Genomic DNA, 69,453 nt, shown 5'->3' with positions numbered 1-69,453 from the left:
TTTTAAGGTTCTAAGTAGATTTCTCAGGGTGTAAGGTGATGCATTCCCCAGGATCACATGGAGTCTCACTGAACTAAAGGAACTGCAGGCCAAGAAATGAAGGCAGGTGTAGCTGGACTGTGTTGAGCTTACCAGCAGTAAAACTGACTCCATACTCATCCTGGATAAGCCCATCCTCAGCCAGCTGAGCCAGGGAGGCATTGGACCACTCAATGCCAGCCTTCCTCCCATCAGGAAAAAACACATAACCTACAGTGAGGCTGAAGGGGAGAGGAATGCAGCAGGTTTAAAGTTCAGCCAAAACTCAAATGCACCAGAACAGTGGCAGAGAGAATTGAGACTGTTGTGCCTGGAGAAGAGAAGGCTCTGGGGGCTTCCAAGTGAGCTGGAGAGGGACTTTGGAAAAGGGCTTGGAGTGCCAGGATAAGGGGAAATGCTTCCTACTGCCAGAGGGCAGGGTTAGATGGGATATTGGGAAGAAATTCTTCCCTGTGAGGATGGTAAAGCCCTGGCACACATTGCCCAGAGAAGCTGTGGCTGTCACATCTGTGGAAGTGTCCAAGGCCAGGTTGGATGGGGCTCGCAACAACCTTGGGGCCATGGACATTGGTCTTTAATCCTCTGGATTCAGAGAACACCAGTGAGCAAGGCAGGACTCCCTGTAGAACGTCCCACTACAGCTGGAACCTTCTGAAACAGCTGGGAGTGCCCAGTCTGTACCTCTAAATCATCCAGACAGGCAGGCAGCTCCATCAGCCCTCAACAAACGCAGGGAAAGGAAGCAAGGGAAGGTAAAAGCTGTCCTTGTGACTAACTGCAAATAAAACCTGGGAGTAGGGAGCACGAGGCCGTGGATGGAAACTGGGCTGTACAGGTTCAAAGCAGGAATTTGCACACAGGTGTCCTGCAGAGCAGCTTTTGCCACCTCTAAGGTGAGTGTTTTTAGCAACATAAAGTTCTTTGGTCACTTACTGAGTTGTGGTAGCTGGCATGTTAATAACTGTTAAATGTGCTGCAGTCCCATCCTGCAAGAGAGAGAGAAAGAAAAAGCAGCCAGAGTTGTGCAGATTCATTTCTGAGGGTCCTTCACTGGCTGGACCAAGAAGACACTGGATAGAACTCAGCTTATGCAATGTGCTATGGTTTCATACTTTAAAATCCTCTCACTACATCTTCCATGAAAATCTGTCTGCAAACAAACCCAGGAATATAAATCAAACACATTCAGGACAAATTAAGGACAATGGAAACAACAGGAAGTCCACAGCAAGAGGACACAGGAGGGAAACAAAGCCTGCAAAGAAGTACAAAACTGGTGTACTATGACCAGACTTCTCTTCTAACCTATATTCATCTATGCCTGGGAGCAGCAGATAGGGAAAATGTTAAGGAACTGGAATCTCCTGGTTTTACTAATTTCTCTTCCATCCTTAGGTCTGGACTCTTCATGCTCCACTTGGGCTGCTCTGAGGCAAATTTAAGCCTCCTCTGATGCTATAAATGTACAGACACTCAGGGTAAGAGGACTCCAAATTCAATCTGCAATAAACTTCTTAATGAAGTCAGCTGGCTTTTAATTAGGGGCAGAACAGCCACAGTCACTTTGAGTCTTGAAAAACTGGACGACAGGGAGAGATTGGTCATACACATTGTGGTGCCAAAGCTCAGTCTTAGTAAAAGATACACAGGCACATGATAAATCAGGATTTGCACAGAAGTGGCACTTTCCAAGCTGGGAAAAGAACTTTTATTCTGAATTCAGTCTAAACCCCTGTAATGCTGCCTATAATAGAGAGTTTTGATTTATGCCTGGCTTGGCAAAGGAAATGCCTTTTCAGGAGCATCTGCTGGGCTTGGCTGGCAGCTGGCAGGGCCTGCCCTCAGCATGTCCCTGGGCTGTGTGCTCCCAGCAGCCACAGCTCTGCCTCTCCCCCACACAGCACAGCAGAGAATTATGGCTCAGCACTGGCAGAAATATTTGCTGACTGCTGTCATGAAGGCTTAGGATGCTTCAAACACCTCAGGCTTCCCATTAATGGGAATCAGCTCTGCAGCAACTTCACGGAGTGCTGGGTACTTGCAGCAGCTGAGAATCTCTCCTGTAAAGCTGTCAGCCTAATTTTTCTTAAAAAAGCCAAAACAAACTGTTTCAAGTTATCAAGTTTTGCTTCAATCAGTCTAGCAAAATCTCAGTTTTTACACACACAGTTCTGCTTTTGAGAGCTGCTCCCAACACTGATCTGGGCTAATGGTGGTACCAGTGAGCACTTCTGACTGTACAACATGGATGTTCCCAAATCCTTATTTCTGGACACTTAAATATGCCTGAAAAGCTCAGATAAATTTCCTGGTTAAAAAGCACATTGCCATGTTAATACCTACTTCAAAGTGTGCCAAAATCATGACATAACGGTAAATCTCAGCCCAATTCCGGACACCTGCAAAAAAAGAACAAAATCCCCCAACCTGGAGTTTCACCATTCCTGGGGAATGTGAACTAACAGTACCTGACTTCACAATAACCTTTTTTGGATAAAGAAATATCCAGTCATTGATAACATGGTAAGCAATGTATGTCCCCAGAACAGTGATGGTGTTTCCTCTGGAATGTCTTAAGTGGTTATTTTAACAGATAATCCTTAATCTCACTGCCCTGCCAGTGCCAGCTACAGTGAAGGCATTCCCTGCTGGGAGGGAGGGAATTCTTCCCAGTGCTGTTACCATAGGAGTGGCTCCGAACGCCTTTGAGGGAAAGTTCAGTTTTCCCACAATTTTCTATTTCAATCTCTCCAACAGACCGGCCCCACTGCTCGTGTCGGAAATGCTGCTCCCTTTGTCTGGAAGAAAGAAAGGAGTGGATCGGCACAGGCAAGAGCTCCAGTTCTCCTCAAGAAGCCTCAATGCCAATCTGATGGATTTATCCCCCAAAATGAAAGAAATTTCAGAGCATCTGGATCATGGCTATCCCAGATTTTACACATCACTTCTACATTTCCCAGTTACTGTTACATAATAAGACACCTGAGAATGAATGAAACAGCAGCAAATTCTCACCCTGACAGAATATAAAATCACCCTTTGTTTGAAGAAATGCTGGGCTGCCAAACAGCTGCTGCTTAGAGCCCAGCAGGCATCACCAAACCCCACACATTATTGATATACATAATTTCTGCTTCTATTTAGACAACACACCATTGATTCTCATATTTAACCCACCCACTTCAGCTCCTTTCCCACAGGATTATATTCCTTTTCTTAGCTATACCTGGACCACTGACTTTGGAAGGTGCCTAAAATAAGAAATATTCCTGATGCTGAAGGTTTCAGTCAGATGTCAGGAAGATCCCATCTGTGTGCAGGTGTGGCGTGGCATTGAAACCAAGAGCCATGTCCTTTATTAAAGCACTTCAAATTAAACCTACCTTCTAAATTCAGCTATAACACACATCAGACCTTGAAGAGAACTGTAGAAAAAATTATTATTAACCCCAGAAGACATTAATCTTGCCCCTCACTTTTTGACCCTCTGGAAGAGCTCGATGGTCCATGGCTCCTGGGCTAAAGCACGAGCAAATGTGCTGGGGTTATTATCAACATTAAAGTTAAAAACGTCTGTGGAGTTCTCCCAGCTAGAAAAGAGAGAGGAAAAAAAAGACATTATTAGCATCCAGCTCATACAAGGCCAAGTTGTGCACTTGCTACTTTGTATTTTATTGGAAAATTCTGATTTTCACCATTTTAAATGAACCACGAGCTTATTGTACATCCCAAAGATGAGAAACTTACTGCAAAGAGAATTTAACTGGTACAAGTTCTCCTTCCTCTTCACTCCACTGCTGTCTGTAGGATCCTTTCCTGCAAAGCAAAGCACTGTAATTTTATATCAATCCTAAACAAACAACAAAATGTTTCTTGCATGTTTGGAATTGGGTGGAATTGAAGAATCTATAATACTATACACCACCAGCTTTATCTTCATTCCTTAAAAATCAAAGTGTCTCAGTTACCAAACAGCTTTTGGTTCATGTTGGTTAAATTTAAAATAAATTAAATATATTTCCAGATAGTGCTGAAAAAAACTTTGGTTTTATGTGTAGATAAATGAAATTAGGGAGTGCTGCAGTACCTGAGTAATCCATCAAAATTTATCTTCCAGCACATTTGGGGCTCCAGGTATTCCATAGTGAGTCCTCCTCCACTCCAGATCTCTTTGGATTCATCTCTCACCATCATGTTTGGGTGCTGTGGGTGCTAAAAAGAGGAAACATTTCAGGAAAATATTTGCTTAATTCAATTGTGAGGATGCCATAAAGCAATCTTGTTACACTAAATATTGCTAAAAACCCAAAATAATGCACATCAATCTTCTCTTTTTTTTTTTTTTTTCTATGTTCTCCAAATAGGATTTCTCCTGCTTTTTCTGGTCATGGCTACTTAGTGAAACAGATTTGTGAACATAAAGAGAGTTGAGTGCAAAGGGATTTATGTCCTTCTTTACTATGTAGCCAGCTCTTAATAAAAAAAGAAAATCCGCAGGCAAAAATCTGATTAATGATATCTGATTAAGCTTTCTTTTCAGCAAGAATGAAGCAGATGTGCATAAAACTCTGTAAAAGCTTTTCCCTCTCTTTTAAAGAGGCAATTCCAAATGATTTTTATAGCATGAAAATGAAAAAGGGGGGTAAAACCAACCATAAGCAGAAAATGGAACTCATTAACTATGTGCTGCACCTGATTGGAAAGACTGGATGCTCAAATTCTTCCTGGGGGATTTAATAAGGCACTTTTTAGAAACTGTTCTGTTTTGTGCAGATTGTGGGGAAGGGCAATGAGTGTCAGATCCTACAAAAAAAGAGCCATACCCATTACTCTGACCAGTTCTACCACTGCCTTTAGACACAGCACTGGTGCCTTACTGGTGAGAAGACGCAGAGAACACAAATCTTGGCTTGGGATCCCATCACGGGTTCAAGAAAGGAGTTAAGCACTGCTCCTGAACATCAGCCCACGAGCAGCACTTACTTCAAACTCGCCTATCCCATCCAGCCTCAGGAAGAGCCACATCTCACAGAGGCCAGCAGGGCGTCGGCCGAGGCGAGCAATCACAAAGGTCCTGTTGGTCTCGGCAAAGCCCGTGAAGTACAAGGAATCGAGAGCCTGGGGAAAGGGAAATGGATTTCAGCTCCAGCTGGAGGCAGGAAAGGGAGGGGAGAAGGTCAGCAATCCTGTTTTCCATAGGCTTCTGCTCAGGCATCAAATTTTGCTTTCACTTTTTGTATGACATAGCAGGCACCCAAAAACAGCCAGGCAGCTTTAAAAGCAGCACTGAAACCTCAGCCAAAAGAAAGAAGAACTCAAAAAAAAATGAGGTTGGGGTTTGAGGGGTGCCAGGAACTGGGATGCAGGGAACGGGAGTACCTGAGGGATTGCCAGGGTGACGCAAGGTGCTGGAAATCAGAGGATGCAGTGGGGTGGAGCTGGTGTAGGGAAGTTTGAGTCCAAAGGGGAAAAGATGTTCTGAGGGAACGTGGGGATGTCGAGGATGGGAGCTCCAAGACTGGGGGAAGGAGAGGATGCCCGGGATGGGAGTTCCAAGACTGGGGGAAGGAGGGGATGCCGAGGATGGGAGTTCCAAGACTGGGGGAAGGAGGGGATGCCGGGGATGGAGTGCCAGGGGAACGGGGAGATGGGAGTGCCAGGGATGGGGGACACAAGGATATGAGAACGGGGTGTCGCAGAAGCGGGTCCCAGGGAAGGGGGTCTCAGGACCGAGCCACTCACGTGGGGATCGGCGCGGAGCGGGCGCGGCCGGCGCGGCTCGGCGGTGCCTGCGGCCACTCGCTGCCTGCAGGAGCCGAGGCAGAGCAGGAGGCAGCCCAGGGCCCAGCGCTTCAGCGGCGCCCAGGAGCCGGGGGCGGCCGCTCGTCCGGCCCCGAGCAGCGCCAGCAGCGCCGCGGCCAGCAGCGCCAGCAGCGCCGGCATGGCGGGGTGCGCGGTGCGGCTGCGGAGCGACGCGGGGCGCGGAGCGATGCGGAGTGCGGAGCCCCGTGCGATGCGGGGTGCGGAGCGATGCGGGGTGCGGAGCCCCGTGCGATGCGGGGTGCGGAGCGATGCGGGGTGCGGAGCCCCGTGCGATGCGGGGTGCGGAGCGATGCGGGGTGCGGAGCCCCGTGCGATGCGGGGTGCGGAGCGATGCGGGGTGCGGAGCCCCGTGCGATGCGGGGTGCGGAGCGGGGCTGGCTCCGGCCGCCCCCAAACCCCGCCTCGGGGCCGCTCCCCGCCGCGTCCCGGGATGGATCGCAGTCATTTCCGCGAGGGGTTTGCCCAGCTCTGGGAAACTGGATTTGCTCGGTTTATTTGCTACGCACTCCAAGGGAAGTTCAGGCAGTTCTCCTGGAAGGACGCTAGAGCAAACCCTCTAGTGATGCGGTGCAGAAAAAGCGGGTGTTAGGCTCTCTTCTCTGAGCCTCACAACTCTTTGCTGCAGATCGCTGGAGGAGAGTCCGTTTAAGATTAGAGATATGAAATAAGTGTTTGACAAGGAGGGTGGTGAAACACTGACACAGGCTGCCACAGAGGTGATGGATGCCCCATCCCTGGAAACATTTGTATGCAGCTGTCCTAGGTCACTTGAGCAACCTGGTCTAGTTGATGATGCCCATGGCGGAGTTGGACTAGATGACCTGCTAAAGGATCATTCCAAATCAAACTATTCTATGATTCTATGATTTCTGATCCTGTTTTATTGGGCTCTTGGCAGAAGTGGGTCCTTCTCTTGCTCCCACTGCCAGCTCCAGCCAACAGGCAGCAGCCCATTCCATTCAAGGAACCAAAGAACCCCACCCACAGCAGGCATCTTAGCATCTCTTCAGGTACCATTGTAGGTACCATTTCTAGAAGCCATATTTTTGAAGGCTTTTAGCTGGCTATACAAGAGATCTTTTCTACTCCTTCTACAATTAGCATTTAGTCTCATGTCCCTGCACTGAAACAAACCCAGCCTCTCAGGAGAGGCTGAAGTGCTGCGAATCTCACTTTGGAGAAAGCTGGGGCTCTCGGAACCTGTGCTTTCTTTCTCTCCTGGGTATTCAGACTTCCTGTTAGCTCTCCAAACATCTCACCAGATCCCCTGTTACTTGCAAAAACACGTATTGTGCATTTTTCTGCCTTGTTTCAAATGTGACTCCGTTTGGTTTTATAACCACCTCTGCCCTGGTTTGTGTTTAATGGATCAGTGCTTATGGTTCTTTCAATTTTCTTCTCTGAATGTAACTTGTTTTTTCTGAGCTCTGCTTCTTGCCCTTTTCCCCAGTTTGTCCTGATATCGATGTGCACTTACACTGCCCTGGTGATCATGTTTCTACTGTTCCCTCAAAAGCTTTTAGCACCTTAGATGTTCCTTTTACTTTCTTAAAGAGATTTCTCAGTTTTTCACAGCTCCCCGTTTCTGAGACCAGGCACAGCTGTTCTGTGGTGCTTTATTGCTGACCATGGGCCACATCAAATTAAAAGGAGAAGGGCAGAAGGCACCAGAGATTCAGATAATGAGTTCAGAAATTAATTTCTGTAAATCACCACTGCTTCAGCCAATATTGAAGGGGCACATCTTCAAGTTAAGCACCTAGAGTAGGCAGAGAGCCAATCAGGTTGTTTTTCCAGAGAGCCAGAGGGATAATAAGGTGATTTTCATATTGTGGAGGGATTGAAAACAGCCTGAAAGAAAGAGAAGTGTCACAATGTTATCACCCTGCACCTGCAGCACGGCAGATGTGGCTCAGCCCACAGAAAGGCTGCAAAGGGAATGGATCATGAAAAACAGCTTTTCTTTTTCGCTAGAATCTGAACACATTATTGACACAAAGCAATAGTCAGTGGGGAAAGATCCACACAAATGACAAACTTTTGGGACTTTACAAACATGCACAAAATTAAATCCTCCTCTGCCTGAGGTGGAAGGGGCTTCAACAAATGACAGATTCTTCTAAACTCGTTTTTTCCCCAATGCAACCCATGAGCAGCTTTGCTGCCCTTCCCCAAATTGTTGGAGTCCTTACACAAACGACTTGAATTTCAATATTTGCATGTCTGAGGGGAGGAGAAATGGGGCGTGAATATTTCATGCCTGATCTGTGAAGCATTCCTGACCTCCCGAGTCTCCCCAGGCCAGGGTGAAGGCATTTTGTGTGTGTGTCCCTACAGAATCTGTACCAGAGATAAGCTCCTTCCTTCCTGTGAGGAGAGGACATGGAAACAATTTGTTTCGTGCCACCTTCTGTTTCCACGTTTCTTAGGTAATTTGTTTGAGGGCTTGAAGTTATCTCTGGCAAACAATTTATCTTGGCAATGTTATTTGTGGTGGAAACGGGTTCCAAACCATCAGGACTCGCAGAAGAACCTGACGTGTCTGGGGATGTTTTTAGTGTGACAACACCAACTCTCTGAGTATTGAAACAAGTCTAAGAGCTGCTCCACGTGTTCAGCGAAAATGTGGGGAGGAAAATACTCAACTGACTTGTTTTTAAATTCAGGAGGAAATCAGGATGTGTGACTGAGGCATGGTGCTAAAACACAAAGAAAAAGCAAGCTGAATTTAAGAATTTCTGGTTAGCACAAATTTAAACTTCTGCATAAGGTCTTAAGCATCTGCAATATTGCTAAGAAAAGATGTCACAGTACTTAACTTTTTTGTAACTCCTGGGTAATTCTGGTGTCTCAGCCACCCTGAGATAAAAGCACAAGAATGGTAGTTTTCTCAAGGGTTAAATTCACTGTAATTTAATAAAAAATAATAGAATATTATTTTGTTTTCATCTTTATCCCCGCATAAATAACATATTAGTTACATTAAGGAAAACACGGAGGGAGAAGGAAGTTTTAGAAAATTATCAGCTCTTATGATTTTGTGTCTATAAATATTTACATATTTGAATAGCAGAGGCATTGGCATAGACTAATTTCTTTTCACATGTGCAACCAGCTGTTGGGAAATAGAAGAAAATATGTAAAATCAAGCTTTTCAGAAGTGCCCAATATTTCAGGACAGAAGAGGAGACAAACAGGCACGTGAGCAGCTGTATTTTAGTGCACTTATCAGCACACACAACCCTTGTGCACTGGCTGCCCGTGTCCCGCTAGATGGTGGTCATGCTACAAGAAAAAAAAGGATGCAGGAGCGTGCCCGAGTTGTCATCGTTTCTGTTTGTCATCTTTCAGCGTTTTAAATTTGTTTTTAAAATATCCTCAGCTCCAGGTTTGCTGTTTTGACTGTTCTTTTTGAGACACTGGGTCTGCATTTTTCCTAATACACAGCGGGAAATCCTGAATGAGTGTCATGTAATATTTCCATATCAAACGATTTAACTATTGATGTTTAAGCACAGTGAACAACTGCTGAACATGCTCTTGAATTAGGTGCCAAATCACATTCCTGAGACTCTCAGAAGTGAAATCATAGGATCACAGATGGTTTGGGTGGGAAAGGATCTTAAAGCTCATCCCATTCCAAACCCTGCCATGGGCAGGGACACCTCCCACTATCCCAAATTGCTCCGAGCCCCATCCAACCCGGCCTCGGGCTCTTCCGGGGACAAGGTACAAGTTAATGAGGGACTGTAGTGAAATATGACCAGGAAAACATGCGTAGACATAAAGCAAAAATTCTTCGTGGAGACACTCAAGTAACACCCACCGCCTGCGCGCTCGGTGCTTGCAGGGGCAGGGCGATGTCCCCACCTGCAGAGCCGCTTCCAGCCCCGAGCCCAGCACAGCAGGGACCGGGAGCGGCTGCAGAGAGCCCAGAGGAGGCTCCAGGGGATCAGAGGGATGGAGCAGCTCTGCTGGGAGGAAAGGCTGGCACAGCTGGGCTTGTTCCCCTGGAAAAGTGAAACTTCAAGGTGACCTCATGGCAGCCTTGCAGTGCGTGAAGGGAGCCCACAGGAAAGATGGAATGGGACTTTGTAACAGCCTGCAGTGACAGGACCACAGCGAACGGCCTCAGACTGACAGAGTAGGTTCGGATTAGATGTCAGGAGGAAATTCTCCCCTGTGAGGGCGAGCACACCCTGGCACAGACTGCCCAGCGAAGCTGCGGCTGCCCCATCCCTGGAAGTGTCCCAAGCCGGGTCGGACGCGGCCCGGCGCACCCCTGGGAAAGCTGGCGGTGTCCCTGCCGGTGGCAGGGATGGGTCGGGACGATCGCTGCCCTCCGTGCCCGCTCCATGAGGGCGCTGCGGGTGCGCCCGGGAGCGGCCCCGACCCTGCCCTGCCCGGCCCTCACGGCCGCGCCAAGGGCGCCGCGCCTGCGCGGGGCCGCGCGCGCGTCCCTTCCGCCTGCCGCGGAAGCGCCGCCCCCGCCGCTTCCGGGATCCTGCGGCTCCTGGGGAGCCTCGGGAGCCGCGGGCGCGGTGGCGGCGGGCGCGGAGCTCCAGCGGCCGGGGCCCGGCCCCACCGCGCCAGGGCAGCGGGGCCGCCGCTGCCGCCGCTGCTGAGGTAAATCCGCTCGCGGTCCCTCCCCGCGGCCCGGCGGGTCCCCGCGGCAGGGAGCGCGGTGGCCCCGGGAAGGGCGAGCGGGGAAGGTTAGCGGGGCTGAGCCGCCTCAGGCCGGGCTGAGCGCTGGGCTGCGGCTTGGGCGCAGTTCGTGGGGTGTTTCTGCGTCTCCTGTCGCTTTCCGCGTTATGTACACCCCTCCCCCCACCAAAAAAAAAAAAAAAAAAATTAAAAATTGTCCGCCGGCAGCTCTGGGCAGAAGCGCGGCCGTGTCCCTGAGCCCCAGCGCCGGTGTTGTGGAGCCCGAGCTGCCGCCGCGGGGAGCTGCAAGGGCAGCGGGCAGCTCCCATGGGACTCCCACCTTTCCGGCCGTGCCCTGCCGCTTGCTCCGGGGAGTTTCCCTGATTTAAGCGCTTCTCGTTTTCCTCATTTCCAGGAGGGGGGGAACAGCGCTTGCAGGAAGTGGGAATGCGAATTGCTGTCAAAACGAGAGGGTGGGTTCGTGCAGCAAGCACAGCGTGTGATCTGTACCATAAAAAAAGAGATTGGGAAAGAACTGGCTACTTTTTGTGCTGAATATCCACTCGTATGATGGTATCGGGATGCAGAATTACAGTGATGTAACTGTTTGCTTTGCTGGAGACATAATTAGGTTGAAGTCGCCGTGACTGTTCACATTAACAGACTTAAATTAGCTCTTTTGAAGTGAATGCTCACTGACTTTGAAAATTTACAGATAAAAAGGAGCCGTAGTGGTTCATTAGGAGATGAAACTGATGTGAAATTTTAGCGGTTTGAGATTTAACAGCTGAGATCTCTGTGGCTGAAAGGAATTGGTAATACTTTTATCTCTCTGAATACTCTATCTCTCTTCTTGGTTTTCCTTTAGCATAGTATATTTTTTATCATACAGATCTGATTATTTCTTTTTATGCCTTTTATGAGGATGGAGAACTTTTAAGGAAAGTGGATTCGTGGAATTTCGCAGTGGTTGAATGGCTGAACGTGAAGAACATAGAGGAAATGTGAGGATTTATGTGTCTTGCATGAGGAATAATTGAAACAAAGGCTTGAACATTCCTCTGATGAATATTGGAAGTTGCTAGTGAGAACAGTTTGACCAGTAGCATTATTTTTTGGAACCTAGGAGGAAGAATCACATGGACATGGATGTGGATATAATAGCTGACATAAAAATGTGCTTGCCAGGTTGATACCACAGAACAATCACTGTATGTGATACCTGAGCTCTCTTCAGTGGAGTGTGAGGATGGAGCGTGCACTGATGAATGCAAAAATTAGAAATACAGAAATTACTCTCTTAAGTAGGGTGTGATCCATGCAATTGCTGTTGGCAAAGAGGTAAAGCTTTCAGCTTGCACACACCAGTGTTGGTATTGGTGTGAGCCTGCAGCCTTGTGGAGTCTAATCGGAATTCGAGCCTGTGGCCCTGTTCCAGAAGAGGCAGAAATCAAAGCCCAGCCACAGATTGTGTTCGTGTCCTTCTCAGGTGAAGGTTGTTTCATCCAGGAGCGTTTTGTCCTTGCTGCTGTACCCAGTGAACTCTTGGTGGATCAGATAGTGGGTTTGGTTCTTTGCTGGGCAGCAAAGTCACGTGTAATATATTTTCTTTGACTTTCACATCTCAGGGTGAAAGATGTGTTATTGAAAAGACATCCTGTTGAACATCTCTGGTATTACTTTGTGCATTTGGAAGAGTGATTTGGTATCACAGATCTATTCCATGTCTGATAGCAAAGCTTTGTGATACTTTGTACAAATATGCGTTCTGAATACGTGCATTGGGGTGTTTTCTTGCATTTTTAATAAATTCTTTTACTCAGAATTCTCATTTCTGGGTTTTGAGGATATTTATAAAGATGCTACTGGCATAAATCATAGAAATGGTTTGGGTTGGAAGGGACCTTAAAGATCATCTTGTTCCCAGCCCCTCTGGGAACCGTCAGATGGTTCCAAGATGGTACCAATCCTCAACCAGATGGGATTGTTCAGAGCTCCATCCACCCTGGCCTTGAATAATTCCAGGGATCCAGGGGCAGCCACAGCTTCTCTGGGCACCCTGTGCCAGGGCCTGCCCACCCTCACAGGGAGCAATTCATTCTGTATATCTAAACGAAATTTCTTCTCTTTCAGTTTGAAAAAATGCATAAATAATTAGATTATCAACTTCCCAATAAGACCTTCATAGTTATGCTGAAGTATTTCTGTATACCTGTAGTCTGAGGTGATTTAGAAGCAGCACATCCCCTTTTCACTGGAAAGGAGCAATTCCTCTGTTTTCCTATGGGCTGGATTAAGGAGAATTGTTACAGCAGCTTGAAAATTGACTGTATTAAATATGTACTTAGTGAATATTCTCTTCAATGTGTGAACACTAACAATCTCACATTAATTCCACGTTCACTGTGGCCTGACCCTGTGTGCCTGCAGGAGAGCAGAGATGGACCAGCACAAGGAAAAGGCTGCAAGGCATAAATGGGAAATTCAAGAGATAAACACTTAATATATTGTAAGAACAACAGCAGGGTTTTGGAGAGATGGTGAGCTGTGCCACTGAGCGTGGATTTGGGGATAAGTTGATGGTAACACTCCAGGGTTGTATCATGGATCTCCATCACAATTTGTTTCAGCTGCTCCTCTCCAGAGTTGTGTGTGCTGCGTTAAGGACATCCCAGATTCCCAAATTGCTGAGAGGGTGGCTGCTAGACCAGTCACTGGGAAAGAATTGAAACAAGCCACGGCTTACTTTTTAAATGCCTTTGCAGCTTGGCTTGCCTGCATCTCTAATAAAAGTAGGTGATTCTTCTCAATTAGACATGACTCTGTGCAGGCATCATCTGATAGATATTTATCTGTCAGCAGTGAACAGTCCAAATTGCCCATGGGTGCAGGAGGAGGTTTGCCTGCTTGGTTTACTTAAAACTCCCAAGTTGCTGGAGTTAATGTTTATGCTGTAACCTCTTAGGGAGATTGCAGGGCTGTAATTTTGATTTGCCACCAGTGCTCTGCTTCCAGGTAGGATTTAAATCCATTGGATGTAAGTGCTGCAGGATTATTATTCTAATGTGCAATATGTGTTGGTGTCTCTGCAGCTATTGAGAGCAATCAGAAATGTTGAAATAAAGGCATTTTCTTTATTGTGTTACCACTGAAATGGGAGGAATCTTAGGAACTGTCCATTGTGTAGCTTGAAGGAAAAGGCAACCAAAAAATTTGATGCTTTGACAGCTGATGGATTTTTAGCCTGTATAAATTCTTACTTGTCAAAAAAATTGCAGAGAAACAAGCTTTTCTTTTTTCCTACAGCAATGCTTTTCTATTTATCCTCAAAAAATAGCAGGGAAAAGGACTGTTCTTAACCCTGAAGTGCCTGGTTTTTTTTAATTTAATTACCAGTTCAGGGGCCTTATGATACAATTAGTTGTGTTGTGTCATTTGTCTTCCTAATGCCCTTTGCAACCTTCTTTGAATAAACCAAATGATCTTACAAGGCCATCTTTCTGGTGATCATGAATTTATAACATCTTCAAAAGTGGTTTGGTTTTTTTTAATTCCAGTAGTACATCTGCATTTTAGACCTGAGTTTCAGTACCAGTGAGGTGCAGGTCAGATGAGACATTCCCAACCTGAGAATTTCAAATAACACCTAAAAGTGGAGCAGGGTTGGGTCAGGTTTAGTATAACCACATGTGCAAACATAACATTGGGCATGAAGCATTGAATAATCTGGTGTTATCTTCTGGTGCTAGATAAAGATTTGTACGAGGTCAAATTAAAAACTGTTGCTCGATGTATTAGAGGTTGAAGTGTAATGCTTTGCCCTTTTGTACTCTAAGTATGCAACAAAGAGTAAATTTGGTTAGGACAGGCATTGAAGCAAATAAATGAAGAGTAGAGGGAAGCTGTGAGCATCTCAGTGGGGATGCTGAGCTCTTCATAAAGGGAGAGCTTTCAAACATTGATCCTCTTCCCTCGCAGGGACCCAGGTGGGGGCACTGGTGTGGGCAGCTGGGAGGAGAGGGAAGGGGCAGATCACATGGGAATGCCTAAATCCATTATCCCTGCAGAGCTGAGCTGAGGGGACACTTGCACATAAACCAGTAGCTGGTGAGGCTGTGCTAAACACAGATTTTGCACAGGATTGCAGTTGGGATTAGGGACTGAGTGAACAAATCACGTCCTTGTGAACTCTCCACGAGCAATTGCAGCTGATTGCTGCCAGTTGAATATTTCACCTGCCGAAATAGAGGCTGAGTGTCGTGTTCCACTGCCTGTCATCCCCAGCTCCCCACGAGTGGGTGGCACTGCACATAATGGGAGACACTCAGCCTGTCTGCTCCTGTGTCTCTGCTCAGCTGCCACCAAATGCCACCTCAGTGACAACTTAATGGGTGTCATTTCACAATATTGTGAAGTTTAAGAGAAGTCTAAAAGCTTATTTGTAAAGCAAACCATAAAGCAATCACAGCTTCCTGCAGTGATACAGAAGATAAGGGGGGATGGTTTTAAACTGAAAGAGGGTCTGTTGGGATTTGATATCAGAAGTTTTTCACAGTGAGGGTGGTGAAGCTCTGTCAGGGATGCCTCATCCCTGGAAATGTCCAGGCTCAGATTGCTTGGGGGTTTGGAGCAACCTGGGATAGTGGGAGATGTCCCTGCTCATGGCAGGGAGTGGCACTAGGTGACATTTAAAGGTCCCTTCCAACCCAATCTATTCAATAATTCTGATATGTTCATAATAAACATTTGCATTACCATCTGGTCTTGCAGTTTGGGTTTGTTTAAATAACGTAAGAGACTTCTCCTTTTCAATTCCCCTTGAACTGGGAACATGTGAAAATGGGTACTGAAGAACTCCACCAGTAATGTTGTGTTTGGAGTATGAATTTCTAACAAGCTGCTTTCAGTAGCTTTTCAAGAAAATGACTGTGTATTTGCTGTAGCTCTTAGATGTCAGAATCCTTATGTTACTCTCAAAATATATTGTTACCCTTGCAAATAAGAGTGATTCTACATCTCAAAATTTACTTCAAATAAGTAGAGAATAAAACCCTAGGTGCTTCTTTAGGCAGCTTTAATCAGACAGCAATTCAGGCCCACACCTCTTCTGTTCTCTTCCCCAAATAGAAATGTAATGCAAGGTTTGTGCTGCAATCCTGCTCCAAGTGCCATGTGGTGATTTCCAAAAGTTAACAGTGAAAAATGCCAAGGTTTCAAGTACCTGGTTTTCTAAATAAAACACAAACTTTTTCATTGGAGCTACACGCAGCATGTGTCAGAGTGCTACTGTTGATGTCTGTTATTTGTATTTAACAGTATTTTCCTGATGCAGATTTGTTAATCAGTTTGTTGGTGATGTCTTTTCAGATTACATCAGACATGACTATGTGAATAACCAGGGATAACCCAAAGGCAGGACAGGATGTCAGAATAACATACAAAACATTTTTGAGGTATTTGTTGTGTTTTGGATTTCTTTAATTGTGCTAAAATTTGTTGGTTGTCTTTAAGACATTTAAGCAAAATGAAAGCAGTGATTCTGTGCCATTCCATACTTAAAACATTCCTTTAAAGTTTTAGAAGCCCTTTTTTGATGAAGTAACAGCTGATTTGCATGGTTATCTTAATGTTTCAACTGCTAATTATGTATCTTTATGGCACTTAAATTTTCTTGACCACAAGGGGTGGTGATGTCCCAAAGTGCTATTTGACTTAATTGGGACAGATTGTAGTTTTAACTCTGGACATGAAGAAGGATCAGGATGATTTGAACTGGGTGAAAAGAGGGCTTTATTTAGGTTAAATTAAGCTTAAATTACTTTTAAGGGAGATAAGGTTCATTCTTTCCTAAGGCAATTTTCTAGTGTGTGACATCTTCATCCTTGGCTTAGCAGCTGCTTTCTGGTGAGAGAGAGGAATTTTGTCCAAAAAACCCCAATGTGTGAACAGAAAATACAATTTAACTCCTGGAAATTGTAATAGATCCAAGCAGCAGAGCTGAATTTCAGTTTGTTCTGTTCCACAAGCAGAGAATGTGTCCTTCAGACACCTCACAGCGTCCTGGGAGCTTCCTATTTTTGCAGTTGCTGTCACATCTCTCTGCTGCATCTGCATGTATTTATTTTCATTTCTGGTTTCTTGGATTGCTCCTGCCTGGTTCTAACATCAAGGCTTAAGGATCAGAAGGATTTCCTGGATAGAATGTGTTCTTCTGATTCCTGATGAAGAGTTTTTAAAGGGTTTGGACAAACACAGCTTCATCAAAAACCATCTCGGTGCCAGTGTCTTCACCTGCTAATGGTCACTTGGACCATTCTAGAGGAACAAAGTGATCCCATATTCAAGGTCTTGGGATGGAAATTGCAGTGCCATAATCCCTACAGTCATGTATAGGCTGCCATTAATAAGGGGGAAAAAGGGAGACCTCTGTGTGCCTGTCATAAATCAATAGAAATGCTTTCAGGTTTCTCTCAGACATGGCCTTTAATAGCAGGAATCAATATGATTTTTGGAACACAGTATACTTTTAAAGCAGCAGGATATTTTTGAGGCCTGATGTTTAAGCTTTAATTTGTCTCCTGTTTGTTGATAGCACTTCAGTTCTGCCATTCTATATCTTTCCTTGGGAGAGATGTCTTGAATATAATTCTGTTTTCATGAGAACTGTTAAGGCTTCAAGTCTGGTTTTTGTTCCACGTTGGAAGGACAACAAAGCCCTGAAAGAGTTTGAAATTAAATTAATTAATGCGTTCTTTGAAAATCTGATTCATGTAATCCGTTACCATGTTAATTTAGCAGAACCATTTGTTTCCCTTAAGTTTGGGCTGATCTGAGACCATTTGATAAGTTGTCCAATACATCTTTGTAACAGGCTGGTGGTTTTTCCAAAACAATAACATTTTTGTCAAGAAATTTAGCTGCTCTCTAACTTGCTGTGTTGTTTGTTGTGAGTGAAGTATTAGAACAGCTTTATTTCCAACCTGGTTTTCCTTTCTACTCTTCCCTCACTTGCTGGAGCAGAATGAAAATTCAACAGTCTGGTGCCATAATTTGCTGTTTTCAGAGAGACATGAGCTGTAATTTAATGAAGACTTTGCTATTTTATTTTGAGATAAAAGAGAGAAGTTGAGTTTTTAATGGAAGAGGAGGAGTGGTTTACGAGCACAGCATGATGGAAATGATACCAGTCTAAAATCCCTTTGTCAGGCATTGAAGTTACATGTTAGTGGTGGGTTAACCCTGGCTGGACACCCACCAAAGCTAGTCTGTGTCTCTCTCTCAGAAAGGTGAGAGAAAATATTAAAAAAAAAAGGCTTGTGGGTCGAGGTAGGAGCAGGAGAGATCACTCAGCAATTACTGTCACAGGCTTGACCTGGGGAAATCAGTTTAATTTATTACCAATGGCATTAGAGTAAAATAATAAGAAATAAAAACTAAAAACAAAACAAAAACCCCAAACAAACAAAACTAAAACCAACCAAACAAAACTAAAAACAAACCCAAAAAAACCCCTAAAACCAGAACCTTAAAATGTGTCCGCCCCTTCTTTCATGTTCATTTTGCTGTAGTCACAGAACCGCTCAGATGTCAATCAAAAAAAATCCCAGTTCTAATTTCAACTTGAACATGCTTTGTCTCCCAGAAACAAAACCCCAGAGCCAGCTGTGCTCTATTTCCTCATTAATAATTAATAATAATGATGGTGGTGGTGGTGGTGGTGTGTTTTCCCCTGCAGGGCGAGGCCAGCAAACCATGCAGTCATCAGGGCACCGCTTCCGCGATGTCGAGCACCACCCGCTCCTGGCCGACAATGACAGCTACGACTCCTCCTCCTCCTCCTCGGAGGCTGACATGGCTGAGAGGGTCTGGTTCATCCGGGATGGCTGTGGCATGGTCTGTGCCATCATGACCTGGCTCCTGGTGGTCTATGCAGACTTCGTAGTGACTTTTGTCATGTTGCTGCCTTCCAAAGACTTTTGGTACTCCGTGATCAACGGGGTTCTCTTTAACTGCTTGGCAGTGCTGGCTCTGTCGTCGCATCTAAGGACGATGCTCACTGATCCAGTAAGTATCCAAGAGTTCCTTGGCATTGGATTGTCCCCTCCATTTGCACAGAAGTGATGCCAGGTCTTCTCCTTCTGAGAAAAGTAGTGTTAGAGTCACAATCCTCGTGTTAGAGTCACAATCCTCGTGTTAGAGTCACAATCCTCGTGTTAGAGTCACAATCCTCGTGTTAGATTCAAAATCCTCGTGTTAGATTCAAAATCCTCATGTTAGATTCAAAATCCTCCTGTTAGATTCAAAATCCTCCTGTTAGATTCAAAACTCTTAAGGTTTTGATGGTACCTCTACTTCTCCTGTTACTCCATAATGAAACCATAGAGGAACAGTAAATATAAAACTTATGAAAGTGTTAGACTCAAAAAAAAAGCCAGTAAAATATTACTCCAGGTCCTGAAGAAGCTAATGAAGTTTAGTCTTCTCTGTCCTTATTTTTCTTGCTTTTTTTTCATCAGATTTATTTTCAAAATTTGTACTTCCATCCTTTTGCATCTCTTGAAATGCTGCCATTTGTGGCACGTGGAAGAACTTTTAGAGGTGGATTTGCTGCAAAACCTCAGGCACACTTGGCATAATGGAAAACACACTGTCCCATGTGATTCCTGCATTTTTGTCTTGGAATATTTGGAGTCAGAGGGAAGGGAGATTTAAGCTGAGCACACATTGAAGCATTGTAGGTGTAAGAGTGTGCTTTTGAGAGCACTCTTGAAAGTGCTCATTTCTTAGAACTTTTACTCCTCAAGATTTCAAGAGATGAAATGGTTGATCTTGTACTAAAATCTATTGCTATTTTAGGGAATAAATCTGGGAAAACATCTATTTTCTCCAGACTTTTGGAGAAAAATGGAGATTTTCTGTGTAGAGAGAAGTTAAGGGAGCAGCAGTTCAAAAACCCAGCAGGGTGTTGTAGTTAATGATTTTCTAAGTCATTGATTTACTTCTGTCCACACCCAGTGATGAAATATCACAACTTCTACAAACTGTGACAGCTAAGGGAGTTAATGGTTTAAGGATTTATTGCTTATAAATATGAGCTGGTAAAACTGGGTGTCTTTCTAGACCTGTGGTGTTTTTTATGATCCAAACTGAGATGAGTCACTGCTTTTTTCCTCTGTTCCTTTTATGCTGACTCCCAGAATGGAAGACACAACTGTGTGACAGAAGCTAAGATGAAAGGAATGAACTGCCTCAAAACTTATGTGAATTGAATTTACTCTTGTAACTATAAAAATAGATTTTTGTTGGCTGGCTGTGACTGTGAAAGATGTTTTTGAAATAGTCTATTTTTGTCAGGAAAATGCTTGAAAGCATGGTCTGAGGTGTTCTCATCCTTGCAGCAGGTGAACAGGGGAATGTGAGATGTTTACACCAAATATTAGCTGGGGTAGGAATGTTCAGATTGCAAAATCCACCTCAGGAGTACAACATGAGTGTTTCAGGAGGTCTCTGTGTACCCCTGTGAGCACCTGGTCAGGTTTGAAGCACCACTCAGCCAAAGAGCTCACCTGGGACAGGACCTGGGCTGTGTCTTGGCCAACACAAACACAAATTTATTATTCCAGTCCATGGGTAGCAAAAACTCCCTGCCTCAGCAGAGATGTGTTTGGCAGTGGAATCTGAGTTCCTGCTGGTTTCTTAATTCTGTCCCAGAACTTCTTAAGGTGTCTGTGTCAAGTGCTCATATTGCCAGGGGGCTTTTTTTGAATGAGAATTAATTGTAGAATGTTGCAGTTGGCTTAGGCTGGCCTGAAGAAGGCTGTCCCTGTGTGAAGGAAGTGCTGACCTGGAGCAGTTGGTACAGAAAATCCACTTGGCTGTCACATCCCCTCCACATTGTTTATTTTTTTATTGTTAAATCCACATTGTTTATTTCACAATCACTTCCCCTCACAGATAAGGAATTATCTCCATAAATGAGCAGGGTGACAATGGTGCTGTCCATTATTTTCTCTTGACTAATCCAAATATAGATCCTGAACTCAGAGTGCAGCTCTGTGTTAATCAGATCAGAGAACTAATCACTAAAAGTTAATTTCTTTTCCCAGTCAATTATTTTTCTTTTGAATCAGTTCCACTCTTTACCATGAAGCTGCACAATACAGAAGAGTAAAGAAGCCAGTGCTGGTCCTGCTAACAGTGTCCAAGCTAAAGATTTTAGGAAAAAAAAAAAGACTGTTCTCAAAACTTGGGGCAGGTGGTTAAACCTTCAGAGAGTTGAAATAACATCTTTCAAGTAGTTGCTGATTTAACTTCTCTGGATGGCTTGGCCCATTAATCAAATGCCACAAGAAATACTCAGGGTAAGTCCTCAGCAAATGATGGGCAGTGCTTGTATCTGCAGGGTAAGATGTGTCTCCCTCTTCATTTCTGTGGGCTGGTGACAGGATATTCTATGAGAATTAAGCTAATACTTGGCCAGAGATGAGTCTTGCTGGAATAAAGCTGAATTTGAGGTCAAGCAGAGGTAATTTATTCATTTGGAATTGATTCTGGCTTATAGCAGACTTGCTTTGAATAAATGAACTTATTTCAGCAATTATCCTGAGGTTACTGGTATGAAGTCTATGAAATGTATTTTTAAATGCTCTCATGCCATTTAAGAAGCTTTCTCTCCTCTAATTGAAATGATTTCAGGGGGCTGTGCCCAAAGGAAATGCCACTAAAGAATACATGGATAATTTGCAACTGAAACCAGGAGAAGTGATCTACAAATGTCCCAAGTGCTGTAGTATCAAACCTGAGCGTGCACACCACTGCAGGTATGCCAGAGTTCCATAAACAGTTCTGCATTTGGAGGCATGGAATAACATTCCTGATATTTGTTCATTTTTTTCCCCAACAAATTTCTTTTGGTATCCACTAAACTTTCAAATTCCTACATTGCAGAGTATTTTATGAGTGTAATGTACTATGAGTATAATGTCCAGATGACTGTGGATGAGGGAAGAGAAGTAAGAAACTCTTAAGATTTTATTAAAATAACTGTGCACTGGTGTCTTAAATAGTTTTGATCAGTGAATATCTTTTCCTGCACATCATTCCAGTTGTTATGCTGTGGGTAATGCAGGGCAAAGAAAAGAATCTCTAAGAAATTTCTGAGAGGAGCCGATTTAACAAGTGACTCCTGCAGTCTTAAATCAACAAAATTTAGAGTAGTTTTAAATTATGACTTTGTGTCATCTCTTCTTTGCAGTGCATTTGAAGTTATATGTGAATTGGCAGATTATTTTCCCGGAGTTGCATGAATAATTGGTTAAATGCACTTCCACTTATTGAAAATCCATTCCAATAAGGACAGAAATGATGATTATTTGAACTAAACATGCTGTGGAAGAGATAGTAAATGTATATTTTTAATTCTCAATCTTTGGAGTTTTCAGGCACTGTGGAAATGCTTTTGTAGTGTTTATTGTGTGCCAGTTGAAAATAGCTGTGCCTGCATAGTCAGGGCTTACATAAAGATGCAAATGCTTCTGGTGGCTCTCTAGGTGTGGGGAGTGATGTGTGTGGAATTGTGAGAAGTGCTAAATTGAAATCTCTGAGTTAGTGCCTGTCAAAAGAACAGAGCAGAGCCTTGTCAGGACTCTGAGATGATTCTGGAGCTCTGTGGGTTCTAAATTAAAAGCCTCGTGTGTGTCAGTGCTCAGTGCTACGGCTGAGAAGCTGCTCCCGTTTATAAATACCCAGCCTTGGCATGGAGCTCCTGTTCTTCTCTCGGCTGTGAGTGGGTTTTTGGATCTGGAGTGTGAAGGGAGAAGTTCCACGGATAAACAGGCGAGGATGGAGCGATCTCCAGTTGGTTTGTGCGTGCTTTAGGCTGGCTTTGCTCAGGTGCAGGACCCAGGGCTGCTGTGCTGTGCAGGGATGCTGCTGGTGCTGCTTTATCAGCCTGGGAGTGTTCCCTGGAGGATGGCTGGGGGTGGAGGCAGCCCAGCTGCTCCTGGAAAATCCCTGGGGATCCAGGAGAGCTGTGCAGTGTTCACATGGCCTGGCTCTGTGTCCTTGAGGGACATCTGGGAGCCCCTGCAAAGATGGGCTGGATCTCACTCATTTTCTCATCCCATATTCAGGTTGATTCCTATAGAGACCTTGCAGGTATCTATGGAAAGCATTTCCCACATCTTTGGTCCTGGTAGGATTTGCTAATTTGGAAGGAGCCCTAAGTGAAGATATCATCTGTTGGAATACATATGACAGAAAAAGAGTTGGAGTATCAGAGATCCTGGAGCTCAAATACCTTCTTTATAGCAGGAATTTGAGCAACATTTATTCTTAAAGCAGAGCAAGAATGGATCATGTCTGTGATAAAGGAAATGCCTGGTATTTTCAAAGGGTTTGTCTTCCCCAAGCACCTGTTTGGGGATCCAGCTTTGTGTGTCTGAGGAATTGTTTTAATCCTTGGTCAAATATTCTGTCAGATGTTTTACCTAAGGTCAAAAGAGGCATTTTGGGGCTTGCTTAGTGCATCCCTGGCTCCACAGAACATCTGAAAGAGAAAGCCAGAGCCTGAAAGTGTTGTGAGGCTGCTGTCATGTTTTCCTCAGCAGCTGGATTTCTGGTTTAATTGTCTTTGTTTCTGTTAATCTGATTCTTTGCCTTCAATTTATCACTGCAGGAGTTTACCCAATAGAAAAAGGGTTTGTTTGATTATGCTGCCAATTCTTTTATTGGTTTGCAAACCCATTCCAAGGACATTAAAAGGATGATCTAGTCCCAAGTATTCAAAGTGGCAATTTGCTGATAGAAGAGACTTGAAAATGGAAATTGAAGTTGGTTGCTGTTGGGAAATACTTACACTCAGAGAGAGCCACAGTGCATGTTTTGAGTAGTAAATTATTAACAGAAGAGACTCTTAGGATGTAGTTACGAAAATTGTTGTGCAACACTGCAACAGAAGTTCTTTTAAGGAAGAAAAATAGTTTCATAATACACATTAGTGATGAGGAAAAGAGCAAGAACCTTTTATCTACAGCTAAGCATCTCTGAAATAAAGTGATGAAATTAAAGTGATGTTTTAGTGAGCAGTTAACATTTTCAGCACAGGGAAGAGCCCCATCCTGAGTGAATGGGATTTCATTTTCACTGAAGGAGCACAGCTGTCATCCTTTCTGCCTGTTCTGAGTGCCTGTGTTTGTGTGTGTGGAACTGTTACTCTGAATAAAGTCACTGAGATGTTTCCACCAGGCTCCCAGGGAATATTTGTTATCCACACCCATTTCTCTTGAGTCTTTAGCTGTGTCTTTCTGAATGTTATCTTTGGCATTCAGAGCTGTAATTGCACCTGCCTGAGTTCATGGAGCAGCAATTCCGGGCTGGAGGAGAGACTTTCCTCCATCCACAGGTGCTTGTTCTGTTTGCTTCTCTCTTGTGAAAAACCCTGGGTGCAGCTGAAGGAGGGATTTCCCCAAACTCCTGCTGCATAAAAAGGAATAAAATACAAGGGATGGGATAGGAAGAAGGCAGAACCACTGCTTGGAGCATTGCTGTGAGATTGTTGGTGGGAGATCAGGAATGAAGGCAGGGTTCCAGATATCTGAGCTTTTGTGAGAGCTCTGTGTGGGCTTGTGAGAAATTCTGAATGAGCAGAATCAAGTCCTGCCCACCTCACATCCTTCAGCCTCCAGCTCAATTGAGCCTGGGTAGGATTTTACTCAGCACTCCACATTAATATTGCTTTTTAGAGTGCTGGCATAGATTCTGTGGCACATCAGGAGCCTTGTCTGGTTGTGCTACTCAGGGAAATGAGAGGCAAGGAAAGTCTTTTGAGGAGCCTGCTGAATGTCTCCTCTCGAGTGATACCCAGTTTTCCTGCACCAGAGAGTGGTTGTGGTCTTCATCTGGTATTGGGATTTTCACTTGTATTTAAAAAGTCATTTGTAGCAGAGGATGAATCCTCTTTACTGTCCATAAAACAGGAGGCAGGGGGAATGTAGGGGCTGGGTTTTGATAGCCCAGAGCAAAGGCAGCTTCATTTGGGATTCTTCCCCATAACCTGCACGTGGTGTGTTCTGCCTCGTGCTGAATTACTTTAGAATCATACAAATGTGATGACTTAAAAATTATTTTCTGCCTCAGAGCATTGATTTCCCCCCACACCTCCCTCTTTTGTCTCTCCAGTGACAGTCACCCAGCTTTGCTTTGTGGTTTCTCACTGCAGTACTTGTAGACACCACACATAAATCAGCCTGTGTTAAAGGGGTTTGAATAACAGTGCCTGCATTTTTTAGCCTTCTTTAGCTTGGTTACTGCTGAAGTGAAAATGTTTAATATTCTGGATATTCTGTGGGAAAATCTGGAGCACTGAGTGTGTGGCTGTCCTAAGTACAAAGCTGGGAAAATGGAATATCAGCATTGCTTAAGCTATTGATTTATGAAGAACTACAACAGATGTTACAACTGTTTCGTTTTTGGTGTGTAATTCTTCATATTTGGCTGCAGAACTGAGCCCTCTGCTGCTGTATGGCAGATGTAAAATGGAGTTATTGGAGTATTTATTTGTCTTCTGTGGACATAGCCTTGACTCAAAATTGGGCAGGAACCAAGTGAACCAGCAGAGAACAGGAGTGTTCAAGCAGTCACGAACAAGTAGCTACTCCATAAGTGCTGGTTATAGTTTCAATATTTGTGTTTTCTCTTGAGGAAGCAAGGTTTGATACTGTAAGCTGTGCTTTAGTTGAGATTTTGATTACATAAATTTAGAGTTTTTGTGGCCAGTGAGACCTCAAGAGTGACAGTTTCTCCCTTGAAGATGTGAATTTCTTAGATTTCTTCTTATCCACAAATAAAATTTACAACTTCAAAGCCTGTCAAAGTGAAATATTGACTTTATCTAAAAAACTTCTCCAGAAGGGAAAAAGTCTTACTAATACTGAATGAGAGAGAGCTGAAGCTTTGCTTGTTCTGAGCTACAGGTGTCTGAAGTTCTGGATTTGCTTGATAGTTTTTTATTGTGAGGAGTATTTTATGTACACAGTCCGTTTTGGAGCAACCAAAAGCTGAGTTGTGAGAGGGAACAAATAGTTTCTTTAAAGAAATGCAAGTAAAATCCCTGTCTGGACTTTGTCAGGAAATATTTCAGCACATCATCCTGTGACCACTGGCTGCCCTTGTTTCTACATTTAAAATACAATTTCTCAACAGAAGCCTCTTGTCCTTTCTTCCAGTATTTGCAAGCGATGCATCCGAAAGATGGATCACCACTGCCCGTGGGTGAACAATTGTGTGGGGGAGAAAAATCAGAGATTCTTTGTTCTGTTTACGGTAAGTGAGCAGCAACAGCAGCTTGATTTTAGTCTGAATCTACCTTGTTTCTAACAATTTAGGTTGTGCTTAGTGAGGAATGGCTTTAGGACATGATTGTGTTGTTAAATTGGGTGGGTTTTTTCCTTCTATGCAAGGTATTTCTACCCATATTGGTTTTAATTCTGTGCTGTTGTTCCAAAGTTTCTTGGTTTTGCTGTGTTTTATGCAGTGACAGTGAGTGAAATGGTGCTGTCTCTTGTTTGCAGATGTACATAGCCCTAATTTCAGCTCATGCTCTTGTACTCTGTGGATTTCAGTTCTTCTCCTGTGTCCGAGGGCAGTGGACTGGTGAGCAAATAAATACTTAATTTTCATTATCAAAGTCTAGTAGATATTAGGGAAAAGTCATAGCATTCCTGTTTGAGCCCCATCCCTAAAACATTTCAGATCTGTTTATCCATCACTCTCCTTTTGCCTTCTGGGTTTTTTGTCCCCTTTCCTTCAGTCATTCTCTGTAAGAGCTGTGGCTGTCAGGGGCATTCTCACTCCCTTTACACACAGTAGTAATTCACTACTCCTGCAGTAGGAAGGAAACTGAGCTGGTCCTCAGGCACCTCAGCACTACACCACCTAAATCTGGGCTTTGTGGCAGTTGTGGGAATGACACCTAAAATTTAAACAGATTTCTCCCTCATTCCATTACTGGAGTCAGCTGTGGGGCTCCTGCAGAAAGGAAATTCCCTGAACTATCCCAGGTTTTTGGGTTTTTTTTTTTTTTTTTTTTTTTTTTGTTTTGTTTTTTGTTTTGTTTTGTTTTGTTTTGTTTTTTTAAGCTTCTGGCTTGTATTTCTTAATGTTCCAATGTGCCAGAGCTCTTTCTGGTCTTGTACTTTTGGCAGATTGTTGAAGTGTTCTTTTGGCAAATGAAGCAACAGGGAAATCCATGTGATTTTTTTTTTTTTTTTTTAATGGGAATTTCATTAAATAGATGGACTCTTAGAACTTTGTTTTATTTGAAACATTCACTTCCTGTACACTGTCCTTGTTTAAATATAATTGAATTAATCAGGTGATCAGAGGCTTTCCAGAGATAGAAGTGTGAGGCAGAACCTGATTACTTTGGAGAATTAAAAAAAAAAATAAATTCATAAAGCAATGACAGCCAAGTGGAACATCTGTATTAGCAAGTCAGGGCTGACAGTGGGGATGGTTTTACAGCATCTGTCATGCAGGAGGCTCCAAGCTGCTCTCTCATGTGCAGTTCTGAGTTCTTCACTCACCTCATGTGCAAACATTTATTTGATAGCCTTGAAATCCTGAGGCAGGATTGCAGAGATAGTTACCATGTGCTTTATAGGAAGCCAGAAGTGTTGCTTCCATAAAATTCTTTATTTTCTTGATCAGCAAATAAAGCTGCTGCAAAATCAGAAGTTTGTTTTAAATGTGAAATATTATTTTAAGTGCCAGACATGTAGGACATGCTCTACAATTTGCTGTTGGGTTTTTTTTTTTGTAACTACAATATCTCATTTTCACAGAGTGCAGTGACTTCTCCCCACCTGTAACTGTGATCCTGATGATCTTCTTGTGCCTTGAGGGTTTTCTGTTTCTCACTTTCACTGCAGTCATGTTTGGCACCCAAATCCACTCAATATGCAACGATGAAACGGTAAAAACCTTGACTTTTTTGTATTCTGTAAAATTTATTCTGGGAAGATGTGATTAGATGTGGTTTTATTTGCATGAGGAGAGGCTCTTATTTTGGAGAAAGTTGCAAAACTTCAATAGTTCATCATTTTTATTTTTGACAGTTGAAAAAATTTGAATGGTTTACTGGGGGTTGATTTCTAACAGAAGCTCTAGCACTATTTGCTTTTCTGACATTTTGTAATTTGGTTTTAAATGACAAAGAATGCAAAGCTTCTGACTTGAGGTTTGACTTTCCCTTCTCAGCTGGCACAAATTCCTACTGGGTGCCACGGGAAGTGTCTGCTTTTCTCAATTTTACACTGAAAATCACTGTCTCTCACCTCACTGTGATACATTTTATCAGAGGATAAAACAGAGTTTGGGCCATTGGCTCCCTTGTCCTTACATCTGCAGTGTCACATCTGGAGAGAGTGATTACTTGGAAACATGAGGAAATTGAATCCTGTGACTGTTCCTTATTTTCTCATGTTTAAAAGGGTATTTCTGTACTGAGGAGAAAGTGCAAAACAACTGGTAAATATTGAGCCTTCATTAGTGAGAAGCACATAAAATGACCACCAAAGTAATGCATTTGGGAGAGTAATCCTGCCTCCAGTAATTGTGGAGCAGGAGCCTTCTTGTCTGCTTTCATTAATTGAGTAACCCACTTGTGGTGTAGGATAGTGCATGTGGATCCATCAGCTTTTCTGGGATTTTTGTCTTTCAGCTTGAGGGGGAAAGAGATAGAGGTAGATCAACCTTCTTTGTACATATTTTATGTTCTAAATCTTCTGCCCTGTATCCACGGGGCTAAAACATTATTAAGGAAGAAGTTAGAATTAATAAATAACAGTAAGAAACGAATCAGCTGAGGAACAACACAATGAAACAACACAATAAAAATGCAAACCTTGGTTTTTATAGCCAGCATTAGATTAAGCTAAACCTTGGACTTAGCAGTGCATCCCTGCCTGTGTTTATTTACAGGAGATTGAAAGACTCAAGAGTGAAAAGCCAACGTGGGAGCGCAGGCTCCGCTGGGAAGGGATGAAATCTGTTTTTGGGGGCCAGCCCTCCCTCCTGTGGATCAACCCTTTCGCAGGATTTCGGATCAGGAGACTCCTACTGCGAGGGAAGAAAGGAGGACCTGAGTTTTCTGTTTGAGTCTAAATATGCTGGAACTTGCAAGAATCCTATATAGTATTTATTTTGGGGCCAGAGAAGGCTGTCTACATATAATCTGTGACCAGGTGAAACTGATATCAGACATTTGCTTGTAGCAAGCAGAGTTTTCTACGTTTATTGTCACAGACATCTCATAATTCCGAGACAGGAACTGGATCTGCCATGATCTTCACAGCAGGATAAGCACGTGGTCACACTAAAGAAGCCAAATGTTGTCATGCTACTGTAATTTATTTTCTGAGATTACTTCCCCATTTTTTTGTTAAACCCTTTTTATTTGATAAATGTCAGGGGAATTACCTGTGTGTTTTTTTAATGAGTCTAAGTCCTTGGATGCAGTTGTCAATCATTAGGAGGAGCATTCTGGTGGAAGTTGATCTCCAGTGAGACGCAGCCTTCTCAGTCCAGATTTCAGGGAATTGTGCTTTGTTCAGTTCTCCTTTTTCTTTCAGCTTGTCCTGATAAGCAGAGCTGTCCCTGTGTGTCCCACACATTCCTCCTGTGCAGGTGATGCCCAGGACTGGTGCCCAGCACAGAAGCACTGTCACACCCTGCCCGGTGTCTGCCCAGGCTCCCTAAAGCGTGGCCTGTGTTTGGCAGTGTCCATCCCATCTGGCATTTAGGGAAAGGCTACATTTTCACTTGTAACCTAGCTGGGGGGCCAGATCCTGCCCTGGGATGTGCATTTCCAGTTCCTCACGCTTTGATTGCAGAGGAACTCGGGTGTGGACTGTGCAGGGATGAGTGGGACCAGTGTCCTGCTGTGTGAGGTGATAGTGGGTGGACAAACTGGGGGTAATTCACTGCAAACACTTTGTCCTTGTAGAGTCTTGCTCTGCCCCTTTTTTACTGTACAGACCTTTCACAGAGGGAAAGCTGTTTGTGATCCCTTGGACAAAGACAGCAGAGAAAGAGGCAACTTGCCTCCTTTCTGAAGTACAGCACATCTTAAATGTAGAAACATCTGCAATAGAACGAGTTATTTTAAATTTAACCATTTCCAACCAAAACTACTTTGAACAAACGAGAGCAATATAGATCTAGAACTGCTTTATGTGGGCCTGACAAACAACAGTAGTGCTAAAAAGTGTTCATAAATCTGCAAGTAATGAAATGCAAGCTGCAAGTAATAAAAATCCAGCTAAAAGTTGATTCGTTAAAAATGACATTTAGACTATTTTTTTGTATTCTTGTTAACCTATAAATTACTGACCATATAAAGGATAAAGCAGGAGCCTTGATGCATAGCTTGAAATCGTGCCTAGAAAGTAAATAGCTCCCTGTTTTGGGACTTGCCTTAAAATTGTCCTGTTCTTGCTTTTGCTCAGCCAGTGGCACTGGTGACCTGTCCCACCTCCAGCAGCTCAGAGCCCTGCATTCCACCCTTTGTGCCCTGCAGGAGCTGTTCCCTTTCTCAGTGCCCTGCTTCTCCATCTCTTCGTGGCATCCTGATCCCAGCTCCATCAGTTTCTGTTCCATGGGGTGGCTGAAGGTACTGAGGGATCCATTCCTTGTCTGTGCCCTGTGAACAAAACTGTGCAATACTTTGGGATATTTTAGCTTGGGGGAGGGTGGTGGTGTGGAATGCTGGAGCCTTCCTGGGTAGAAATCCACTGGAATTGCAGTCCTGTGAACAAAACTGAGGGGGAAGCTGGAAGTTCCACAGGATTCTGTGCAGATTCAGTTGCACACCTTCAAGACTGGGGAGAAAAAAAGGTGTCTGGCTTTGTCCTGAGGCTCTTACTGTGTATATTGTTCAATGAGAAAATCAGAAAATAGCACTCCAGGTGGTTGAACCCTGTGACTTGGCAAAATGTGTGCGTGTGAAATCCGGTTTACTCGGCTTTTCAAATCCTTACGTTGTAATTTTTTTTTTTTTATGTAAAAAAAGAATAAACTAATGAAGTCTTAGTTGATTAACTTCTCTACGTGTCAGGTTTTTTTTTTCACTTAGATTGAAGCAGCTTCTGGGAAATAGTCTTGAATCATTTGGTTTGTAATTAATTTGTATTTATATTAATTAACAGATGACACTGCTCCAAATTAAAGAGGCTCCTCTGCTTATTAATTTTAAACTATATTCTTTTAGCTCTTCTTGGGCATTCCCTTCATCCTCTGGTGTAGTTGCTTATTTTATTAGAGAACCATGGAATGATTTACCTGGGAAGGGACCTTAAAGCTCATCTTGTTCCCACCCTGATTGTGTGAGGGGAGTGGGAAAACACTTCCAATCTGAAAACTTACCTCGGTATTCCAGCCTTTGCACTTCCAGGAAATTTGGGATAAATACAGGTTTGAGTCTCCGGTTTTTCCATGCAAATGTTGGATTTTTCCTCTGTTTCTGCAGCTTCAGGAGCAAAGAGAGTTCTGAGCCTGGAGAGCAGCAGGTTGGGAGTGTCCACCCAAACATTGGGGAGGAGGAACAAAAGGCAGGAAAGGATGGAGAGACTCAAAGCTGTTCATTTCCCCTTTGCAATAATTCTAAAATACACTGTGAGATATTTTCTGGGTCTGTATCACACTCTACTCTGATGTTCCTATGGAGAAAAAAGCTCCAAATCCATGAACACAGACACTGTGCCAGTGCTGCTGATATTTTGGAGCAGGTTAATGATTTGATTGTGTTTATGTGTATTTTAAGGAAGAGTTTGTTGATTCTCTGAAGGCAACAGACATCCCTGCAGATGGATCCTGCCAGCTTATCTCCTTTTTATTTTCTTGTTTAATTTCTAGTAGTAATGTCAGTATTGTTCCAGGAATCCTTTCTGAAGTCTTGCACTTAGCAAGAATTCATTTATGGATTTCTTTATGCCCGTCCTGTGCAGAAATGTTAAATCTCTACAATTGTTCTGCTTCTCTCTGTTGGCTCCAGGTCCAATAATGTTGGAGAAAGAAAGTGGCTTAAGGGGTTTTGAAATTGGGCTGTAGAATGATTCTAGAATCTGTTAATAACACTAAAATGAAGTGCACCAGCATGGGTTTTGTATATGTATTATTTTTTTCTTCTGAACAGGGTTACAGGTCAATTCTAATTTTAATGTGATTGGTACTTCTTCAGTGACAAGATTATTAATTTTTTATTCTGCTTCTTTCACTTAGTCATGTTTTTTTGTGTTCTGAATATATATATTTTTTTTTTTCCTGCCTGTGTTCCAGTAGCACATCTGCTCCTGTCCTGCACTTCACTCTTGTCATCCCCAACCAGAGCCCTGGAAATTATCCAGCAGGCATCAAAGCAAGCACAGGCTGGTTTTTAATAACAGAAGCAAAACTTTGCACCTCCAAAATACTTCTGCAATTTCTCCTTATGTTATAGTGCAGCACAAAGTTAATATTGGCCCCACATTCAGTGTTAAATCACATATTAGAATTGGCAAGGAAAGGGATAATTCAGAAATATTTAATATTTTCTTGCCTGAGGTGCCTCATTCTGATAAGCAGCTGACAACTGACAAGGGAAATATTATTAAATGATGGCTTTGAACCTCTTTTGTTAACAAAACCACAATTGCAATAAAATGGTCACTTGCAAGGTGTGTTTGCATAAGAATATTGGTTTAATTTAGAGCGGGGTTTGAGATAGGGAAGCCAGAAAGATTCACAGCAAAATTCTCCATTTTGGGCCTTTAGACAGTAAATTATTCTTGCTGCAAACCTTCACCAAACCAGCTGAACACTGGGGGCTGAGTGTGATATCCACTGGTGCACGGACTTTATTTTCTTCTTAGTTTGTGAATTCCATCAGTATCCAGTGGAAGCCAGGCTTTGCAGCCAGAGGTGATTCTTTTTAATGAAAAATAGATATCTGTATTGGAGAAATCAGTGGAGAACCTTGGAAACTTGGTTTTGAATTCAAGAAAAAAGGCAGACTGTCTGGATGAAATACAAGAATATGGAATTTATTTCCCCCATAGATTTATTTTCTTACCATTAATGAGTATAAATGTACATTTAATGTCTGGAAGAGGAATGGAATGGAGCTGCTGGAGGCACTGGAAGCAGTGCTGGCTCAGAACAGTTGCGTCTGTCATGCAGCAGGAATGCCTGCAGTGGAACATGCTCTCCAGATAGAGCTGTTTCAAATCAGGGTTATCAGCATAAAAAGTCAGCTCAAATTCATCAGAGGCAGGAGAAAAAGCAAACATTCTGATCCAGGTGAAACTCGAGCCGCTCTCTGATGGCTTTCAGCTCTCTCTGGTGCTGCAGAATGGCAGTGCTGAAATTCCCCTGCTGCTGGAAGCTCTGGTGCTCTTCCCAAGTTCCCTTTCAGTGGCTGGGATTGTGTTTCCTCCAGCTGAGCAGCTCCAGGTGCTCCCCAAAGCCCCTCTGGGCTCCACCAGCTCGGCTTTGCCATCAGCAGGGAGGGGTGGGTTGGGAATTTGTGCAGAGGGTCAGAGCCAGGAATTCTCCATCGTGTCCCAGTGCTCAGGACGGCCACTCCTGATCCCTCAGTGGCTGTTTGGTAGAGGTTGGTGCACAAATGAGCTTAGGTTTTGTGGAAATCTGATCATTTGCTTTGTAATAAGGTCTCATTCATTCAAATCAACTCCATAGCACAACGACAGCACTTGGGGAACTCTTGAGGCTGTGTAGTCAGCACTGGGCTTATTTAATTTGTTGTTTAACTGCTGATTGAATTTTCCATTAAGGCAGAAGCACTTTGTTTTAAATACAAACCCTTTTTATAAAAAGTGGCTCACAGACTTGCCTGTTCCTTTTCCTGGCTAATTTAGAGCCACATTGCAGACATTAGAAAGAAACAGAAAACTCCAGAAAAATCACATCAGTGTACTGGGAAAAGGTATTTTGGGGCACATGTTTGCGGTAGAAGTTTGCAGGAGATAACGAGCAGGGTTTGGGATAAGTCAGCCTTCATTTGGGGGTTTACCAGAGCAGCAGCCGTGGTGAGAGGCAGAGATCTTTGCTGCTGCCTGGTGTTAGATGTGCTCACAAGGCAGAGTCCACCCACTGCCTCACAAATGGACTCTGGATATACTGGAAATTATGGAAAATAGCAAAATGTTGGCATTTCTATAAAAAAGAACTGGACAGCATTAAGTGTTGGCTGCCCTGTTGGGACAAGGCCCCTCTGGGTGGAATAAGGCCATGGCCTTTAAGGATGATGATGATATTTTTCCTAAAGCGTAACAGGAGAAACGGGAGTGCAGTTTGTTAGAATTTGTGCTGGGGATAGACCTTTTCATCCCAATTCAGGCCACGCTGTGTGCATGAAGGGTTTCCAGGAGCTGTGCAAGGCGCCGGGACGGAAGGGGCACGGTGGCACCGAGCAGGGATCACAAAGTCTGGAAACCCGACGAGCTGGCACTCCTGGCCCTACCGAGGAGGGCACCCACCCCAATCCTTGTGCCGTGGGGGTGCTGGTGGTGGGAATTCCGTGGCGAGGCTCCTCTGCGGGCTGTCCCTGTCCCTGGGCTCACAGGCGGGGAAGGGTGGGAGCGGCGGCTGCAGGCAGGGGCGTGCTGTGCTTGGCCTCTGCAAAGAGAAAGGGCCCGGTTCACTGTCAGCACGGATCCCACACTGCTCCCAGCTCCTCCTTCCTCCTTCTCCCTATAAAATCTCCTGCTTGGGCATCACTGGCTGAGGCAGCAGCTGCACTATGGTGCTGGGCCCCGCGCTAGAGCCTAGTTTATAGTCTTCACTGCCTGTGCTGGCAGAAGGAGATGGAAGGGATGTCTCAGGAGATGCTGTGGGAGAGAAAAGAGACAGAATTAACGTGGACTTGGCTGCTGTTCAATAGAAATCAGCAAACCATCCTACAAGCGCAGGAGCTTGGGGGATCCTGGCACATCCTTCTTTCCTGGTTTGTGAGGAGGCACAGGGTGGACTGGCAGACATGGACCAGTTCTTCTCGGTATTTTGCACTTGGGGAATGCCCCCAAGGGCTTTTCAATCCTTCATCTCCTTGTGAGAGAGGAGCTCAGCCTGCAGCCCCACTGTACCTCATCTACAGAGCACAGCATTTCTCTAATCTCCTTTGCTGGAAAGGGGCTTAAAAGCTAAATAAAAGCCACTTAAAATAAACGATGCCAACATTTATATAGCCGAGAAACAGCAAAATACACAATGGGAGGTAAATGATTGTAACTGGCAGAGGGAGGGAGACTGTGAGTACAGGACATTGTGATTACATGGCAGTGGCTGTTAAATTCCACCTCCTGTTCCACTTCCCTTTTCCAAGAGCATGGTCCTACAGGGGATAAATGCCTTAACCCAGACCCCAGCAGTGCCCAGGGTGATTGGAGGTGGTCTTGTTTTCAGGGCCTGTTGTTTGGCAGCAAGCACAGGCAGCTCCTGCCATAAAGAACCATCTGTCCTCTATTGTGGCCTCTCCCAGTGCTGCCAAATCCAGAGAAACACTCAATCTTGATTTTTCACCCATTTTTTCCCAGTCTTTTGTTGTTTCAGTAACATCTCCAAGCCCCCCTGGGTCATTCTACCATTAAAAATCCTAACTTCTCTTTGGAATCATGGAAAGGAGTCAGCCAGGGGGGCTGTGAGCTCTGATTCCAGTGTAACACTTGAACTCATATAAATAAACTTAAAGAACTTAACTAAACTTACATTTACTTCAATAAACTCAAAGAACTTAAATGATTTTTTTAAAAATAAATAAACTTTTTTTTTAAATAAACAACATTTAAAATAAATAAATAAACTTTTTTTTTTCCCCTGAGCTGTGTCTGCTGCCCAGTTCCTTGGCTATGCTGGCACTGATGATGTAAATAATGTGAAAATGGGCTGTAATGTAAAAAAATAATAAAATAATAATAAAATAATAAAAATAATTTAAAAACAAAAAAATTAATTAATAAATAAAAATAATAATACTAAAAATAAGTAATATTAAATAAATAATAATGAAAATTTATAGATAAAAATAATAATAGAGATAAAATAATAATAATAAAAAAATAAAAAATAAAATAAAAAGCAATGCAAAAAGGGGGACATACGGTCTGGAGCAGTGTGGATCACAGAGGTCATGTTGCTTTGCAGGACGTGTCCTGGCAGTGGTTCCAGGTTGAGGCTGGGAGGTGCTGACTGGTACTGGAGATCAGCAGAGGCTCCTGCAAGTGGGATTGGGAAGAGACATCATTCCTTGCACAGTTCCTGACAAGATGCTCTGGGCTAAATCTTTTTTCATCCAGAGGATGTGGAAGAGCTCTGTGGGTGAAGGTTAATGGCTCATCTTTGCTTCCTCCCCCTGCTCTCAGCCCCTGGCTGTGTAGGAACAGCCCCCTGGGCTTTCAGCTGCTCTCTTCTGCCTGGGGGTGTGTCCCAAGTGCTGCTCTTCTCCAGGTTTCCCACAAAGTTATAGCTTGTACACATTTCCAACAAAAGATGTGCTGTCTTCCTTAAACTGCCTCGGTTAGGTCGGAGACCTGAGTCGAGTGCCACACCACAGAGTGGTGCTTTGCTGTGACTCTCAGATTTCCAGGGCTAGGCTGGAAAGAATGGCTCTGGGATTGGACTGGAGTGAGAAGGATCCTTCAAGCTGCAATTCGTCAAATGGTTTTGGTTGGAAGGGATCTTAGATCTCATCTCATTCCAACCCCGTGCCATGGGCAGGGATCCCACCAACTGTCCCAAGTTCCTCCAAACCCCATCCAGCCTGGCCTTGGGCACTTCCAGGGATCCAGGGGCAGCCACAGATTCTCTGGGCACCCTGTGCCAGGGCCTCCCCACGCTCACAGGCAAGAATTTTGTCTCAACATCCCACCTAAACCTTTTCTCTTTCAGCTTAAAACCCTTTCCCTCAGTCCTCACAGAATTCACAGAATCACTGGGTTGGAAGAGACCTTCAAGATCATCGAGTCCAACCCAGCCCCAACACCTCAACCCAACCCTGGCACCCAGTGCCACATCCAGGCTTTGTTAAACCCATCCAGGGATGGTGACTGCACCACCTCCCTGGGCAGCCATTCCAGAACTTTATCACTCTTTCTGTGAAAAACTTTTCCCTAATATCCAACCTGTATTTCCCCTGATGCAGCTTGAGGCTGTGACCTCTGGTTCTGTCAGTTCCTGGAGAAAGAGCCCAACCCCACCCGAGCACAGCCACCTCTCAGGGAGTTGTAGAGAGTGATAAGGTCACCCCTGAGTCTCCTTTTCTCCAGGCTCAACACCCCCAACCCTTTCCCTCCATAAACCCCCCCCAGCAGACACAAACCCGCACGCAAAGCCCCACAACAGCTTTGACATAACCCAGCTTGGCTGCCCCTCCCCGGGAGGGCTTCGTACCTCCCAGCAGCATCTCCTGCAGCAAGCTGTCGATCCTGGCCACGCCGAAGAGCTTCACGAACTGCACCTGCTCGATCATCTGCCAGGTGATGCTCTGCAGGGGCGGCAGCAGCAGCAGGATGTCGCTGAAGCGGCCCCGCGAGTCGTACTGGCGGTCGTTGATGTAATCCTCCAGGTTCACCTGCACCTGGAAGCGCATGTTCTTCACCTTGCCCGGCTCGCTCAGGCCCTTGCAGTCTGGCAGAGGGGGGAATGGAGTTAATTGCTGGCCTGTGCAGGCAGATTTTGGCCTGTCAGGCAGCGTGATAGGCGAGGAATGCGATGGCTGACTCTCACAATTAAAAGGCAAATATCCTGTATGTATGTTAAGAGATGTTTTATAGGTTTATAGTTGTGTTTTACCCCCCCTTGTGTTGTTATCAGGGGTGGCCTGGGTTTGGGACATTTGGGAGGGTTGGCTTGTTACTATGGCAACAGCTGACCTCCAAAAAAGATGTCAGGAAGTTATCACCACTGGACAGCAGAGAAGGAGTCAATGGACAGAACTTTGGGAGGGGCTAAAGGGTTAAAAGGCAAAACCTCCTTTGTGTGGATGAGCACATGGTGGGGAAAATCCTCTGCTCCCAGCACCATAATATTTTCTCTATTCAGTCTTCTGTTGTATTTTTGATAAGGTTTCAATAAACCTTTCTAAATGTTTGGGAGTGAGGATCATTTCTCACAGGCAGGCTGTGTGCAGGGAAAAGGATGAGATGGCAGTGATGCTCTGACAGGGTCTCCAAGATCAGCTGGCAGCTTGGGCTGCCAATGCTTCACATGGAACAGGGAAACAGTGAGGGGAACTGGAAGGGAAGCAGTAACTGGAGGAGAAACAGTAATTTGAGGAGAGATTGAAGGGAAACTGTAAGAAAAGAGGAGCTTGCTTCACATGGATGTGTCTGCCTACTGCCATCAGTGAAGGGGAAAAATTTAGAAGTTAAAATATTTATCCTTCCAAGGAAACAGCCTGGAATTTTCCCCTGAAAACTTTGACTCACAGCTGCCACCACTAAGTGCAAGGAGTTTTAGTGCCTGTATGTTGTGACTACACTCGCTGCAGCATCAGGTTCTTGTCTTGCTCTCCTGTCTTTGACCTGTGGTCAATCCTTTTTTTCAAGGACCACTGGTCCAGCTTTGCTTAAGTAAATAAATTTGTCCCTGGGTCGGGTGAAGTGCTGGCATTTATCATTTACAGCCTCCCACTCCTGTCTCTGCTGCTATCTAAACCTGAGATTTCTGGATCACTGCACCATTTCCTTCACTGCCTGCAAAGAATCCACAGGCACCACATTTTTTTGGGATTGTAGTGCCAAGAGATTAGATAAAGTGGTTAACAAATGATTGTGTGTCAGCGGGAAGCTCTGAGGACATTCCTGCTCCTTAGCATGGATGAACTTCACTTCACACTTCCTCCTTCCAGCTGCAGCCTCAGCACCTCATTGTCACATTGATCTAAAGCTGCAGGGAGACACTGATCAGCTGAGAAGGTAATTTGTCAAAATCAATTTGATGAAAGCACCCCCTCCTCTGTTCACAGCAGGCTTTGGGGAGCCAAAGTTCATGATGTTCCTGAAACTCCTGGATCTTGATTTTGAATCAGTGAATACAGAAAAAAAAACAGTAATTAATGGATGATATTCTGATTTCTCCATGCTAAAAGACAAAAGGGCGTTGTCTGGACTTGGGATTGTTCTCCCATCTCCTCCCCGAGCTCCAGGGAGATACCCCTGTGCTCCTGGAATAAACACAGCAAAGCTTCAAACCAAACTGGTTTTTCTCAGTGTTTCCCTGTTCTCCATCCTGTGGATCAGCCCTGCCCTGGGTTGCTGCTGGCTTCCAGCAAGACCCATTAGCAGATCCCTGATATTTCTGGGCACTCTGAGCTGCCCAGCTCTCTGTGGTTTTTGATGGTGCTCTCTGGACTCTTATGGACACTCCACATTGCTGCTTGCTTGCCTCTCTCTGCTTATGCATAATTAATACAGGCATGCATGTCCTTAATGATCATCTCCTGCATTTCAGGCTGATGGGCTTTCCCAAAGCCAGGCTCCTGCAGCAGCCAAACTCCTCCAGGGCCTGCAGAGCCTTGCACATCAGCCTGGCTGGGGTTCACACTTGCTAAACAGTGTGGAACGCTCAGGAACAGGTCACTTCTGCCTCAAAACTGCACGACCGAGTGCTGCTCATTGCAGCACGGGCAGGCTGAGATGTAGAGCTGCTTCCAAGGGGTTTTCCTGGATTTTGGAGAGCCCCCAGCTGCTGTGCAAGCCCCGTGCTTGGCAGTCAGAGGGAATCTCACCTGGGTCAAAGAAGATGATAGCTTTCAGGCAGGCGTACTCGTTGTCGTCGATCTGGATGTCCCGCAGGGGCTTCACCAACTCGTCCAAGATTCTGGTGGCCACACGAGCGATTTCCAGCTCTGGGCAGTGCATTGGGATGATGAAATCATTCCCTGGGAATGAGAAATTCCCCATCAGGTTTTGGCTCTAGCTCTGGTTTCATCCAGCAGTTCCCAAAGGAGGGTCGCCTGATAGTCCCAGTGCCATCTGCAGCAATTTCCAGTCTGCAGCTTTATAATCTGATCCACGAGTGAGAAGAAAGCCCCAGATCTCATTCCCTGGCCCTTATTAATCTCAGCTGCACATCAGTGCACCCACCCTGTGCACACAGCCTGCTCCATGTTCTGCTCTGCTTTGCCCTGTCTTACATCGAGCACCTGTTTGTAAGCACTGCTGGTTTTGGTTTTCTTTTCTCACAAAAAGTTATCACTCTCTCTTTTCTTTAATGTGAAGTATTCTCATTCTCAGTGTTCTCATTTTTCCAAGAACAATCCCACCTGTAGTGGCAGAGAGCTACGTGAAAAGGAAGCACCTATTTGCACTGTAATTTTTAATAAACATTTCTGCAAAGTTTCCAAGTATCCATACCCAAAAACCCATTGCCTGGGCCTTGGCAATTTCAGGTACAAAACCAAAACAAGTCAGTTTGAGATGCCATTTAAGCACTGGGGCTTTCTCATGCACAATTTCAAAGCAGTGAGGGAACAGTTAAAAAAATCCCAGTGAATTTACTGGCTCCCTTTTACTCCAGCACTGTGTCTCCACCCAGATGTGCAGCCCACGCCCAGGAGTGCAGAGAGGGTTTCAGGGATGTAGGGGGGCTTCAGGGATGCAGAATGACTTGGGAGGGGTGAATTATAAAATCAGGAGTGTGTTTCACTACTTTACCTAATAGCAGGAAGTCAGTGTATGGTATGGACCTCTTGGCTACCCCGAGGAGAAGATGTTCCCCTGCGTGGGCTCTGAGCAAGGCAACCTGGAGGTGGCACAGGAGAAAGAAATAAGATTCTATTGGAAAAGCAGAGGATGGAGTGCTGAGCTGTTGCTGTTTAATTAAGCCCCATTTAGTGTTTGCTTAGGTCTGGCAGATCTACAGATAAAGTTCTGTTCAGGGCTAGAAAATATCAGTGTATGCTCACTTTGAGAAGTGCTACATTCGTGGCAAACTAAATGAGAAGCAAAGAGGGGCTTGAGTAATTTTTGTTCTTAGGAAATAATCAGATTCCATAATCAGTTATTAGGTACCAGTAAAGGCAAAATCAGAACTGCCTTGTAATTCAGAACTGCAGCAGTCTGACACAATCAGATTTTTTTTTTTTTTGACTGGATCTTTTGCAGGTTGGACTGACCAAATCTATATTTTGAGGGACTTTGGCTACTGCAGTTATTTTTAACTCTGGTCCCTCTTTCTCTCCTGTTGTTTGTAGCTCTGCATAGGGTGATCTGTTAATGCCAGGCTCTCCTGTGAGAGGCCCAGCTGGGAATTCCTTTCGGAGGCACTGGATTTACCAGGAAGGGCCATGGGGTTGTACCTGGTCATCGAGGGGGAGCTCACAAAAGGCCGGGATGTATTTTGCCCATTCCACCAGCACCAGGAGCTGCTGTTTCATGGACTCACACACGTCGTTGATGGTGGCAATCTTCTTCATGGCAATGTCTGTGCTGTGCACGGGGCTCAGGGATAAATACTGAAAGAGAAACCACCCGGCTGTGTTTGTACTGGTGCAAAACCCGTGTCTTATCACCCTCCACAGCAGCGATTCACCCCATCGGAGCCCTGAGATGTCCCCGTTGTGGTTGGACTCTCTGCGCTCAGCTGCGTCCGACTCTCAGCCCGTGGAGCAGCTTCCACGAGGTGGTGCTCAGTCCCAACACACACCCAGCCCTCCTCAGCCTCCTTCCCCGCTCTCCAGGACAAAATCAGCGCTCCCATCCCTAGCAGCGCTGTGTCTCAGCTTCCCCTCGATCCCTCCAGGCAGCCAAATGCATGAAATGCATCCAGCTTTTCTCCCCCACGTTGCTGTCAGGGACACAAAACTCCCTTTTTGATCTCTACAGGGATGGAGAGGGTTAACACCAACAATTTTTGAAAAGGAATGCATGCTCATTGCTGCATGTAACAGTGCAACATCTGGACCTGTGCTTCAGTGGGGAAAGGATATTTGCATAAGAATTTAAGGGACGCTCAGGGTGAAATTAATAGTGAAGCATGAAATAAAAAAGCAATCGGCGTCAGCTGAAGCCCAGTGGATTTACTCACATTATTTTTCTGTCCTGATAAAGAAATTATGTGGAAAGATACAATCAACCATGACTGGAATATTATGTTCAGAGCAGGACAGAGAGTGTGGCTCTCCTTCCCTCAAGGAAGGATAAAATTCTGTGTGAATGCAGTGAGATTTTAGGGGTGCAGCAACAATTTAGGCTGGGGGAGGAGGGGACCTGGGCTCTACAACATCCCTCAGCCCTTGGAATTTCAGCTTTCTATCTCCCACCAAAGGTTCATCTGCTCCCTGCAGGATGCATTGCCTTGATAATGCATTTTTTTCCTGTCTGCTTTTGAATATTTTGCATTTTCTTCCCTGTGAGTTTGTGGAGGAGCAGAAAAACCTTCCAGCCATGTTTGGTTTAGCGGGCTGGAGTTGCTGAGAGCCACAGACCCGTTTGGAGGGGCTGTCCCCACGTGTCCTACCTGCTGTGCCATGGCCTCAGCCTGAGTGAGGATGTTGATGGAGAGAGAGCCATTGTCCTCATAGCTGCTCCTGCGGATGCTGATCCTGTCACGCTCGTTCTGCACGGCTGAAAGGAGAGAGAGAGGTGCTTGTGTCAGTGAGAATCTCCCAAAGGTTGTGCCAGTGAGAAAATCCTAATGGTTGTGCCAGTGAGAAAATCCCAATGATTGTGTCAGTGAGAAAATCTCAATGATTGTGTCACTGAGAAAATCCCAATGGTTGTGTGACTGAGAAAATCCCAAAAGTTGTGTGAGTGAGAAAATCCCAATGGTTCTGTCAGTGAGAAAAATCCAATGGTTGTGTCAGTGAGACACTCCCAATGATTGTGCCAGTGAGAAAATCCCAAAAGTTGTGTGAGTGAGAAAATCCCAATGGTTCTGTCAGTGAGAAAAATCCAATGGTTGTGTCAGTAAGACACTCCCAATGATTGTGCCAGGGAGAATCTCCCAAAGGTTGTGTCAGTGAGAAACTCCCAAAGGTTGTGCCAGTGAGAAAATCCCAATGGTTCTATCAGTGAGAAAATCCCAGTGGTTGTGTCAATGAGAAACTCCCGACAGTTGTGTCAGTGAGAAATCCCCCCCAGCCAGTGGCTGCTGCTCCTTGTGGTCCCTAAACAGGAGTGGATGGGGCTTTGCTCCTGCCAGACCCTCCACTGTGATTGGATGTTGGAATAAACAGGCTCTGGGGAGGGAAAAAGGCCATTTCAGAGGGAGAAGAGCAAGCACAAGAGGGAGATGAGGCCATCTGGGGCACAGAGCAACACCCATGGGATGTTTGCTGCTCCTACTGGATTTGATGCAGCTCAGGGGGGATTGAGGGGGTTGGTGTCACCTCTCTGCACTGGGCAGTGCTGGAGCCCTGGCCTTTGGGACCCTTTCTGCCGTGGCTGCACTGAGGGCTCCTGTGCTGAGCTCCTGATACAGCAGGTTGCTCCTGGGGCTGCACCTCACCTCATGGCAGGGCTGGAAAAGTGTCCCCTGATGCCACCTCAGAGCAGCCTTGGAGTGTCCCCTGCCCCTGAGGCATGGCAGGTGGTGACCCCAGGGGACATCACCACTCATGGGGCACAGAAAGAGTCACTCCATGAAGGAAGATCAAAGAGAAGGAATTTTAAATCCCCCTTAAACCATGCCCTCAGTGCTGCCCATCACTCAGCTGATTTCAGCCAGCCTGGAACCCCCACAGCAGTGACAGCACCAAGCCAGGATTTGTCACCAGCCCTGCTGCTGCAAATCCCTGCTGGAAACCAGCTCAGTGTCCTGAACTGGTAAAACCAGCGACACCACAGACCTTGGACACACTGCAGGGACCACAGCGGAGTGAAGGTCAGCCCAGAGCCTTTGCTGGACATGCCATGGTGAATTGGAAAAAAACCACTGATTTTTGATGCCCATTCCACCCTTTAAACCATCATTCCCCCTGAAGCAGGAGCCACATCCAGCCTCATGCTCCATCAGCCCTGCACAGGGAACAGAAGGCATGGATTGCACTTCAGCAGCTTATTTTTGCAGCAGTCTCTGAAAGCTGACTCACCTCCACTGCAGCCACCGAGTGAAACAGCAGCAGAGAAAAAAGGAGAATTTCCATTTAACCCAACCTGGTTTCAGTGCTGGTTTCTCCCCCAAGCCCTCTTGCCTCTGTCCAGCAGCTCTGGGCTGGGGAAAGGAGCCTGAACACACTCAGTGTTTTCCTGGCAGCTCGCAGATCTTGGCCACAAACAGCTCAGAAAGGCACTTGTCCTGTCCCTGAAGCAGAGGGAGCAGGAGGATTTAGCATGTGGTGACAGTGCAGCACATCTCTCCTCCTTCATGCAGCAATCCCAGACTCCTTTTGCTTTATCTGGGGGAATGACTCAAACAGAGCTGCCAAAGCACGACTCACTCTGTGCTTTAACCCCTTGGGTGCAGAACGCCGTGGGTTTGTCTCAAAAGTGGCCACTGGAGAAGATTTTTCCAGCAATTTTTTTTTCCCCTTTCTGCAGAATCAGCAGTTACTTTGCCATCATTCTTTTGAGTCTTTGCCTCGCTGCTGGGTGTTGTTTTAGAGCATCAGGACCCATTCCTGGGAATCCATACAGAGGAAAAATGCGAGTGCTGCTTTGCACAATTTGAGGGAAGGTGTTTCTTTCTGCCAGCTCATGTCCAACCACTGCTCTGTTTTCCTAACCTGCCTCTGATGAGGGGCCAACAAAGTGAAAGGGCAGAAAAACAAGCACCAGTGACAAAAATCAATGCCTCCCCTTATCAACAGGAGTTTACTTTCCAAGATCTGGGGCTCAGCCTTGCTGTCAGTCAGGATCAGCTTGTGGGGATCTGACTTTGTACCTCAGAGCCAGCCTTGCCTGCGAGGGGCTGCATCCATTTCTGAAAGGTGCCACACACAAACACATCCCTGGAGCATTTTCAGGCTATGGACACTGCAGAGAGGCAATCTGTCATCAATTTAGAGAAAAAAACAACACAGCTTTTGGGAGGCTCTGCTAACCCTCCTCAGACAGCAGCATAAGTTGCCCTGTGCTTGAGGAGAGGTTCAGCCTGAAGGTGAAGGTGGTTATAGGAACCATAATCTTGACACTTCATGGGTTTTACTGGTCCACCAGAAAGGTGAGTGGCAGCATCCAGCACTCAGGAGAAACAAGCCTGACCCTATCACTGACTATTTTGTAAAATCCCCATCCAAGCTTCTGCACTGGATTTGTATCAGATGCTCCCCCACATGCTCTCAGGGTGGGCATCTCTGCTGGCAAGAAAAGGGAAAGTTTTGCCTTTCCAGTCGAGTTACACATCTGATTTTATGTAAATCCTACAATCCCAGGCAGACCTGGTCCATGAGACAGACTCCTTTGAGAAGCCTCAGCCTGTTTTCCCCCCCAGTGTTTTTATGGCACATATTTCAGTGCTTCCCTCATGCTCTGATAAGCTCAATCTTCCAGTGTAAGTGGATGGTACAGAGTGACTTTCTCAAGGTGATTTGGGTGTTATCACTGAAAGCACCCAAGATGTGATGGAATTAGATACAAAGGGGAGTTAATGTTTCACCTGCCACAAAAATTAATCTATTACTGTGCAGTGATTATATTGCTGTATTTATTGTGTTTGTGAAAGGGAAGGGACAGGTTACTCCTGGTGAGGCAGTGGGAGTGCTCGAGGGACGTGCTGGCCCTGGGGGTGCTGGGCTCAGGTGTGATCTTGGCTTTGCTGTCAATAAAACTCAACAAACCCGCAGGAAGGACTAAAAACCCAGTGCTGGATCCCTCTGTCTCCCAGGGGCTGCTATTTCCTGAAGTGCCTGGCAAAATCTTTGCCCCCTGTTTTTTTCTCCCCTCTCTGCACATTCCCAAAGCCAGAAAACACCACAAGGAACCACCCAGCCCTGCAAGAAGGGACGTCAGCACTCGTGAGCCCCCAGGATGGTGCTGACCAGGGACAGCGTGGCCCCAAGCTGGGCTTTCCCACAGGAGAGAGGGCAGAACGATGCTTGAGTCTCCCTCCAGGGACTTGTCCCTGGCTACAGCATGTCCTGGCTGTGGGAAGAGGACGGGAAAACAAACATCTCCTCCGTGTGACGCAGGGGAGCCCTCGGAAGGGTTTGGTCACTCAGAGCAAGGCTGGCCACTCTGCCTCGAGCTCTGGGCAAACAGGGTTTGTGGGATTGCAGCAAGCCCCTGCTTCCCAAACTATTTGTCCTCGCTGCCTTGCCACGCAGGGCCAGAGCCTGGGATGAGGAACCTCCAGGGAGTCCAGGAAATGGGGGCACAGGCACTGCCTGGGAGAGCAGCAAACCGGTAACTTTCCACAGCAACTGCACAGGTTCCAGCTTTGCCTACACAGGAATTACTCTTTCCATCATTATTCCACTAAAACCAGCCTCAGTTAGTGCTGGTGGGGTTGGAAATGTAGTGATTAATGGCATAGAGGGACAGGAGGAGGGAGGTCCCTGCGTGGTGCACTCACCAGTGCTCACAGTGTTTCTGTCTTCACCGACAGATTTACTCCTCCTGCTGCCTGATTAATTTATATCCACAAATAATCTTTTTTTCCTGAGCTACCTTGGATTTTGTAGGTGTGGTGTGTTTTATTTGCAAATAAATCCCAATGGTACACGTACATTTAATCCCTTCATATGGGCTTGTGGGCTGATTTATGACTACTGAAGGTAGAGAAGATCCTTTATCTTTTCCATCCTTCTTTGCAATAAACTGCAGTCCCAGCATTCTGAAAGCTGGCAAGAGAAATGTGTAAACAAAAGGTATGAAACAAGATAGAGGCCCTGTGAAGCACTAATAAAACTGTCCTATAAACCTGTCCAATTTCACAATAATAAAGAAAAGCCTCAAACCCTCCCTCAAACACTCCCTCCTCCTTACTGTTGCAGAAGCAAGTGATATAACAATTCTTTTTACTTCTACATAAAACTAAAGAAGTTCATTCACATTCATAAATTACTTTGAAGGGGATGAGAGGTTAAATATTAACCCCTCATTTTATTTTTTTCCCACCAGCAAGCTGAATCCTGACAGTGCAGTGCTGGCCTTTCCAAAGGCTTCCAGGTTTTCAGGCACTCAGCTCCATGTGAGGAGATGACCTGGCTCACTTGAGAAATCACACCCTGCTGATTTATTCCAGGTTAAACATGATCTCAGGGAGATGCTAAAAATAGAATCCCTCTGTTTTCTTTGGGTGTTTAAGTACCTGGTGTTCTACTCAGCCACTGATGCTGCAGTGACCAAAAACCTGTCTGGTAGCATTGTGCAAGACAATAGAAATCGAACCTTCTGAGCCAACAGAGGAACTCAGGGGGAACAGCCAGAAAATCCCCCAAACATCCAGACCACCCTCTGGCACAGCCCCAGCCTTAACCCCAACACAAGAATAAAGGAGTGAGTTTCCTGTAAAAATCTTAGATCCTGATCACAGAGGTGTTTAGGACATAAGAGGGGTTTTTGTTCAGGCAAAGCTTTCCCTCTCCCCTCATCCTAACTTTAATGGTTGTTATTAAAGTGAATTATTGATACCAGAAATGCAGTTTGGATAGGAGTGATTCTGAGTGAGTTATTTTCTAGGAAATCTGGGAAGTGGGCTTTCCACAAGACTCAGGTTTTGTCCCTTCCCTGCTCTCTTTAGTGCTGATGGAGCCTGGCCCCATCTCAGTTCACAAGCCTCTTGTGGAGGGCAGTGTTGGTCCTTCCTGAATGCAGGATCAAATTCAGGCTGTACAAACAAGGCAATCTAAAGATCCTACAGGTAATTTTCTCAACCATTCCCTAGGGAGCCTGTTCAGTGCCCCACAACCCTCTGGGGGAAGAACCTTTTCCTAATATTCAACCTAAACTTCCCCTGCCACAAGTCTAAATCCTACAGCCCCAGGCAGATCTGGTCACCATGTAGCTCAGGTATTTGTATTATATGGCTTTTTCTTTAGGGAGAAATTTCCCTTCTACCAGGCTGTACGGTTCATTGCAATTCCCTATCCACTAGAAAAGTTTCCAAAAAGGGAAAGAGAGAGAAAAAGAAATATCCAAACATGTCACATCACATCTTGCAACACATGAAGACTGGGGAAAAAAACCAAAAGAACAGCCCCTCTGGATCCAAAATTCCCGTTTATCAGTTAGTTCTGCCAGGGAACAGCAAGTTCTCCGAGGCTGAGCACACAGAGACCGAGCAGTGGGTCAGTGGGGCACGGCGAGGGTGACACAGCCCCGCTGACCCCACCCCAGGTGTATTGTCATAGCCAGCCTGGGAAAAGGATCGTTTGCCGCTCCTTCCCCTCTGCCGTGGATAAACAATGCCATTGCCACACCCTGGAAACTCTGCCGTTATGAGGGCTGGCCCTAAAGGAATGTGCCAGGGAAAGAGGGTTGTGCCAGTGCTGGGACACAGAGCGCCAAGAGGGTGGATGTCACTGCTGCCACCTCCCAGCACCAGCTCCTGCACGCTCCAAAAGATTTTGTACAAATATTTGGGCACTCCAATAGTGCTCCATCCAAGACATGGCTTCTCCTTCTCCCTAACGCTTCGCAATGCTGTTTAATATTAATCTAGAACCACCCAAAAGCAAATAGCTGTGTTCTTTTTGTGCACACAATTGTGCAAGAACTTTTCTTTCCCAGTCCTGCACATGTGCTCGGGATAGAGCTCCGGTCAGCTAAGCTAATTTCTGCACAGCCGTTGCTCAAGGTGCTTTAAAATCTTCCTTGCCAAACACAGGAGCGTTTTCCGAGCGCACAACCTGACTGCACTCAGTAAAAAGTTTCAAGGAATGTGACGATGTGGAACTTGAAATGAGTCATCTCCCATCAAGCTGCACTCAGTGATGAGGCATGAGCCAAGGTTTTATAACTTTTACCATAAAAACCAATAAAAATCATGCTTCAGCTCAAAGAATAGATCTGATAACAAGATTTCAACCTTTCCAAGCAGTGCAGTTTGCAGCATTGGCAATTGGCTTTATCCCATCTAGAACTGAGCAAATCAGCTTATTTTTTGTCTTGATTAATTTGAGCTCTATTTGTTTTTCCATCTGCTGTATTTACTCCATTTCTCCTAAATTAAACCAGTCGGCATTTCTGCTTCATCCACGATTTATGCCAGGTTTCAAAACACCCTTCTTCTCCAGGAAAACATATGGTCAGAACATGGGAAAGATCATTTAATCACCAGTAAAATCTTACGAATTACCAGAAATCGACAGCAAATTTCCCCTTGGGTTCAGTGGGGCCACAATTCCACCCCTTGGGTGAACTTGGTGACATGGAAAGAAACTTCCAAACTCCCTCATCTTTTAGCTGCCAGTGGGTTGGGAAACAGCACAAATGAAGGGTGAAGAGTGTGAAACAGCTCAAAGGGTGAAGAGTGTGAAACCATCACCCAACAACCTGCACCTTGGGTGGGTTGGGCCCCCAGTTTGCCAGGCACTCAGCAGACAAGGACAGTCACAGTAGAACAGGATCATCCACGCCCTCCCAGTGTGCAGAACTGGACAAGCAGAGAGCAGAAGTGCTGTGGTAGATCCCAGACTTCCCCAGGGAAGCCGCACGTAGGCACAGGTTGACAGAAATGGGTGTTTTTTCCTGCAGAGCATTAGGCACTATGACAGTATTTCCTTTAGAAAGGGCACATCCTGAGGGTCACTGGCACCCAAACCTACAACTCTGCTCCTCCTCAATACAGACGATGGGAAGTGCAACAAAAGGTGTCGGCCAACTTGGGATTGGCTCCTCAGTGCTGGTGCTGGTGGTGGCTCCACAGTCACCCTGTCACCAGCAGCACGACCAAAGGGTTTTGCTCTGAGTCATGTCCCCTGCTGGAGTTCATGAGTCAGCCTTGGGGAACACGAGTCACCCTGCTCCTGGAGCTCTGCCCGTGTGCCCTGGGCCACCGAGGAGAGGCTCCCACTCCTTAAGGCTCTGTGCTAAGCCTGTACCTTGCCCTTGCATGCAGCTACGTGAGCATCAGCTGAGCCAACCATACCACCTGAAGCAGCAAATTGATGGCATTTATGAGATTGGAGGTGGCAGATCCTCACTGAGATTGGCACAGGCAGGATTAGGAGTCAAACCAGTGGGTATGGAAAGAGGAAATTGCTATTGCAAAGCACTTAGAGACCAAATAATCCCTGAGGAAGCCCATCCCTTTCCCAGGACTAAAAGACCAGCCTCACAGGATGGGTGAATAATGTCACCGGGCTCTCATTGAAATTGAGATAAAATGGCAAATAGCTGCAAGAAAAAATATCTCTCTGTGGCACACAATCATCATCTCTCCAGGCAGTGCTGCTGCTGCTCCCCACCATGCTCTGCAGTGGAACAGGGCCTAAGACAGCAGCAGGAAGGTTGGAAATGTCTCTTTGCACCCACCTTCTTTCTTCATGCCAGCTCTGAAGCACTTCTTCAGCCTGCAGTACCTGCACTGGTTCCTCTTGTCTTTGTCTATCACACACTGTCGGTTGAACCTGGGAGGAGATGGGAAATACAACATGGAGTAACCATCTGCGACGCCCTCACCCTGAGCAGCCCCAAACACAGCCCCAGACCTCCCTGAGCTCCACACTGCAGGACCTTAGAGAAGAGTCTAAGGTTTGCCAGAACTGGATTGAATCAACGTTGGCTTGGCCCAGCTTCTCCTCTTCCCCACCGCCGCTCCTTCCAGCTGGGAGCGCAGCGGCTGCAGACCACCCACCCTGCAGGGATTGGGATGGTTTTCGCCATGAAAACATGACTGTGACTCAAGTTGTGCTTTTGCAGGAGCTCCATCTCCCGCTTCCAGACAGTTTTTGGGTGTGCAGCCTTGGGGTTTGTCTGATTTCACTTGTTAACTATTCTACGATTTGCGTAGAAAAAAATGAGTTATGGGCCACAAGCCCTTTGGGTCTGCAGCCTTGTTCTGAGGCCCATGGCCTCCTAATTCCTCCTCCACTCAGCAGGGATTTAGGAAATCTAAATTTCCTAATTGCTGTTGCAGGGATGGCCCACACAGGCTTGGCAGCTCTCCCCACGGTGGGTGAGACAATGGAAGGGGACTCTTCCATGCAGAGAGGAGATGATGTGGGTTGCTCCGGGACCACCAGGCTGTAAAAGCTGAGGCACTTTCCCAGACTGGTGAAAAGCCAAAGGTACAAAAGCCCAAAGACTTCCAAAGGAATTCACGTCTGCCATAAGTAGAGCTCCGAGCTGGGCTGAGCTCACCAAATAAGGGCTTGCACAAAAGCTTGGCTTCAATGCTGTGGATCTTCCCTGAGCTGCCAAATAATCACAGAGATTCATGGATTCCTGGGAAGAGGCAACAACTCCGCTCCCAGGAGACCGACAGCTGAAATTTCAAAGAAACCAGTAGCAGAGTTCATCTCCTCCTGCAGGAATCCCACAGTTCATGGGATGGGCACTGTGTGAGTGGGCACTGCTGCCACCTCAGGAGACATGGCTGTGTCCTGGAGTGATAAAGGCACTAGGAACATTTTGAACAAGTAGGGTGACTCGCATTGGAAAAATTTGGAATGTCCTTAGAGGAGGAAAACCTTTGGAACAGAAAGAGAACTTCCAGGTTTTAACTAGAGATGAAGGGCTTAATTGTACTGAGCTTCAGGATTTCTTTCCACTTTCTCCTGTGCTAAAATAAATATAATTTTTCTAAGGTCAATCAAGATAGCAGCTTTATAATTTATGACCTCCTCCTGGCAAAAAAACCTCTCTCAAATGTATACCTGTGTGCCAGAGTGGATGTGAATCATCTCTGGTCCACACATATTTCTCAGAATATTCATAAAATCATCACTGATAAGTCAGTGTACATCATTAATTGTATTTCAAAACAAGAACGGAGAAGCTGTGAGAGGACTTTGGAGGTGACAGATTCTTGGATGCCTGTTGTTTTTTTACCAGGAAAAGCAAGAAAGATCAAATCTCTGGAGCTTTGGTCCTTTGCCACCTTGGCTTCCCCTTGCTGGGCTGTGACGAGGTCATGGTGTCACTCCACACCCAGGGTCTGTATTTATGTATTTTACACATCAGTCAAACCTCAGGTTTTCAGTTGGACAGGAGGATCTCAAAGATCTTCCCCAGCCTAGTTCATTCTGTGATTCTCAGGTCTATGAGTTTCCCTCAACTTACCCCATGGGGAAAGCAGTGATGGTGAATTCACTCGATGCGTGGCACAGAAGGTCTCGGGGTCCAAATGAGATAGGACTGAGTTTAGAGATAGGACTGAGTTTACTCCTTGTAAACCAAACTGCAGTCCTACTGGTGGCCTTCACTGTGTGGCAACTCGGCATTTGAGATACAATCCCCTGATCCCCACCCCAAATCATTTCCCACGTCCGTAAATCGCGTTTGTGAATTGCCGGAATTCGGTACCTGCAGGAGTAGACGTGGTTCTTGCGGACGCTCCTCCTGAAGAAGCCTTTGCAGCCGTCACAGCTGGAGGCCCCGTAGTGCTTGCCGGTGGCCCGGTCCCCACAGATGGAGCACAGGGAGCTGACACCGTTGGGGAGCAGGTTGGTGTTCGCTGACTCGGCCGCGATGGCCTCTGCGGGCAGAGAATGGGGACAATTTAGAGCTCCTTGCAATGGAAACCTCTGAATTTCACAGAATCACAGAATAATGAGCTTGGAAGAGACCTCTAAGATCATCAAGTCCAACCCATGCCCCAACACCTCAACTCTACTGTAGCACCAAGTGCCACGTCCAGTCTTTTTATAAACACACCCAGAGATGGTGATTCTACCACCACCACTGGAAGACAATTCCAGAACTTTATTATTCTTTTGGTGAATTTTTTTTTTCCTAATATCCAATCTGTACCTCCCCTGACGTAGCTTGAGATTGTATCCTCTTGTTCTGTCAGTGCTGCCCGGTGGAAGAGACCGACCCCACCTGTCTGCAGCCTCCCTTCAGGAAGTTGTAGAGACAACAAGGTCACCTCTGAGCCTCCTCTTCTCCAGGCTAAACAACCCCAGCTCCTTCAAACATTCCTCATAGGGCTTGTGTTCCAAGCCCCTCACCAGCCTCGTTGCCCTCCTCTGGATGCGCTCAAGCATCTCAACATCCTTCAATTTATGGTCATGCTCTTCCCAAGATCAGCTCCTTTGATTCTGGTATTGGTGTTTTTTTTTTTTCCACTTGAGTGATCAGAGAGATTTCAAGCTGCATAGCCCAAACTGCTCCTGAGAATTTATCAATTATCACTGCTTTCCTGGAGAGATATAAAGAAACCTCACTTGCATGTGAGTTTTTTGGTTTTGAGGGATGGGGAGCCACCTCCTCAATGAGATACCTGGAGAACATGGTTCAAAGCTGGTCTGCACAGAAGGAAATGGAAAAAAAGCTCATTAACTTGAATAAATAGAATGCAGAGAAGAAACAGCAGAGGCAGAAAGAATGAACTGCTTCACTCCCATGACAGAGGTGCTGAAGATAAAAGACTGTTCTTGAGAGCTCCTCTGCAGCTGGAAGGCAGAGACAGCAGCTCCCAGAGGGGTCACTTTAGTTCTAAGTCTGGTCCCTCCTCTGAAATCCTCTCTGAAGAGGCTCACTGCTTTCCACTAGAAAGCAACAGAGGTGTGCAGGAAGATCAGATTTCTAAATTAGGGACCTAAAATTAGGTCATATGAATGCCCTCTGTCATGTCCTTCATTTGCACCCACTCATTTGGGGCAGGAATAGCTCTGCCCCTGTGTGTACACACTGCTGAAAACTCCCCTTGGAACCTCTCCCTCTGCTCTAACCACCAGACTTGCTGCCCTCTTCATCCTCCTAATTTGAGGCACAGCCTGGGGAAGGAAAAGAGAGGAGACCCTTGCGAAGAGGGCAGCTGACAGTGTTTGTCTCTCCCCATCTGTTTGCAGAGCCTGACCCGGGCACTCGCTGAAGGATGATTTTATGAATTTATCACACCTCTGGGAGCATGTTCTGTGCTCCAGGGGAGCCCATCTCGTGCTCCAGTGACCTCAGAAAAGTCCCTGGGACAAGGCACACCCTGACACGTCTCTGGGATGGGACATCCTCGCAACAGAGATGGGGAAAGCTCAGCTTAGCAGTTCCTTAGAGGAAACTACTCAAAGGGGAGGAATTGCCACCTGATCTGCCTAGAGAGAGTTTTCTGATCCATAATGCATAAAAATAGCTCTGGGTAATCCACACACAGAATATATACAAAGAGAGAGCAAGAGAAGGTTATTTTTGTGTGTGAATATATGTAAAAAAAATTTACAGTGAAAGTATTTGCTGTGCAATGAAAATTGTAATCAACACCCCCTCAAAAAAAAAAAAATAAAGTCAACAAAGCTTTAGTTTTTCAAAAACTGGACAGCTTCTTAGCTAAGGCTGAGACTAAGACATTTTTAGCCAAGACTTCACTAATGCAAAGTTCAGACTTCCTTCCTGTCACCTCCTAAAATAACCCTTTTGGTCCATATTCACTTTCTGGTGTATGGATGAGTAAATAAGTGGGTTACAGCAAGATGGAAGCAATGTGACAAGGAAGAATGGCAGCACCAAAATCATTCCCAGGTCATAATGACAGGAATTGAGATTTGCCTCTTCCCAAATTCTGTGTAAGATTCTCCCAGCCCTGACGTTTGTCTGGAAGTGACACTTGTGTCCTTTAGGAACATTGTCTATGTCAGAGGTATTTAATGGCAATTTAGGTTGATTTTTAGGAGGGTTTCTTTGCAATTATTCTTGATTTTATATTATTTAATAACTTAGTATTAAATTAACTGTACAAAACATTCCTTTGAGGATAACTGCAGAACATTTGGGCATCTGTTGTTCCATCCATTTTTTGAAGGAGCATATGACCATAAACAAATGCACTGTGTTGGATTCCATTTTAAAAATTTGCACAACCGAAATAAAGATAAGGCAGCCAATTTCCTCTTCACTCCACTCATGCTTTCTCTAGACTTCAGAGGAATCAAGCCAAGGTCAAACAGTTTAGGTCTCCAACAGAACCCTCATCCAGGTCCAGACTGCAAAATATTCCTGATGTTGGAAAGTATTTACCCTTCAGAAAAGACTTGTTTTCCTTTTGTGTGAGTAGGACGTGAGGATCTGCTTGCTGATATAAGGAAGAAATTAATAATCTGGCCTTAAACCAGGTGTTACTGGAGGGGGAACCATCAGCACTGTGTGTGTGAGGGCCCTTGGAAATTAGCAAACCAAATTTTGCCCTCATTTGTATCCATGGAAGCACAAACAAATCGCCAGTGAGTTGGGTGGCTCTGTGTTAGGGCAGCTCCACAGCTAAAAGTTCAAACCCTGGGAGGGAGCCACGTGTCCTTTTCAGTGGAATTGGCTGAATGTGAAGAGAAATTTCAATAAATAAAAGGAAAGCCCTAATCCAGAATGCACGTTAATTATGATCGCAATTTTTAATTACAAAATCCTATCACCAGCTAATGATGGGCTCCAAATGAGAATTAGCTCAGAGAAGAGCAAAGCACAGCTGATATCACAGGCACCAGGAGACTCTCAACACAGCTTTCAAACCAATATTTGGGTTTTTCCTGGACTGATCTCTGCGAGGAAAGGCAGAGGAAGGCCAGGATCCCTGGCAGCACAGTGAAATCTCCTGCCTGCCTGTGAAATCTGCTTCGTGTGCTCCATCCCTGCCTGACACAAGGAGATAACCTGAACAGCTCCTCCGCTGTGCCACGCTGCCTTTGAAATCTCCACTGGAGAGATGCACTTGATTTTGTTCTCCAGGAAGAGACCACAACTCATCCCGACTTTGTGTGGCTCCCAGGCTGAGCTGAGGCTCTGCTTGTGGCCAGACCCCTCACTGGGGCTGCCCCCAAGGTTCACTGGCAGAAATATCTGAAGTTTTGACCATTTTTTTTGTGAGTTATATATAATCAGTGTGCAGATTGGGAGCTCCCTAAGGCTAAGAGCACCCAGTGGCTTCCCCAGATTTGGGATCAGCCAAGTTCACAACTGAAATGCACACAAAATTTTTGGTACCTACTACCTCTGTATGTTAATCATTGTCTAACCAGGGCTGAGATGATAATGCCAGTTTTACAGTGATAAGAAATAACACTGAGGATGTTCTCATCAAACCTGACCCCTGCACTGCTTTTCCTTTCAGTTCCTTTACTGGCTACAGCTCTTCTAGATGCACATTGTAAAAGAGAATTGTCTTGCAATACTTTCCAAGGTGGCTTTTATCTACTGGGAAATCCAAGTTTTGGTGCACATAATTTGGAGTTAGCAAATCCCCAAATTACACGTGCTGGGCTAGAATGTGAAGAGATCACAAGTGTGGGTTTAGGGCTTGAACACACACAGTCAAACTCGGTGCCAAAGCCAGCATTGTGAAACCTGTACACACAAATGTAGGGCAGGAGGGGGTTTAAACCCTGGCCACGTGCAGGTCAGCCTCTTTCTACATCAGCTTTTAGCAAATAGAAGAGGTTTTGAGATATAAAACATAGCTCTGATTTAGTGACCCCAAATCCTACTGGAGCGATGATGAAGGTGCTGCTCCCGGCACTGGAAGCTCGAGGGATGGTAAATCACTGCCAAAACATCTCTGGTGGCTTTTGCACGGTCTGAGCGGGGTCAGACTCCTGCAGGGCTGGGAAAGACATCACCAGCCTTGTGCCAGAGTCCCAAGGATCAGTGTGGAGTGTGGGGCTGAGGCAGGACAGCGAGCACCATCCTGGGAGAAAGCGCTCCCCGACTTTCCAGTGAAGAACTGGGGCTGCATTGCAGCAATGCTTCACATCTTCACCAAAACGAGACAACTCTGAGAGGAGTGTGAGGGAATGGGCATTAACCACGCATAAAAACTTAAAATATGGGTTGTAGTGCCAGCCAAGGTGAAAGAAACTAATTTGTGCAGAATGGGAAAATTTCTGCTGTTGCAACACATATTTCACATAGGAAAGACAGAATTAGCAGTGATTTTTGCTCCTTTCCTTTTGCCATTCTTTCTATTTAAACCTTACATATTTTTTTTTATATCACTCCCATAAAACGTTCTATTTTTTATTTGGAATAAATCTTAAAATATTGGGCAAATTGTGGGCTATTTGAAGGTGGAAAATCCAAAATAAATGTCTGGGCAAATCTCAGAATGATAGCAGCTTGAAGGATGAATGAAGGAGAAACATCTAAGCACTGAAAGTGCTCCACAAAATTAATCCACCCAAAATTTTGATGAAATAATGTTCTGAAGAAGGAAAGAGTTGGTTTCAAGAAAGCATGACCTTATTTGAAAATATTCCAATTTTCACTTTTGGAATTGTTCAGAAGGTAAGAAACTGTGCTGAGTCCATCAAAATAAATATTGCATCGTTTCCTGTTCGTGTTTATAGAGAGCAAAGCTGTCATCATTTAGTAAGGAAAATACAGATGAACCTTAGGAGACATATAAGCAATCTTAAAAAAATCCAGTATAGTTATAAAAACATACCTAAAATGAGGTTGTTTCTTGATTCTAAGAAACTTTTAAATATTTCTGAAGCCACAAAGAAACTGTGATTTTGAATTACCTCAGGGGGACTGAACTCAGCTGGACAGCAATAGATTTCCATGCATGGCCATTTCAGGTATTTTTTGAAGTTATTTTTACAAACCGTAGAAAAGGACACTTACCCAAGACAAACAAGCTAATTTCAAAGCAGCTACTTCCCGAGAGAGCTGGTTAGTCATTAACAGCTAAACAAATAACACAATACCGAGTTCGATAAAGTTCAGAAAAAAACCTCAACCTGTCAGTTCTACTGCGTGAATCAACAGAGAGCCCAAACAGGCATCGCTGGTTCGTTTACAAAATTATATTGAATTTCGGGGAAATTTGTGCCGCTTCAAAAAATGAAAAATATCTCGTTGTTCAACGGGAAGTGACAAAGCGAAACATCTGTGTTAAATGACACTTCTGGAGTAGGATGGGAGGTGGAAAGCTTTCTGCAAGAATAAGATCCAGTCTAGCTGGAGCTTCCAAAAATTATATATATTGAAAATCCTTGATTTGGGGACAGCGAGAACTTTACAGAAGGCAATTTTAAATCCAACTTCCTTTGGGCCTTTTAACTTTACTTGTCTCCTGACCTCCCCTCCATGCCCCACAATAATAAGTCTAATCATTTTATATTGTAGGTGATATCCTTACTGCAACTCTGATTTCTTCTGATGAGCCAGTTAATGAGCAAATGCGAAAATCCCATCTTAATTTCACTAAGCTTCTTAACAAATTAAAAGGCTGCCAAAACTCTCCAAAGGGATCGCTAACGCTGGAATCTCATTCAGTTGCACGATTGGTTTCATGCAAGATGACCAAAATGCCCTTTATTTTTACACAGCGAGCAGTTGATTTCACAGGATGGAGTTCACTTTGTGTCAGAGTACTTTTGACTGCAGAAAAACTAAATGCCACACAAAGCGCTTTATTCCTGCGAACCAAGCGGAAGTCTCGGCATATAAACACTCCCGCCTCCCAGCCAAGTCCTTTGTGCCCTAAAAACTGTTGGCCCATCTTGGTAGCCAGAAAAGGAATACAGAGCTAGCAGTGATTTGGATATTGCTTCTCAGTCCAGGTTCCCAGGACCAACCCAAACAGGGCACACGGTCATGGACAAATGCCGTTTGGGATGACATGTTTTCCCGAGGATTAAATACAACTGAGGTCGTATACGGGAAAGAAACACACGTTTGAATGAGAAATATTGGTAATAACTCCTCTCATATGCAATACAGCAGGACAAACCCAGGGAATGCCATGAAGACCTCTTCCAACCTCAGCAAAACCTGGTGGGCTCTTCAGGGCGTGACGCTCAGCCCGCCAACAAAAAGAATAACCCAAAGCGGGACCGGCAAGCAAAGGGGTCGCATTTCACACCAAACATAACCACGGATGCAGCAGAGGTTGACAGGTCAGCTGCTTAAATATTACCCCTTCCACCCTTTGCCCCATACCTCCCACCAGCCTTTCCTCTGTGCTCATCTTGGCAGCAAAAGTAGTGGAGCTTATTCAAGAGAAAACGAATAAAAATCTCACCGGTGTTATTGGGGAGCACGCGGAGGTTGTCGAATTCCAGCATGGTATAAGAGGAGTCCAAGGAGTCGACATAATCTGGCATATCCATGTCCATGATGGACTGACAAAGCTTCATTATTACTTGACAACAGCGAGGGAAGTGGCAGAAACAGCCCCACTGTCAATCACGGCCAAGGTTTCTCTGCAAAGAGAGACACCCCGGTCCTCGCGATGACAAATCATTACCCAGCTCTGCCCGCAGTCCCCTCCCCATGCCAGGACAGAAGGGACGAGGCCAAACCCTCCGGTGCAGTCCCCTCCCTTCCCGGGGTGCATCTCGCTCTCTCGCTGCTGATAAGGTGATGTAGATAAGGCCTAGGCTCCAACGCCTTGGATTGCATCTTCGGGTCAATACAGCCGCATTTATGGCTGCTCCTGCACAAACATTTTGAGAAGGGCTGAGGAGAGGCCGTCACACGCATGTGTCACTCTCCCAGGGCAGAGCAGTGGTCATGTCCAATCACCAATTGTCACCTTGCTCGCCTACCAGCCCTTGGGGAAAGAGCAAATGGTGTCACTTGAGGCTCACAAGGACAATAAATCAATGTCCCACCAAATGAAGGCCATTGAGGCAGGTCAGCATTGAGAACCTGAGTCATTTCCGTGTGACACCACAGTGCTCACACCTTGAGTTGCAGCTGGAAGGGGAAAATGAGGCTTCGTTCCAGCTGTCCACATGGTCTCACCCTGCTCCACAGGCAGAGGCGAGGTGGAGGAGGTGACTTCAACCCACCACCCTCCATCCCTCTCACCTGTGTCTTCCTCCTGACTCCAGGCAGCCCCAGTGTCCCAGAGCTCCCTCTGGGGAAGAGCTGGGCTCTGCTGGTGAGTTGTCATCGTGGAAGGTTTCAAACGATGGCAAATGATGGAAATGGCTGGGAGGGCTGGGCAGACTCCCCCACCAATGTGTGGTGTTGCATTTCACGCCGACCCGCGCCTGGCTTTTCTGGGAAAGGTCTGTACTACAGAAATTAAATTCTAGTTTTTCCCCCACAGGCCCTTGGTGTTTGGTCTGGGTTTTTTTGGGGTTTTTGGGGTTTTTTTTGGGTTTTTTTTGTTTTTTTTTTTTATTTGCTGAATTTTACACGAACCAGCTTTTTCGACTTACTGAATTTTACACAAAAGTTCTTTCCTTGTTAAGACTCATGAGCTGTGCTTCAAAAGGCTGGAAATAAAACTCAGCCATGCAAAGCCACACAGCTCGGAGTGACTGGTTTATCCCCACTCTGATCTTCCAGATGCCCTCCCTGACATTACAGTTCCCTCTCCAGTGACGTGGTTTTGTGTCAGAGGGTCTTTCCTCTCCATGAGCTGTTCTGAGACATCCAGGTCAACATCCTGTTGAATCTGGAGGAAAAGAAGAGTCTTGAGAAACAGGGAGACGTGTTGCCAGAAAAGGAGTCTTGGCCAAAAGGATGGGATTGCCAGACTGCCTGAACTCTCACTGAACCGAGGAGCAGGCTGGCCCCAAGGATCCCAGCAATCCCCAAATAGCAAGAAATATTCAAAAACCCGAGTTTTTAACTGTTCTCATTATTCTAATTTGATTTAATCCCCATTTCACTTTCTGTTTTAATATCTTTTTTTGGTATCCCGGGGTTTTACAGTGGACATTGCAAGGGGTTAACTCTAGATAGGCTTCTCCTCTATAAAGATTGGGTGTAGAAACTTTTAGCTTTACTTTCTTATCATTTCTGGGGAATAAAATAATTTCATGTGCCATATTTTCCTTTTCCTTCTTTCCCTTTTTAAGGACGTGTTGTAACCAGTGGTGCACAAATGACTCCTTGCTTAGATAAGACATTATGTTTTTATCCTTGGACTGTGCCCCAGGCTCCCAGTAATGCCAGCATCAGCTAAGTTGGGATCTGATTACTCGTTCTTGCCTCTTACTCAATGTCAGGCTTGATTATGCCCATTAATCTGGCTTTTTTTTTTTTTTTTTTTTTTTTTTTTTAACTGAGCTGTGGACACAATCCTGATTCTCATCACTCTGTTACTATTACAGCGAGGTTTTTCACATTTCTACAATTCTAGGTTTTTGGGGTTTCAGGGTTTCTTTTGTTTTTTTAAATCGATTTCTCACCATTAAAATAGCCATTTTGTTATTTATCAAGCTTTTGGGAGCTGTGGCTCAGAGAGGAGAAATCTGAGCTCCTGCCCTGATCTTGTTGGCTTTAGAGATCTCTCAAAGTTTTCCATCCCTCAGTCTGATGTGAGGGTTGAGGATAATTTCCAAGGAAAGTTGTGGGATGAGGATGTGCTTGGATAATTTTCATTCTGGGAATGACAAAAGGTTATAGAGCAAATTTCGTAGTTCAGGACCAGATTTCAGCACCACATCCACACTGATAATCAGGACTGACTTTGTGGAGGGTGGTGTTGGAGGGACAGAACGTGGCATTCGTTCCAAACAGATGTCAGCACCCTGCTCCAAACCACTCCAGCACAAAAGCAGCCCTGAAGATGGACAAAACCTTGCTGAGGTTTGGGCAGTTTCTTCTTTTTCCTCTCCCTGCTTTTCTGAGCCACAGCTGCAATCCAACCAAGACCTGCTCAAGGCCAGGGCTGAGTTTTATCAGTATCAGGAGAAATCAAACTCACCCAGAAGTGGCCTCACATCTCCTGAGCACTGCTCACTGTCGCAGCGAAGTGACAATGGCCCAGCCCAGAGCCAGGAATCTCCAGCTGGTTTCTTACTGCCTCACCATGATCCAACCTGACAGAGCAGTCAGGGAGATGGGAAGAGAACTCGGGTCCTTCCCAGACTGTGGCCACAGAAAGGATGGATTTGAGTAGCGATTTGTGAGGCTGGCCAACACTTTGTGCTGAGACACGTCCCAGGGTGCTTTCCTTGGGTGCTCAGGCATTGACTCACCTGCACAGGCATCTTAGGTGGATAACAAAGGGCAAAACTGCCTGGTATAACTCAATCTTCCCAGTTTGGAAATGCACGTCAATCCTCCTCCACATGGACATAATCCTCTTTTCAATGTGTTTTCCATTTATTCCTGTTTTGACTCTGAGGCTGGATATAGCTGGAGGGTGCAGGGGAAAGGGGAGAAGGGAGAAAGAACCAGAATTAAGTTTAATAAAAATAATATGAGCGTTCAGAGTTCGAGCTCTGGGAATGAATCAATGTGGATTCTCCTGTGTGAGGGCACAGGGCAGGCTCTGAAGAACACATGGTCCCAATAAGACAACACACTTATTCCTAGAAATAAAATTCAGGTGCTCCTGGGAACGCTTGTTAGACAAGATGAAGTGCAGCAAAGATAAGGGCACTTTGATTGATTAAGAGAGAACACAAAGTACTGCGGGCAGGGCGTCAGAAATAACATTTCTTTGGCGAGGTAGGTGCTGGGGGAAGATGTTTGCAAGCCATGGAAGCTGCACATCCATCTCTGGAGGCTGATTTTAATGGAAAGTAACTCAGTGCTGCATATGGGGAGAGGTGTCTGAGAGACTAAAACTTAATGAAGGACTTGTTGGTATGCAAAATGGTGAGGCACTAAATGTATTCTTGGAAAAGAAGTTTTCTTCTTTTATTCATAGAAAGCCGATTGAAAATCCCCTACCACTGTTTTGAAAATTTCTCTGACTGAAATGCAGCAATAATTATATTTTTGTGAACTTGCAGGGTTCAGGAAAAGGGTTTTTATGAAGTGAGCATAAATCCATCAATGATCAGGTGGTTCTCAGAAGCAACCCTAGCCATAATATTACCTACCTGGACAGGTGGTGTCTGGATAAAAACAATAATTTAAAGACAGAAGGCAGCAAGGCCCTTTTCTGGGTAATGTATAATTAGAAACAGTGTGCTTCTGACATTATAAGCAGGGTGAAATCATGTCCTTAACATGTAATTACCATGGCAGACATTTTAAAGTTATCTAGACCAGATGTTATTAAATCAGCTCCTTCCTTTCCTGGGTGCAGTTTGATATTTGTGATGCACTGAACAGCAAAATGTTTCTTTCCATTTTCAGGTATTTCTTATTACAATGAACATTTACATTTCTACATGTTGTGATTTCCACTGTGAGGGTCTCCTTGTTCTTCCAGCTGTTATCTCCCAAAAAGATTCTGTCTGTGTAGTGATTATTCATAAATAAAAATAATTTAAGAAATTTCTCAAGTCCAATGATGGACAATGACGTGATGGACACGGGAGAGCATCACCCATCATGCAGGAGGATGGAGAGGAGAAAAAACCAAAAAAAATCAGGACCTTCACCTCCTTTCTCTCCAGACAAAATTATTTTGCTTTACTGCTGCCAAACACCTTCATTTATCATTTACTCATTTTGCTTTAGAACAATGAGGTTAGCTCTTGCATAACAACCCTTTGGAGTAAATAGAAACCTCAACAAGCTCCAGTCACTATGCTGGAAAAAAATCCTTTACAACAACTTAAACAAACAAACAAACCAAAACCAAACCAAACAAACAAACACTAACAAAAATAAACAAAAACAAACAAAACAAAAACAACAAAAAAAACTAAAAAAAAAAAAAAAAACCAAAAAAAACCAAAAAAAAACCCAAAAAAAAACCAAACAAAAAAAAAAAAACAAACCATGACACTCTCCAAAAAACCCCACAACAATAAAAGACCAAACCAAATTTTAAAACCCCTTAAAAACTCTTTCCATCAGGTTGGAATGATGGATTCTTTACACACTGTCATGTACAAATCACCCCACTGCCAGCAGTGACTTCAGGCTGGCTAATTTGTGCAATTCCCAGTTATTTCACCGAATGTTCAGCACAGATGAAACCTGACTTGGATTTGGGGAATAACTCTAAGATGTTTTACATTTTTCTGGTGACCAAAGGTCAGGCTGATGACTTGTTCTTTCTGAGTTCACTTAACTTTTGTTCTTGGCTGCAGAGCACTTGGCCAAGGCTGGAATTTCAGAAGCACAAAGAGCTCCCTTTGATTTCCAAATGTGAAGCAGCCTGAACTTCAGCTCTGTTGAGAAACGGGAGCTCCCGTTGGGAATAACAACTGGATTTGCTAAGAAATAGCCACAGGTCACTGGTGATTTAGAAATGAATCCCCTTTTTTTGGATACCTGAGTGAAATTTGATTAAAACCTCATTTTCCTTACATGAGGTCCAAGACCTTTTAAAAACCTGTCCGGGCCTGGCAAACGTTTCATAGCCAACACCTGATGCCTTCATGCACCAGTTGGAACTTCTCTTCTTTGCTTTCCATAAGCAGAAATAAATTATCAGAAATAAGAAATGCCTTATTTTTGAAAAAAAAAAAATTCCTCACATTAACAAATACTTCTATCAGTGGGTATTCCTTGAGGATATTTCAGAGGACTTCTTGTCTCTTTTCTTTTCTGGAAAGAGATCAGCTGATCAACACTTGAAAAAATTATGGAAAAACAGGAACAAACTTCATTTAATACTTTTTTTGTAGAAAAAATCTGTTGGTTTTGTTTGTAATTGAACTTTGAAGTTCACTGAAGGGAAGGCAATTAAAATATTTAATAATGAACAAAATTAAAAGTACTAAAAGGACAGAAACAAAACATTTTGGTTCTTATGTTTGTTTGCAAATATTAGGCATGGTACCAGCTTCTGACTCAAGTTTGGGACCTTTGGCAACATTTTAAAACTAAAATTAAAGTTTTGTCCCAGCTAACAAAACTGACAAATTTGCGGGAACATCACCTTCTGTCTGAAAATGTAACAGTTTCAATAGAGACCATATCTGGCACAATGAACTCATGAAAGCATCAACTTGGTTGTGAAACTCCACCTCACTCACCAAAATTAAGATATGATTAATTAATTAATTAATTAAGTACTTTAATGAATTTATATTGTGTTACACAGGTGAGATTTTAGCAGAGTTTCACTCTAAGGCTGGGAAATGTTCTTTTTCCAGTCATTTCCTACAAAGACAGCAAGTTTTTCCTAGGCTGGGCTGGCACGGGGAAATCCAACCTCAAATAATGGCAAGAGTTTGGGCTGAGCTCTGCTCCATCCTGGAGCAATCCATCCCAAATCCAAACTGTTGATGTATCCAACACTGAGCAGAAACTGGGAAACACAGCTTTGGAATATGCTGTCCAGAGAACCAAAACACGGGGAAGGAATAATAAAATAATCAAACTTCAATTTTTTCCCCTCATTCTCCCCTCACTGCCCTTGGGATGAGTTGTTCATGCAGATTTTGTCAGTCAGAGAACTACGAGGTTGCATCAGAGCCCCTTCTCCAGATCACCATCACTCAGTTCCCCTGATTTTCACCATCCCAAACGAAGATTTCACATATGGATTGGAAAAAAAATCAGTATCTCTGCAAGCCCTGAAGAAAAATTGGCATGTCACAGAATTATTAAGATTGGAAAGGACCTCCAAGACCATCGAGTTCCATCCATTGCCCCAGCACTGCCAAGCCACTACCCCACATCCCCACGTGCCACATCCACACGTTTTTAACACCTCTGCAGGGATGGTGACTTCACCACTTCCCTGGGCAGCCAGGCCCAGCATTTGATAACCCTTTCCATGAAGAAATTTTTCCTACTATCCAATCTCAGCCTCCCCTGGCTCAGCTTGAGGCCGTTTCCTCTCCTGCTGTGTCCAGAGGGTGATTCATCCCAAACTCAGACAGGTGTCCAAGGGACCTCAGAGGAACTTGTACATCAGTGCCAACCTCCCTCCACGGAGCTCGTGGGCAGTTTAGGTGAGTTCCACTCAAACTTTATGGAAGGTGAAGTCACAGAAGATGAACTCCCCCTGCCAAGAATGAAAATGACACACGGAGCCGTCGGGAATTAGGTTGGTGATGTGGGCCCCTGACTAAAGCAAATAGCAAACTGCAAATAAATAAATAAATAACAAGGAGTAAATAGCAAATAGCTAATAAATAAGAGCAAATAAATAGCAAATATCCCAGCCTGAGACAGGGCTGGCAGCAGGAGAGGAGAGAGGAGCCAGGGAGAGCATTACCTCGCCCGCTGTTGCTGGAGTAGGCATGGGACTCATCTGGAGCACTCCACTGCCTCTGGGCAAGATTTTGGCTTTTCCTGCTGAAAACACTGTTTAGTCAGGAGTAGCCAGCCTTGAGGAGAGTATTTGCTGTGACTCCCATGTCCCCTGTGAACAACATTCCTGCCACCTCGAGCTTTTTCAGCCACGGTGTTGACACTTCTTCAGATCTGTCATTAGCTCAGCTGAGGAGAGAACAGAAATGCTATTCAAGCCCCAGCTCCAACGTGGGAGGTTAGGAGTGCAAATCCTTGCCTTGCACTGAAAACATGATGAGTGTTTTATGTTGGTGTTGTGCTTTCTATTTTAGGGAATGCCTTTGTTAGGTTACAAGCCCTTTCCCAGCACATAAGCACCGTTTTAAAGGGGTTCTCCTACCACAACTATACTCATTTATTCTGATCTGTGATCTCCCACATCCCTAAAAATTAACCCAGGACTTGGGTTTTGACTTGTATTTTACAAATTCCTAGTTCTGGGTTTAAAAGCACTTACCTTGACCCTTGTTTTCCTTTTGTATTTTAAGATGTCTGTGGTGGAATCTGGATCCAGTTTGCTCACAATGAAGATTCAAATGTCACCAAAACTCACCATTTCCGTTCGTAAGGTTTTTTTTTGTAAACCATTCTCCTCAGTGCCTTCACACTGTATTTTTGTTTTATGAGATAAACCAACAGATTGCATTTCAGAGAATCACCAAGAGTGTGTTGACCTTTGCCTGTGATCACAGGAATCATCAGCAGATTTACAGTAAACTGAACAACGATCCTTCCAGGGAAATGAGGCAGCATTTCTTGGGGTACTTTTGATTTCTGCTTCTGTCCCCCAGATTTTCTATCTTTGCCATCCTTCAGATGAGTTAATGATTTAGGACAAAGATGGGATTCCTCCAAAATACCCCTTTCAGTGTTGCCTGCTAAGTAAACTAAGTGCAAATATAAAAATTTCAGAGACAAGATGGACCACTTTAAAAAAGCCAAGACAACCTAAAGGTTAAGTCCATTTTATCTGCAACAATCCATTATATATTTGCACATCTGACCTTGCAGCTCATTCACACACACAGACATTTTGTTGGAGCTCAGCATCAGGGTAAAAGGGAGAAGTCCTCAATCAACATTTTAAGTGTTCTGGAGAAAAACTTCATTTCTGCAGAGGACTGGAAACCTGAAACAGGCCCAAACCTAAATAAATATTGATCTTAATTTTTAAGTGATGGATTATCTGAAATGTTTATTGTGTTGAAATTGAGGGGGCTTTGGAGTAAACATCTATGAGTTATAATAGCATCAAAGGGGTAAAGTCAAGAAGAAAAATGAGAAAATCTGCCAGAAAAGGTCACAGAGCCATAGAATATCCTGAGTTGGAAGGGACAAGAATCATTGAGTTCAACTCCATCAGGTCAAATAGCTTGTTCTAAAGAACTGAGGCACAGAACCAATCCCCATTTTATGTCTTTTTAAAAAGAGAGATGAGAAATCCCAGTAATTCTGGGTCTCACTGTCTGTGCACCCAGAAGTCATTGAAAATCCCCATCTCAGCTGGACATGGAGAGACAGAAAATGAGACTCATCAGCAAATATTTAATCCAGCACTGTTGTTTAGTAGCTTATGCTGGGATTCCTTCACAAACCGAAGCTCTGAGGGACATTAAGGCACTCCAGGCTCTGGGAATGTGGGAAAGAAATGTTGGTTGGGGGCATTATTGTACCCTCCCAGTCCTCAGCACACTCCAGTGTGTGAATCATCTCTGACAAGCTCCCAGGCCTCTATCCCATAGAGACTTTTCCTTTTTTCTTATTTCTAGTGAGGGATAGCTTTTAAAAATGCTTTAGGGACCACGGAGAAAGCATAGAATTGTAGGTACAACACAATTATTCAACAGTATCCATGAGGAAAGCTGTGGTTGCTCATCAGTGAGACACCTCTTACTCAACCCCAGGAGTTTCAGGATTATGTGTGCAGCTGTTGGAGAGGGCATTTGGCAATTAGACAATGGGGTGATGGCTTTAAACTGCAAAAATTTAGGTTTAGATGGGATATTAGGAAAAATTCTTCCCTGTGAGGGTGGAGAGGCCCAGAGTGGGTGTCCAGAGCAGCTGTGGCTGCCCCTGGATCCCTGGAATGTCCAAGGCCAGGTTGGACAGGGCTTGGAGCACCCTGGGATATTGGAAGGTGTCCCTGCCCATGGCAGGGATCCTTAAAATCCCTTCCAATCCCTTCCAACCCAAACCATCCTTCATAAGCCAAAATGACAAGTTATTTTTAAAGTATCTGGGGCAAATTCAGACAGATTTTCCTTTCTAAAAGATTCTTCCCCCCTCAAAAAAAGGCAGTAAGCAGACATGTGGAAAGATGCTTTTCATGACTTTAAATTGAAGAAATTACTGTAAACATCCAGCTATATTTTCCCCATAATATCCATTTTTGAACACTTCAGTCTCTTCCAGACTGTCTTACTCATAATTGCTGCCCTCTCAGTGGGTATAGTAAAAGCAAGTGACTGTTTGCCAAGTGACAAACACAAATCTCCAAACCCCTGAGCCTCACAGATATTTTCAGGAAGCTGTAACCCCTGATAAATCTTTGCAGACCACTGAGATGAATAATATTTGTGGATGCATTTTTGAGGCTGCCATACTGGAGAGGTATTTGTGGCTGTGGGCTTTGCCACTCACATGGAAAAGTATGTTTTCCCTATATCCATCCTATAGGCTATATTTTGCACATCTGCCTTTAATTAGAACCATTCCATATCTTCAGGAATATGTGCCATCAAATGAATCATTTAGAAATTGGGAGTTAACCAGCAAATTATACACTCCTCTGGTTTTTTTTGGTTTTTTTTTTTTTTTCATTCATGAATTGCCAGTGTCAAAATTCCCTCAGGGCAGAGTTTTTAGCAAATCTGGTGAACCCAAATGCGTGGTAAATGTCACAGGCTCAGGGGGACAGATCAGACCTGCATTTTTGCACCATATACCCATTCCCAACAGCTATTTTTTCACTGACACATGGAATAACCTAATCTCTGTCCTCCTGTTTGTTTGGGGTTTTCTCCCCCAGATGTTTTTGGGAAAACAGTCTTAAATCCTGGAGGAGCTCTCCAAGCCAAGCTTCATTTCTGATTTCAGTGATGTTTAGAGCATTTCATGGAGTTGTTATTCCATGGTCCCTTGCTGAAACAGGTCACTGTGGCCTCCCCTGCCTATTACATTTTGCTCCAGGCCAGAATTCTGCATCAAAACACCAATGAATTACCAGCAGAGGGAAAAGGCTCTTTATTGCTCCTATTTATACTTCAGCAGCACTTAGGGGACGGGAGCTCCCAGCCCAGGTGCTGCTCAGAAAAAAAAGAAACATCCCTGCTGATAAAAACGGCAGCGGACAAGAGGTGAGGAGGAGAAGGAAGAGTGAAACCAGACCAGCCCAGTCCCACGTGCACAAATTCCCCTCCAAATAAAGCCACTGCACTGTGAGAACCACCCAAGTCTGACCTCACTGCGTGGAGGGACTTTAACCAGCTAATTGTTTTAATTGAAAAGGAGCTGATCCACAGAAGTGATTTCACCATGAAAATGAGAAAGAACGGAACAATCACTGAAAATTATTCAGCAACATCTCATGAGCCAATGGAGTCTCCATGAACTCAGAGAGAAACACCATCACCAAGGACTGGGACAATTTCTTTTTGGCCTGAATTTCACTGATGGGTATACAAGGTATATAGAAAACAAATTACCCGTCCCTTCTGGAACTCTGCTTTCCCGATTTTATACAACAGCTCATCTCATCTTTCTCCTGGACACTTCCAGCCTTGCTGCTTTCTTCCAGTTAGAACTTTCTAAC

The 69,453-nt window shown here is 44.8% G+C and overlaps 3 protein-coding genes and 1 long non-coding RNA gene across 7 annotated transcripts in view; 1 reads left to right on the top strand and 3 right to left on the bottom strand.

Annotated features, from left to right (window-relative positions):
- Nucleotides 1-7,531, bottom strand: part of LOC128793844 (uncharacterized) — a 9,662-nt gene extending 2,131 nt beyond the window's left edge. Inside the window, exons 1-9 of one of the 2 annotated variants that reach the window (XM_053953261.1) lie at nt 5,782-7,530; nt 5,023-5,157; nt 4,127-4,251; nt 3,787-3,855; nt 3,516-3,629; nt 2,722-2,837; nt 2,383-2,438; nt 973-1,025; nt 133-260 (exon numbers count right to left, since the gene is read on the bottom strand). In XM_053953261.1, the coding sequence (XP_053809236.1) occupies nt 133-260; nt 973-1,025; nt 2,383-2,438; nt 2,722-2,837; nt 3,516-3,629; nt 3,787-3,855; nt 4,127-4,251; nt 5,023-5,157; nt 5,782-5,982 (997 nt within the window). In that variant the 5' untranslated portion in view covers nt 5,983-7,530. Of the gene's footprint in view, nt 1-132; nt 261-972; nt 1,026-2,382; nt 2,439-2,721; nt 2,838-3,515; nt 3,630-3,786; nt 3,856-4,126; nt 4,252-5,022; nt 5,158-5,781 lie in introns of both variants that reach the window. The other variant, XM_053953262.1, reaches the window with a different exon arrangement.
- Nucleotides 7,532-10,399: 2,868 nt separating this feature from the next.
- On the top strand, nt 10,400-30,603 carry ZDHHC7 (zinc finger DHHC-type palmitoyltransferase 7). Of its 2 annotated transcripts, XM_053953135.1 has the most exons (8): nt 10,400-10,488; nt 15,874-15,959; nt 18,242-18,570; nt 21,202-21,326; nt 25,731-25,827; nt 26,076-26,157; nt 27,348-27,478; nt 28,486-30,603. In XM_053953135.1, the coding sequence occupies exons 3-8, from the start codon at nt 18,259-18,261 to the stop codon at nt 28,660-28,662; spliced, it is 924 nt and encodes a 307-aa protein (XP_053809110.1). In that variant the 5' UTR covers nt 10,400-10,488; nt 15,874-15,959; nt 18,242-18,258; the 3' UTR covers nt 28,663-30,603. The 2 variants fall into 2 exon arrangements, with proteins under 2 accessions (XP_053809110.1, XP_053809111.1); XM_053953136.1 differs by lacking the exon at nt 15,874-15,959 and having other exon boundaries at nt 10,413-10,488.
- A 1,958-nt stretch (nt 30,604-32,561) lies between these two features.
- Nucleotides 32,562-59,236, bottom strand: LOC128793810 (hepatocyte nuclear factor 4-beta-like). Of its 2 annotated transcripts, none has more exons than XM_053953225.1 (10): nt 58,552-59,236; nt 51,906-52,077; nt 49,914-50,008; nt 42,016-42,122; nt 40,856-41,011; nt 40,212-40,299; nt 39,284-39,436; nt 36,946-37,182; nt 35,658-35,771; nt 32,562-34,176 (listed from the first exon to the last, which is right to left on the bottom strand). In XM_053953225.1, exons 1-10 carry the CDS (start codon nt 58,664-58,666, stop codon nt 34,118-34,120), a joined length of 1,296 nt encoding a protein of 431 aa, XP_053809200.1. In that variant the 5' UTR covers nt 58,667-59,236; the 3' UTR covers nt 32,562-34,117. The 2 variants fall into 2 exon arrangements, with proteins under 2 accessions (XP_053809200.1, XP_053809199.1); XM_053953224.1 differs by having other exon boundaries at nt 32,562-34,388; nt 58,552-59,235.
- Nucleotides 59,237-59,727: 491 nt separating this feature from the next.
- LOC128793858 (uncharacterized) lies at nt 59,728-65,220 on the bottom strand. Its single transcript, XR_008432911.1, has 4 exons — nt 65,141-65,220; nt 61,469-61,628; nt 61,195-61,358; nt 59,728-59,937 (listed from the first exon to the last, which is right to left on the bottom strand). It is a non-coding gene; the product is annotated as an uncharacterized LOC128793858 (long non-coding RNA).
- Between the last annotated feature and the right edge of the window lie 4,233 nt (nt 65,221-69,453).

Source organism: Vidua chalybeata, chromosome 11 (assembly GCF_026979565.1).
Source record: "Vidua chalybeata isolate OUT-0048 chromosome 11, bVidCha1 merged haplotype, whole genome shotgun sequence".
Taxonomy (NCBI): domain Eukaryota; kingdom Metazoa; phylum Chordata; class Aves; order Passeriformes; family Viduidae; genus Vidua; species Vidua chalybeata.
The sequence above is the reverse complement of the archived record's forward strand: the minus strand, read 5'-3'. Positions and strand labels throughout refer to the sequence as shown.

What these genes read in the sequence shown, in the direction of transcription:
- ZDHHC7 (XM_053953135.1), top strand. Translation starts at nt 18,259, where the DNA reads ATGCAGTCATCAGGGCACCGCTTCCGCGATGTCGAGCACCACCCGCTC. An exon ending in GGACGATGCTCACTGATCCA is followed by an intron (nt 18,571 to 21,201) that starts GTAAGTATCCAA and finishes AAATGATTTCAG; the next exon opens with GGGGCTGTGCCCAAAGGAAA. An exon ending in GAGCGTGCACACCACTGCAG is followed by an intron (nt 21,327 to 25,730) that starts GTATGCCAGAGT and finishes CCTTTCTTCCAG; the next exon opens with TATTTGCAAGCGATGCATCC.
- LOC128793810 (XM_053953224.1), bottom strand. Translation starts at nt 58,666, where the DNA reads ATGAAGCTTTGTCAGTCCATCATGGACATGGATATGCCAGATTATGTC. An exon ending in CGTGCTCCCCAATAACACCG is followed by an intron (nt 52,078 to 58,551) that starts GTGAGATTTTTA and finishes CTCTGCCCGCAG; the next exon opens with AGGCCATCGCGGCCGAGTCA. An exon ending in AGCTCCCCCTCGATGACCAG is followed by an intron (nt 40,300 to 40,855) that starts GTACAACCCCAT and finishes TGCCACCTCCAG; the next exon opens with GTTGCCTTGCTCAGAGCCCA.